This window comes from Phaethon aethereus (assembly GCF_964289735.1).
Source record: "Phaethon aethereus genome assembly, chromosome: 9".
In the NCBI taxonomy this organism is placed as follows: Eukaryota; Metazoa; Chordata; class Aves; order Phaethontiformes; family Phaethontidae; genus Phaethon; species Phaethon aethereus.
In genome coordinates, this window is record NC_138585.1 from 7,638,065 (window position 1) to 7,710,153 (window position 72,089).

The 72,089-nt window shown below is 39.5% G+C and overlaps 1 protein-coding gene across 2 annotated transcripts; it reads right to left on the reverse strand.

The window, feature by feature from the left end:
• Positions 1 to 9,149: 9,149 nt before the first annotated feature.
• On the reverse strand, positions 9,150 to 38,610 carry SLC25A36 (solute carrier family 25 member 36; the record flags this gene model as incomplete). 2 transcript variants are annotated; one of them, XM_082003382.1, is made up of 7 exons in its annotated part: positions 38,463 to 38,610; positions 27,931 to 28,101; positions 23,196 to 23,273; positions 20,389 to 20,489; positions 12,751 to 12,817; positions 10,032 to 10,321; positions 9,150 to 9,340 (listed from the first exon to the last, which is right to left on the reverse strand). In XM_082003382.1, the coding sequence occupies exons 1-7, from the start codon at positions 38,501 to 38,503 to the stop codon at positions 9,150 to 9,152; spliced, it is 939 nt and encodes a 312-aa protein (XP_081859508.1). In that variant the 5' UTR covers positions 38,504 to 38,610. The 2 variants fall into 2 exon arrangements, with proteins under 2 accessions (XP_081859508.1, XP_081859507.1); XM_082003381.1 differs by having other exon boundaries at positions 9,150 to 9,343.
• Positions 38,611 to 72,089: the final 33,479 nt, after the last annotated feature.

The window sequence follows — 72,089 nt, forward strand, 5'->3', positions numbered from 1 at the left end:
AAGAAAAAAGTTATTTGCACATCAGTAAGAATTTTCTGTAGGAAACAGTATCATGGACAGTGAAAGGAACAGGATACATGTCTTTAGCTATTTCCAGAGGATGAGGAAGGAAACCTCAATTTCTTCCCCAGAAGATCTTGCTCCTGGATATGGCTGAAAACAGGGAATGCCGAGGGAAATCCATTGTGACTTCCCACAGAATTCCCTGGAGAATGTCCCACCTCTGGGAAGAGATTCACACTTACTGGGGTTTCTTAGTAAGAACAGAGTTATTTTGTCAGTATTCACTTCCTTTTTCTATCCAAAGGATAGATTAAAGAAACTGGGGAGAATTTTCTCTCAGGAAGTTTACTCTCCCTTCATTACTTGTATCCACAAGGCTCCCCTCAATACTCATTTTAGCCGAAGTCTAACCCTGAGTGAATATTGAACAAACCTATGAGAACTGGTCTTCCCTCTTTTAGAGAAGGGCAGAGAAACATTTCTATTGGACATTCTTCTGGAGACGTTGAGCTCGAGATAGCAGAAAGCCAGATGTGGCCCAAAAAGCTATTTATACTATTACCTTCACAATGGAAGAATCTGGCACAGCTAAATTGGGATAAAAATTCTGAAAAGCTCTACTTGGAGAGGTTTATTCCCTTAGGTGGGAATTGCTGGCAAAGGGGACCACTTTTTCCATTATTTAAAAAAAATTGTTATAAATCTAACCCCAGATCATGGAAACAATAATAAAAATAAAACAAATCACATGACCTTCTCATTCCTTCCAGTCTATTTTTACATGTTTCTTCTTGTTATGGCAAGGACACCACTTACTCTTGCTCTACCTCAGATGTGTGAAAGCAGCTTCCAGATATTTATGCTTTCCGTAGGAATTCTTAACCTGTAACTCGGAAAGGACAGCTTCTCACCAACAAGTTTCCTTGAAACCTTTACAACAGACTGCTACCCCCCATTCAATATTCCCAAGTCCTTGCTTAATGCAGAAACTTGCCCTCACTACATATACGGATTGCATGCAGGCTGAGATAATGTTACCTTGGAAGTGCTGGATTTTCCTTCTGTACCTGTTGCTGCAACACTCCCTCATTTTACTTTTAGCCAAAGCCCAACCTGAGTGAGCACACAATGATTTCATGAGAGTCTCGCTGGACCTCATGGATGTGGCTCATTCATTGTTGCAATCCATTTTAAACATATAAAATCATTTCCCTGGGAAACTAGAGGAAAACAGCTGTACGCAACAGGAATGCACTAAGTTGAACCAGCCCAGAAGGATGTTCCCTGCAACATTTACCCTAAGTCAAAACAGTAATCAATAATATTAAGAGAAACAGAAAAGTTGACAGACTGATATCTAGGTGATTTGTATTTAACTGATTAGTTTGGAACATACTGCATCAACTCATTAAACTGCAGTAGGGGCCAGTAACCAATACAACTAGATGTAGCAGGAACAAAGTAACAAACAGGGATACAATTATTCACACTAGTAAAAGAACTGGCAAATTTCAGTACCGGTTTAGGTCAACTGAAGTAGATTTACACCAGCAATCTCCTTTACTCATTGCATGCTCCATGATAAAGCAATGTATCCTTTCCTAACGTCTTAGCATATAACAGCATCATTCCTCAAACAGTGACAAAAATATAACACTTGCAGAAAACCAACATGTGGCATAAGACCAGGAAAAATTCAGATCAGCAATGAAGTATATGATATTGTTCAGATAAAGTGATAAGCTGCTTAAAGACAGATGTAAGAAAGGGGAATGTTGGAAAGACAAGTTCTTGAGATTGGTTGATTCTAAGGGAGAAGGGAGGGCGGTGCAGAATAAAAAAAAAAGAAGAGACAAGCCCTAGTTCATCTCCGTAAACCTTCCTGAAAGAAGCCACATACACCCCACAAGCACAGGGCGATTAACTCCACCAGTTAAACAGAGAGCCTAACCCCTATTAAACACACAGGAGAGATTATTTAGGTCTGCGCTATCACAGGTCACCAGATCATGGCATCCCTCTCACATGCTGTTCCAGGCACTCTGAAGTGCCTCTTCCTTCCTGCTCTCACTACTATTTAAGACTGTTTCGCATTGATCATTAAAAGCTTTCTTATAATCACACGAAATATATTAACAGCCATCAAACAGTTCTTCATTTTGTAGCAGCAGGTCTTGTAACTTCATACTTTCACCCATAGTACTTATCCTTCTTTTTCTTATGTAGAACCACCATAACCCATTTCAGATTCTATCAGGTTAAGCTACAGTTTTACGCTGTGACAGAACACATACACTTCTTTCCCCGATATATTTTTTTTTTTTATAACCTTCTTTTTTTTTTATAGCTGTGATGAACCAGAGCTGTGCACGTACCCCAAGTTAGGTCAGCCCAAGATTTGTACATACAGTGCTGTTTATGCTTCCTTTCAGCATTCCGGAACTATTCTTTTTTAGTAATAGGTGACTAACAGTGATCATTATTGAACAGACTATACCTGGACTCTTTTTCTTCCCTCCTTTCCAACTGAGAAAGTGACACACCTGGCATATAACAAAAATTCTCATTAGTATTTTGTAGCTATTGAATATGCATTTTGCACTGTTATTTAATCTTTACTAGTCAAAGCGATTAAAAAAAAAATCATATGCAAAACAGTGTACTGCAAATTGTTTCAAACTGATCATCCACAAGTCATACTAGTATAGCCCAAGTCTTTCTACAAAAACCATTGACAGACATACTAAATACAATACCAAGACCAGGTCTAAATTTTAAGATGACTTTTTAGCAAACGTCTTCTTCAGAGGTCATCAACCACCTGTAGCATTCACCACCAATCCAACAGTTCCCATTACAAAACATGCTTTCTTTAGCGGAGATCTTACCCGTGTTGGAATAATCTAGAGATTTCCTTTGCGGCTCTATATCACACAGTTCCGGAAAAAAAATGCATGGATTGGAACTCCTGCATTTACTTCATCTAAAATACAGATGATCACAGATAATCATCAGCTTATTTTAACATCATCAGTTCTTGCTTACTGTCCAGTTACCTTTATGTCTATAACATATTTTGCAGAAGAAGGATTTATTTAGAGCTCTGCTTTCTATAGACACATGAGCCTATAGTTTCCTCATTTAATTGTTTTCCCTTTTAAATACTGGTTCTACATTATCTAGTCTCTTAATTATATAGTGACAGTCCTAAATTAACATAATCAAAATATTTTCTGCCACACTTGCACACTGCATACCTGTTTTCAGGATTTTGGATGGATGATCAAGTCTCAGAACAGGCGGCTTTGAATTTTGTTTACACTCCAGACAATTTCAACACTTACAGCCTCAGTCCCATCCCAAGCATCTGCTGCAGGAGCAGGAAAAGCTACTGACTTCTGAACAGCAACAGCTAAGGGAGGAAACACTCCCTTGGGTGGAAATCTACCCAGAATTAGCAGTAAATTTCACCATCTGGAGCTTGTCTTTGAAAGCTCCTAGTTCACTTCACACAATTCTATCATTAACAAGTATCTCTGCATTAGTAAAACCAGTCTTAAGTGCATCTCTTGAAAAATTCCATTTACAAAAACAGAAGCTCCTCCTCTCCAATATATCTTCCACAGTTCAGTACGCCATTTCGTTTGCATCCATTTGCTCATGAGAACTAGGTTCCTGTCCTGGAATTTCATGCTTTTGACAGAAGCTGTGCAAGAAGATAATGATGTTCTGAGTCAGCACAAAGTACACTGGCTAGCAACAACACATAGGAGATGAGAGGAGGATTTGCCTTTGGAAATACCTTTTTATTTTAGTGTTAAGTGCATTATCAAATTCAAGGAACTTCTTCTGTGAAAGAGATCATTGTTAAACGTCATATACTTTTAGCCTGCATCTATGTCAGACTACACTACTGTGTTAATGCCAAGCCATAACTCAGTTAGGACTTTAAATATACCTTCCTTTTATATACATGCTTTTTGTCCAGGGCAAGCTTAACATAACCCCTGCAGTAGAAGAGGTTGTAAAGCAGCTAAAGCAGCACTAATGTCAAAACATCCCCAAACACTTAACCTGAGCTCTGCCCTGCCAATGTGCCTCTTTCAGAGAGTTGAAGTGAAAAATCAGTTACAACTACAGTTATGCCAGTTAGAGGCATAATTTCAGATGTGTCAGGGATAAGCACATTGGTTGCCTGTACTGATTCCAGAAGACTGATCACCTCTAAGCCTGGCTGACCTGGAAGCTAGAAAGTCTCAGAAGCAGAGCAAGGTAGGTCAATTCACATTAACAGCTACTGAAAGAAAAGAAAAAAAAAAAGGTTATAACAGATGTGTTGTTTTAATGCACGTTTTGAAGTAGCTCTGAATAGCTGAAAGAATCAAATCAGAGCCATCAAGCCTGGCTCCATATTAAAGGCTGCAAAGGATTCAGTTCCAGAACACACGGCAAGGGGAAAAAATGCAGCACACAATCACCAAACAAAACCTACATATGCTTTTGCAGAATTGTTTCTGAGGAAGTCCTGAGGATAGACTTCAGATCAAACACCTACTGCTAAAACAAAATATGTCTTAATAATGTTTGATTCAAGGACTTGGTTATAACTGCACATTCAATTAAGTCTGAACATTTTAAGGAATTACTGCCCTTCACTTTTTGTCAGCAGTGATTTCTGCTAGCTGGCCCTTTAAATGGACACGAGTTTTCCAATCACTAGTTACTGAATCTCAGTTGACAGACACCGAACACTTAGTTCTGCAGAGGTAACAATATTCAAATCCAACTGCAAGAACACATCCAAATGGTTTAAGACATCCATGAACCCCTCCAAAAAGAGCATATTACAGGTAGAATACAGATACATTATTTTCAGCTACTATGAAACAGCACAAGACAAAGTGATTCACTGGGATCTCCTAATGAATTGCTCATTTTTAATCACAACTGTCCAGGCACTGGTATATATCAATAATAGAAAAATCTGAAAGATAAAAATAGTGTACAGTTTAGCACAGAAGGCAACATTTGAATAGAAGCACATCATTTTAATTTGCTTTGAAGTTTAAAGCAATCCAAACAAAAAAGTTAACTATAAATACAGAGTAAATGCACATAGTTTACAGCCAACTACATGTATGCAAGAATAATAGCAAACCTCACACGAGCATTGAATTATTCTCAAACTGTCATTTGTGAGTGTTTAGCTATGATTCTGAGGGCATAATTATGTTCACATATGCAGGGTAGGCAGACTCTCTTAAATAGAAAAATTGAAAACTTACATAACTGAGTCTTAACAGACAGAAAGTTGAAAAAGGTAGTACATTTACCTAGGCACACTTCAGTGTTCAGCTTGTTTTCCAAATTTAAACAGTTTAAACAGGAAGCAACATTTATAAAGGCTCTCCAATCTTTTGTCTCTGGAAGCATTCTTTTAAAATGCTAGTCTGAGGAATGTTACAAATGTCATTATAAGAAGAAAAACAGAATAGCAGAAACTGTCATTAGCAAACATCTCAATCAGAAAGGAAATATATGGAGTGCGTTATGTAAACAGGGAGCTAGATAGGTGCAATGTCAATATACAAGTAGACAGGTTGAGGTTTCAGTTACAATTAAAATAACCAAAAAACTCCATAAATCCCAAGTGTAAACCTACTTAAAACAACATAGGCTAGCAGATCAGAGATTCAGACAGAAACTGCAGATCTATCAAGTCAGTTTAAAGGCTGGGCTCAACCCTCTGTAATACACCACAACTCACCTGCTTTCACGCAGCTCTACAGGGACAGAATGGATATGAGAGAGGCTGAGAAATGTGACTGCATTCACTGAAATCTATTTTTTTGTGTGTTTCCAAACTCGGGCCACCTTGCCATGTCCCCCCAATATGCCACAGGCACTCAGTGACAACCAGTGCACCCTAACACACTGAGCTAGCCAAACGCTGGCAGAGGAGCCCCTTGACCCTCTGATGAACGCGTGCTCCAGTGCCATCTTTTGACTGGCTCAGGAAACTGCAGTCTCACAGTGTTTCCCAAATCCAACTGGGTGCCGAGTCAAAATGAACTGCTCGCAATAACATTTACGTTTCATCTAGGCAAGGGAAATATGTGGAAACTAATTAATTAGTAAGAGTTCTTCAGACATCCAAGACCTTTGCCTCTAGCACAGAAAAGTGTGACATAAATACATGACATTCAAATATAAACCAAGATGACCATCTCTGAGTTACAAGTAAGTTTAAATGCACTCCTTTCAGTTCTGTAGTTAAGGATATTATTGAACGGAGCATCTTCCTATTCCCTTTGAATTTTTATAATAAATATCAAGAAAACTACATAAATAATTTAAAGATCTTTGGGAAATATTTCAGAGGTAACTTTGTATATACTGGTGGTTTAAAAGTAACAAAAAAATCCCAAGGAACTCTGGGTTTGTTGTGTTATGTAAAGCAAGCCAAAAAGAAGATCACCCCTGAAGTTTAAAACATTGCTTAAAAGACCCATTAAAAAGGTGGAATAAGCTGATTGTCTATTTTTAGCTGTTGTCTCCCATATTCAACTGTCCTTGTTAACATTTTCTACTTCGCAACTCCAGGGGGTCTGTTCTCACCCACACAAGGCACAGACACATACCCAGTGAATTAATGGGAGACAAACATGTAACCAAGGGGGAGTGTGTCCAATGAACAGAGGAGAGTAACTCTCATGAAGCCTGGGCTAATCCAAGTGTTAACTGTATTCATGAACTCCAAAGCTGAATATTGTCTTTGCTAATTTAAATTTTGGCTGTGAATGAGTAATCTGGATAGCCTGAAGAGCAATCTGCTTTGTATAGAACAAAAACTACAGTAAGTAGCTGTTCCTGCACTTTGCTGAGTTACCTGAACAATAGCATCACAGCAAGATCTTAAGTCAGTCACGAATACTCTAGATTTTTCCTAGAAAGATCACTAGAAAAAGCCCACTACAACATACATTTAAGCACTCCCCTCGCTTCTTTAAAACAATCAAGTTCACCTTTGTGGGCACATCACGGGTCATGCTATCTTGTCTTTAAAAAGGTAAGATAACATTTTCCAAGGAGAAGGAAGTCAATACAACCAAGCCACACCGCAAGGTCGCTGTACATCCTATAGAGGGCTTTTAGAAGTATCAGCCATTAGTACAGCTAATTACATGAAGTACTCCAATACTTTGACACTGTGTGGAGAACATGACATGGATCAAAATACAGGAAAGCAAATGAGAAAAGCCCAGACTGATTGTTCTGTAAGCTTCAAGCTTTTGCCTACAGCCTACAGAACTACTGCAACAGAGATGGTATGGATCTACAGCGCAAGATGTTTTAACCTGCACAGCTCACATGGAAATCAAACCACGTGCTTTGTTTAAAACCAAACTGCATGTTTTGAACACATTTTGATTACAGATTGCAAGAGGAAGAAAAGTCACAAGCCATAAGAAGGCCACAAAGTGCATAAGGAGTCATTCATAAAATAAAGCCATTGCACACAATACACAGTTTAAGTGAAGTACCACACTGGAAGAGTTGATAGCACGGTTCTCTCTGCACCAGTGTAGCAGCATTTATATGTAGAAAGCTATTGCCCCAAACTTATAATGATCATCTTCCTCATAAGGATCATGGATGCAGACTGAGAAGTACTCAAGGTGCAGATAAAAGATTTCTGTTTGGAAAGCTGTACGAGTTCTGGTAACATTAAACTTCTGATTTTGACACTCCAACTGTATGGTTTTGGAAAACCCTGTAAATTATGGCAGACTAAACTAGCTAAGCCTCGGTGCTGAATGCAACACATCGCTTTGCAGTTGCCTTATAGAACAAAAACCCCCACAATGCCTGAATATACAGACAATTTGGAGGACAAGGTTATACTGTCAGCTGCAGTCCTGTACATAGGCTCAAGCTGGAAGAAGTAATACAGCAATTATCAAGGGGAATGCTTACAATAAAGTCTCAATTACAATTTTCTCTTATCATTCTGCACAGAGGCTGTCTGCATTTTAAAAAAAAAAAAAAATCTATCGCAACTTCCACAGCTTTCTGCTTTCTGGTCACCTTAGCCATGGTGATACGTGTTCTCCCCCTGTACTCCCATACAGATACTGGTAATCCAAGTCAGGCTTTGCCAGACATTCTAGGGTAATACAGCTTGTTCTCAGGTAGCACAAAACTATTTGACTGAATCCCATCTTCACAAATGGTAGGCTAGACTAGCTGAGATATCTCATCACATTAAGAAACCTTTAAAAGGCTATGAAGTAGCATTCAACAAGTTCTTCCTTAGCTGTATGAGTGACCTAACAGGTTGGCAAGGAAAACTGATGATACAGGAAAGTGTTTGTTAGGTCTCTCTTGCTTAAGGAAGGAAAGTTCCAGAGAAGAAAAAGGATGATGCAGCAGAACTAGAAATCCACATACACCAATACTGAGAGATTGAGAACCTGAAGGGTTCAACAATCAGACCCTCTCTCACTAACCTACAACAACACTGCTCAAACTTCGAAGAAAAAACAAGTATCACCTTTTAAGTGAAGAAATAACTCTGTTCTGGGTCCCTGCGCCATATTTTGTCTTGAGGTAGCAACATGGAAAACTTTACACACTGACTACTACCTCAGTCTCTACAAATCTTCAGAGCAAGTGAATGGAAGTTTCAGGTATGGAAAGGTATGAAAGTACTGTCTTCCCCATTCTTCCAACAGGTTACTGTGCAGTAAAACAGAACAAAAAGGACATAGTTGAGAGCAATCACTAGAAGAAGTGAATAAGGCTGCCCAAGAATGTATTTTATGCCCCCTCCCTCACACATCAGGTCTCTGAAGATGACCGAATGGCCTTGTTTAGATTAACAGATGAAAAGAAAGTAATGATTTTGAATTACAAGATGTATAAATGCATTCCCTAAGGGGCAGTTCCCATTTGTCACATTGCCAAGAGACCATACAATAAGGCAGCAAAATTATTCATAGATGCCCACAATCAACCTTCTGTTTGTCCATAGCTGCATGTTCCTGATACAACTTTCCTTTTGCCCACCACATTGGCACTGACATTCAGTGGTCCACTCCAGTCTTTCAGTCTTCCACCTTCTTCTAGGAAGCCTTGTCACGCTGCTATCCATCAAGCAAGTAGACTACCACTTCATAGGTTGACATCATGATAGCTGTGTTTGGAATCTGTCTGATCAGATGTGTAGTTAAACCTCGGTAGAGGGATCCATATCCTTCTTCTCGCACAAGCAAAGACAATGTCTGGAAGAAAGATCTGTATTTTGTTCCTTCTTCTCTTAGTCTTGTTCGTACAACTTCTGCACAAAGAGAACCACATGTGGTTATGTTCACCACTTTTCATTATCGTTCCCAGAAACCAATTAGTGATTTTTACATTACAACCTTTCTCTGTCCCCAAGTTTTCAGTCTCAGAAGAACCCTCTAAAAAAAGGAGGAAGTCAAAGAGAAGCAAACCAAGCACGTGTAAGAGGAAAACAAGTTAAATTTTTGGCAGTATTGGATATTTAAGCAAGGAAAGTTCATTCGCTTAGTTAAAATCCAGAAAAGGACTGTTGTTTGGGCTTATATTTTGGCTTGAAAGTTGCCACTAATGAGGTACTCAACCCATTAACACACTTAATGTATACACAACTACTTTGCAGGAAAATTACATGCAACAAAACCAAACTAGACAGCCTGTTTTCCTAGAAGGAGGACAAGAACTTGCTGGCAAGTTATGTGAAATTGCTGAGTATACGGGAGAGATTCCAAGTGAAAGAGGATCTTCTCCTTAAGTACTTTGGGTTATACCCTGGAAAATCCTTTGGAAACATAAACATTGCCTACTTCCAATTTCTGAATACCATACTCACGTTGACTCGATGTGAAAAGCTCTAGACAAAGAAATAGCTCTTGAGCAAGTGAGCAAAAGTCTGCCACAAATATCACTAAAGACTCCCTTTGATCACTTTGGCTCAGGCTCTCAGCTGTACCCGCCCCACTTACCATGGGGATACGCTATTGATGTTGCACAAGTTTTAGAAGTGGCAGCAGCCATCATCATTCCAACAAAGTCTGAAGCTTCTTTTGCTGATTCATCCTCATCGTCCATGGCAGAAGCAGTCTTATACTCCAGTAGTTTTCTCTTAATACTCTCATAAATAACAAAATGAATAACAGTCTCAGATATGCCTGCGTAGGATGCCGACATTCCTCTGTAAAAGCCTTTAACACCATCTGATCGATAAACTTTTCGGACACATTCAAAAGCACTCATTCGCTTTTCTCCACGATTCCTAAAAAGGAGAAAGCAAGACAGACATCAAACTGGTGCAACTTGAGACCGGAAAATAATTAAACAGCTTTGCTTGAGTGACAACAGGACTTGGGAAACATCTCACACTGAGGCTGACGGGGTCTAATTCAGATACATTTAAGAACACAGAGATCCTGGAGTGACAGCCTCAAAGGCCTTCAGCACTAAACACAGGTAAAGCACTACACTGAATCCAAGCCAAATTTCGTTTCATATGGTGACTCAAGTATCACAGCTCTAGGCCTCCAAGTCTTATGGAATAAAGAACTACACTGCTTGAAAACAGATTCCCAAATGAACTGTAAATGTCAGTGACTCATAAAAAAATGACCATTTTCTTCTGCACGAGAATGGATTTCCCCTAAACTTTGCTTCAAACAGCTCCATAGCATGGCAATTACCCATCCTGTCCCAGAAGCGCAGGTCTTGCAGTACAGCCTTTATGGTTATATGGCTATAAGGCATATGAACATGGAAGCAGTGGCTAAGAGTTCAAACAGCAGATCTTACAGCAATCAAACAACTAGGATACGCAAAGGGAGCATACCAACCGATACAACACAGGCAGCTTTTATTTGATTCAACTAAGCCACTGCTGATGTCAAGGAAAATGCTCATTAGACATGACTGTATCTACCACTGTTTTTTAGTTCCCATTCCCATTTTTAGCTTGCTTACTGATTTGTGCGTATTGAAATACTTAGTATGTAGCTATGCAAAACCATTACAAAACTATAGAAAAGATGCTTCATTGCAGCAGCAAGTGCAGGCACTTGAAGCATAGAGATTCTGTCAGCAGAGGTCTCCTGAGTGAGCAAGTCACACAGAGTAAAACAGCAAATAACCTTGTAAGAAATTATGGTAACTCATATGGATACTGTCAAAGCAAGTCAGAGAGCAGCAGTAGCTATTATGCAAGTAGAATGAGGCATCACTAGATGGCAGAATTTAAGTCTTGATGGTTTGAACCTGCAATGTCAAGACAGCAAGGAAAAAGGTACCAAGCACAATTAAGAGAAAGAGTGGGCACACAGGGCTGTGAATCAGATCTTGAGTAAGCTAGGTGGCAGATGCTGCAATGGACTGAGGGGCTGGCGCTCATCTGCTGACAGGGAAAAGAGGAGAGTCAAAGAACTACTGGTGAGAAGAGCTGCTGGACCTACAGCTGCCAGCTCCAGGGGCACCCCAGTTCCCACATCCCTGGTACCTGGTCGGGTGCACTGACACAGACTGCTGTAAGAATTTGTTCTTCTAATGTGCAAGATCCACAACAATGCCATGAAGGCCAAAGCAATTTCACTTCAGAAACAAAAACACATGCCTTCGCCCACTCTTACTGGAATCAGGGGGATTTCTGAGAACTTCAACAGTAACAAGATCAGGCCAGGATAATCCCACAGGCCAAGTGTTTTTATGCCTTTAATAAAAAATTAATTAGAAGAGCTGAGAATGCAATATACAATTGCAGTGTCCTACACAAAGATAGAAGGTACTTCCTTCTTCAGGTCTCCCACAGCAACAATGTGCTTGATATAATGTACAAAAATAATGTGCACAACCAATCAATAATTTTCACTAATTTCCTTAAAGCCCTGTAGTTTAAGCAATTTAACTGATTCATCAGTAAAAAACAAGCAGAAGCACAAGATGCCATAAGTAAGTTGCACATAGCAACAAAACCCCCTTGGAATTAGTCATGGAATTATCACTGCAATCATATTGTAGCGTAACAAAATATCTCACGGTAAAACTAGTTCTGGGATATATTTACTATGGTCACCTTGCAGTTGACAATATACCTGCTAAGAGGAAAAATGCTAATATGCCCTTAATACAGAAAGTCAAACAGATCTCCAAAATAGGAGTATGTGGCTCATTAATGTATTTAGGATGGCTGAAGTTTTACACTGCATGCTAATTTTTCAGCCAGAAAGTCTTTAAGATGAACAAGACAGTTGCATTGAGACACTTGCATCATATCACTCTCCTCCTACAGTTAAAATATATGAGAATATAGTCTTTATTCCTCCTTATTTGCATGAAATTATACCTCATTACAAGATTTGTAATAATAAACAGTTTCTGTAATCAATTCTGTAATGGAAAATTTAAACATATGGTTGGTAGAACGTTATTTAAATGAGACTGTAACCTTGTAATCCATTCCAAATTTGCTGGCCAGTCTACTACAGTGCCTCAAGCATGCCTCAGAAGACAGATTAGAACAGAGAAAAATGATAGTGTAACTTGTAGATAGATCAGCATTAATTTTCTAATTAGAAATGTTGGATATTTAAAGAATCATTCCATTTTGGGATGCAGAACAGATTCACAACATTTAAGTGAAGTCTTACCACAGCAGTGAGATTGCCCATCGTCACTAGCAGATTCTCTTATTTAGATTCTTACCTTGCATCAAGCTGTAACCGTGTCTTTACTAGCCAAATGGGATTAGTTGTTGTGATCGCAGTAAAACCTAAAATATTTAAAAAGAAAAGTTAGATGTGATAATATCATAAAAGCAACTGCATCTAAGTTCGAAATGCACACAGTAAGGTACAGTGTATGCAAAAACTCGGACTATACTGATTTTTTAGAAAGTACCCATTGAAGCCCTTTACTGATATTTTATGAATCCATACAGCCAATAAACATTTAGCTTACTTTTTAATTTCACATTAATATTGAGTAAGTTCGAGTCTTAGCAAGAGATGCCCCATATAAAACAAACCCAATTGTGTACCTTTCTCTGCCTATCTAATTGTACCAACCCTGTTTTGACACCACACCACAGAACAGCAAAGCTAGCTAGACTAATATTAGCCAATTTGGAAAACATGTCAATAAGAATGCAGTGTAGAGACAGCTATCGTAATTTGAGATGGTATAAAACATTGTGTCAATTTAATTTGCTACCTGAAATACAATCCGAGTTTAAAAGCATGCAGACTGAATAAATACTACTTTTGGTGCAGTTAAAAGGCATGTATTACTGTAAGTTAAAAGACCTTTTAATACTAAACTATAAAGAGCAGTTTAATTTGAGTGCTAATGTTTTATTTAGTATTTAAAGCAGAGATTGTCGGTTGGCCCAGGAATACTTTTACAAGGATATGCATGTTTAAATTGTTAAAGTAAATAGTATGACGTCTAACTATCCAGACAGACAGCAACTATTCGGGCTTAGGGTTAAAGCTTTGATTTTCAGTCCACTAAAGAAAAAAGAAAAGGAAGAAAAAGAGAAAAGGAAACAAATTAAAAAAAAAAAAGAAAAAAGAGAAGAAGTAAGAATCACTCTTACTTCTGCACAACTGTGGAGAGAAAAAGAGCAGAGTAAAGGCAGCTCTGAAAAAAAAAAAAAAAAAACAACCATCTAGAGTTGTAATACCACAAGTGCACCATTAATGAGGTGACATGTCTGCAGGAGAGAAAAGGAAAAGGGAAGAGCTGGAACATGGCCAGGTAAGAGATGATAAATTTAGACACTTGCTTTCTAAGTGACACACATCACTTGTATATAACTACAAAGACATGCTGCCCTCCTGCAAGGGAATGGACTGGGGTTGTGGGAAAGCAACAGTTATCTTGTTCAGTGCACATCTGGTGCACAATACTTATACAACAAACAGGCTATCAATAGGCTTGTTTATGGAGATCATTAACAGCTTACATAAATATATTTAGCAGAACTGCTTGCATACATGTTACTTCTGTTCAATCACAATCTAGGTTTACATTGCACACAAATGACTGCAATATTCAAGAGAAATGCCAGGGGATCTTAACTGTTTTAAGGTTTATTTTACCTCCCACCCCAAATCTTAAACAGGTCATTAGGATTTTCAGTTACAGTTCTAAAGACACACTATGAAGTTTAGCAGCTACTGAGATTTAGCTATATATCCGTGCCAAAACAGCAAAACCAAATTAGGGACTTCAGCTTAATCTTTTGATAAAATAGATTTTTAAACTGACTCAAACCTTTTAACTAAATAACATCCTGTGAATCCACTGGTTAGATAATAAAGGTTTGGATTTGGCTTCTCCCCGCAATAATACATTGCGCTTTTCCTTTTCCTATGTCTAGGTACCTGTATGTCCTTCATATGATGGAGTGAAATCCTAACAAGCCAAAGATGGTTTTTATCTGCATTTCATGTAGGCAAACAATTTTGTAAAAACTCAAAGCATCAGGGAACTACTTTGCCATAACAAGGCATGGGATGTTTTTAAAACACATTACACCTGCAAAAAAGGTTCTACAGTTCAACTAGCCAGAGGCCTTCTGACCTGTCACTTAATGCCATAGAAACCCCACTGACTGCAGCAGCATTTGACCCTGGGTTGAACTACACGGAAAGGAAACTTTGTTCTTGCCTTTTTTTTTCTTTATGCTAGCATTAAGAAAGATTTAATTTTCTTTTACTTCAAATCAGAATCTTTCCATACCTATAGTGCCGTCAAGGGCACTAGGAATGCACAGGACTGCAACAAAGGCTTTTCAATAAGGTGGGGAAAATAACTTCCCCTATCAACACATTTTCCAGCAAAGACTTCCCTCAAACATAACCCCAACAAAATTAGCTCGAGTCTCTCCTAGTTCTTGGCTGCAGTGAACAAGACACAAAGAGTCTTCTGCATTCCTATTTAAGTTACATGCTTTGTAATTTTGTTACTGCTGGACCTTATGTTACAGCATTATCTGCCAGCCCTTTCTCCTTCCTATTCCAACCCCAAAAAACTGTCTCTGTAGGTCCTAAATCCGGAACCGGAGACACATAGATGAGATCAGAGGCAGTGTCTGAGTGGCAGTAGTGGCTACATTTGCCCACAGCAGCAGCCTGATACTTCTAGGCAGGCTGGGAAGAGTATATGGGAAATTGCCAGTGAAGCACAGTTAGCACAGAATGCAACTTTTTCTGCCCAAACTTGTACTCCCCAGGTTGCTCTAAACGTTACATAAGCATAGCACCCCAATAGTAGGATCAGACACTTAGCAGCATAGCCTTTTTTTTTCCTAGGGTGGTCATAAGCCTAAATAGCATGACAGTTCGAACCAAAGCTTTCAAATCAAAGAGCCTTCAATAATTCAGGTTTCAGGATGGAACAACTACAGCTCAATTCTTACAGGTAATGTAGTAAATACAGTTAGTGGAAGAAAAATAAATTAAGAGTTGAGTGATACGACACCAAGGAAAGCACTCCAAAACATGAAACATCCAGAATTTGGGGATCTTTGATAAGATAAGCTTTTCTTTTTAAATACAGACAATCTGTAGCAAAAGTCCTGGTTAAAAAAATAAAGGTGAAGGGCTTTCAACAACTACTATGAAGCTATCAATTGTTTCCTTTTTTTTTTTCCCCTCCTTTTACTTTTTAGAAGTCTTCATGAACTTTATAGTGCTTTACAATGCTAATCAGTGTGTTGTAGCCTCAAGAAAGATTAAGATTCCAGATTCATTAGAAGCGTAGATCAATTTGGCAATACCAGAAACTCCTGTACTTTTCTATGTTTTATTTTGTTCTGTGAAATTGTATCCCAGTTTCAGACAGAATTATCTTAATCTACTTTTTGAGCTATATCAGCTACTGACAGGTAAGATCCCAGGTATTCCTATTATGCATCACATTTCAAAGGTTAGGTTTTTTTTTTTAAATCTATAAGCCAATGTAATTGATACAGACGCATGTGAATATGAAATGCTGAATTAAAATCCAAAGTAGTAAAACAAAAACAAACCGAAAGAGAAAACAAAGAGACAGAAAGGAGTTTTTATACATACTAAAAAAAGAAAAAGAAAAGAGATCTTTGAAATAATGTGACAACACAGAATATCGGCTGCAGCATTTTAAAGGCAGCTCTGGGACACTGAAAATAAAACAAAAGGCATTGTTTAACCCAGTTAAGGACATTCAATTAGCCAGAGCTAAGTAAAGTTGCAGCTATCAGTGAAAGGTATTTTCCACCTCTCCCTGAGCTGCACAGAAAAAAATAACTCTTCGCAGAGTTAAGAATTGATGTCTTTGCACAATGCGCATCATTTGAGTTCAAGATAAAGAAAGTGAATTCCCCTTTATTTTCTTTATTTAATAGATATTACAAACCCAATGTGTGGTTCTTACACTAGAGGCTGCAAGAGACGCTCAGTTCAGTACTCACGAGGTTTAAGTTAGTCCATATTTCTGCAGGAAGTGACCTGCGGATGGGGAGCATGAGATGACACGATCTCACTCTTTTCACGGGAGAAATGTACAGTAAATGCCTAAAATAGACACAGGCTTTTCTGTATCATAACAACAAGCAGTGACCTCATCAGACACATGTGTACAAATCGAATCCCATTGGAAGGATTTGTGAATTAGTTATTGTGAGATCTAACTGTTTTCAGGTAAAAGTTTAGGAAAAAAAGAAAGAAAAATAATCAGAACAGGCCACAGATATTAAAATAGTTGTGTAAAATGCACTGAGTACTGAAATTTCTGCTCATTTGCAGCAGTTCCATTTTTTATCTCCAAATACTTACCTATATACCAAATTTACAAGTGAACCCTCCTTCTTCCCCACTCCTAAATATCATTCAAAAAAAGCTAGCCTTGTCTTAGCACTGCAAAAGACAGATGCCTTATGAAATCAAACTAATAACAGTAATCAGCTAAATATGCATTTAACTGTGTACATACTACTTAAAACTTACAGAAGTATGGTATCCCTATAAGTAATAAAATGGTCCCAAATTTTCATTTGTAATAAAAATAATAAATCTACACTTGGGTTGGTTTGCCAGTAGAGTTCCACAAAGAACAGCAATAGTATAAAAAGCAAAGTAGCTTTGCAGCAGATTTGCAACCATGTTGTCTGAATGAGGCTATGAATCATTAAAAAGGCAAATCAGAAAGCCATACAGGAATCAAGCATTTCATCCAGTTCTCTACAGAAGTTTTTATTCTCCATTGTGGCAAAAGAGACTAAGTGCAATGAAAAGGCAGAGATTATAACGAATCCGAGAATTTTGCCTAACTGTGAAATGTAGAGAGATAAACTGTCGTCACACAAGCAAACATTCTCATTCTTGTAGTATGCTTCAGATATATTCACTGTCCAAGTTGGCGAAAAGGTAACTATGTGATATGTTGAGTAATAAGTAAAAAAGATTGACAAGTATTTCTTCATGTCAATACACAGATATTTTAACTATGAAGGTGACATGAATTATATGCTGGAAGCTAGCACACAGCAAGAGAAAAACATTAATATCTAATTGCATAAGGCATCAGTTACTAATATGAAGCATAATTCATCCTCCTTGGGATAAAACTTACTACTAAAAGAATCTTAATAAATCAAAAAACAGGTTTTATCTTGAGAAGGAAGAATCAGGCCTGAAACCAAACAAAAATGCTTAAAACACCATACCTCAGATTGTCACTCACAAAAAATGCCATGTGCATAAAGTAACCCTTACTTAACAATGACATCAGTCTATCCTGAGATACTTACGTATTATCATATGATACAAATAAACAGTACTTAAAGTTGACTGAAGTTCATACAACACTAAGTTATAGTTCATTTTAAAATTGCATTTTTGCATCATTATTGTATTTTGCAACCTACAGGAAAAGCTTTGTAAGTGCAAACACCACCTCACATCCATTAGGTATTAGAGCCTTTAAGTAACAGAGAGGCCATATCTAAACAACAAAAAAAAAAAATCCCTCATTTAAGACCGAGTTACTCAATTCCTTACTGAAACCATTGGCAGCTGCAAAAGAAAAAACCAATACCAATTATTTTTTGCTAATTATTAGAAGTGTTTATCCACCCTTGCCACTCTCGAAATCTTAAGTTCCAAAGCAAATATTATGGTGATCTTCTATGTTAACCTGTTTAAGCCAACCAATTAAGAGCTCACATTTGATCGTGTCCCTGTTATTTTGCCATTTCCTTAAGTTGATTTGCATCAGATAGCAATACAAACCTTGTTAATAGCTGGTTTAAGTGCATTTTCTGAAATATATTAAAATTACAAAAACATGGTTAGCATGTTCCCAAGAAAGCACTGTTAATTTTAGCTACAGTCCTTCACGTATAAATCAGAATACCACCAGTAACGAGTATGAAGAAATTGTTTGTCAAAGAACCTTCTTCTAAAGGTCTTCTGGAGAACATCTGTAGTATACAGTGCCAAGCCATTTCAGGTGAAAGAAAATTGTGACCTGTAGTGTGAACCTGCACTGGGCATTCAGTTTCCCAGCTATATGCTTTAAGAAAACAACTGCAGAACTAGGCAAGTGTGAGAAAGGTAACAGCCACAGAAGTTTTCAGTATTAAAGCTGGTATACAAACATAAAGTCAAGCAGCAATTAAGGCTCATATACATTTACCCCAGTCTCCTCCAGTCATAAGTACAAATGCATAACACTAACCTGGAAGGGAAGCAAGTCAACAAGCAGATACAGAACTCCCTGACAAACTACAGTCTGTGTCTGCAAGCATCTGGGAAAAGTCACTACAGCACATCTCCATAAATGTTCTTTTCATTATGGAATGAGGGCAGTTACTTCCAAAGGAACACTCTGAATCTTTGTCTGCAGCATTGCATGAGCTACGCAAGCTGTCTTCAATTGAGGATAGTCTTGTTTCTTTTACCTGTACCTCCCCACACCCTGAATTTGAAGACAAGTTTTATCCCCTTGACAAAGAGCTGAAGACAAGAAAAACTAATTACGTAATTAGGGTTTCTGGAGCAATTAACTGCTTAGGATAAACTTTTCATGAAATCCCCTTCTATCTCATTTCCCATGCTGTTTACCTACAAAAAAACCACATTTCCAGGTGATAAAAAAATACTGTGTCATCTGAGCACCTTATTTTGCCCATTTAAGACAAAAATGGTGCTCCTTATATCGCTAAGCCAGATGATTAAAAACTGCCATGACATTTCTCATGTGCTAGACATGAGCATCAGTGTGTTAAAGTACAAACCTAATGTCACTTAAATTTTCTGCTATATTGCAATTCCTTTGTATCAGATTATTAGCAAGTATTAAATAGAAAACAAATTCTACTCCTTACTCTGACATCACCTTTGGCAGTCCATTTCAGATTGCTAGTACCCATGTTATATACACCGGTTGTAAAATTTGACAGGAATTAGAAACTTCAACAGGCTACCATCAAATTGTCAGAATTCATCTGTGAAGTGTCTATGGCCTATACAGGGAAAAAAAAAAAAAACAAAACACTTCGGAAAATTTGGTTTTGTGTGGGAAAGACACAGGCAACAACAGGCACAGTGTTGCCAGCCCAAGCTTTGATTTCCCCAGCACAAGTCCATGACCATAACTCAGCTCAGTTGCCTTTAACTCCCCTTGTTAATGATCCCAAAGCACAGAACATACAAATCAAGCAACAAATATTGGTAGCTGCTAAAATATACCAAAGTTACACTTGCAGATATAAAGTCGGTATTCATTTCCAGAGATGAAAATATATGAAAACTACGTAAATCTGCTCTTCCATGTCACTTCTAGTGGTAGAGCAAACTTCACACAGCCTGGTATTTGAGAAAAAGAGGAGGGGGTATTACATCTAATTTATACAAAAATCTGTAGGCATATTTCAAACAGACAAAAATAAGTCAGATATACAAAGCTGTAACAGAAAAAGTGATGATTAAAAAAACAGATTAGGAAGCATTAAGCCAGAGTTCAGTGCAAACAATGTTTATAGCTTGCAGAGCAAAAAGTTACTGTTTTGAAAGTTCTCATTTTACATTTCACGAATTTACAATCAAGAAAGCAGACATGCACATTTTCCTACAAAAGACTATTCACAAACACAGGGTTAAAGATCTTCATTAACACTAAGTGCAATGTTTCACACACATATTCTCCCAACAGCTTGTTTAATGAGAGGTCAAAGAAGGTAACCGCCACAAAAAGAGACCACTCAATCACTGAACATATTCTGTTTTGTTTTGTTTTTTCCACCTCTCATTTGTAGATAGGACTCTAGAATGAAGCTAAAAAGTTACAGATCCTTACCTGCCACACCAGCTGAAATCATGTGTACCTGGGTAGAATCTGGATTGAAAATATTGTTCAACTTTTCCTTGCAGTTTGAGTAAGCAGCAAAATATATCGCTCTAAAATTAGAACAAAATCCGAGTTATGTTTTGTATGTTGATACCCTTATGAGTGGTGCCACTAACTTCACTAACTGAAGATGATCTCGGTTCAAGTCTTATTTCCTAAGTAGGAAACGACTCAAGGAATAATGCTTGCAAAGTAGTGGGACTATTCTAAGGATGGGGGGTACAGAGTACACTTTACAACTTTTCCTTGTACAACGGTTCTGATTAACAGTTAGTGGGGGGAAGGATATATAATTAGAAACATGACAGTGATTTTTGTGACACTAGGAATTTTAGCCAGGGAAGCCCAACACTGCTGAACTAAGTGGAATTACACAATTCTGTATGTCTTTAATAACAGATCAAATTTGTACTAATGGGCATAAACTCAGCTCAACAGCATTACAATTTCAAGAGAACTAGCAAGTATTTGCCTTTTTTAAAACCAAACAGCACACTTAATATTTAGAATATTGTTCTAGCATATAAAATGTAAATATTCATACATTGTAACTTGTAGTTATAAGTATTTATATTTTAATTACTAGAACAGCTGTTTCTTTAGTCCTATGTTGAAATAGAAATAGCTTTTTTTCCTCTGAATACACTACAAAAAATATTTGTAAACTTGTACTACATTCAAGTCTGCGAGCTGGTATCAAGACAAAGCTAGACAAAAGTCAGCATGTCAATATCATTAGGAAAAAGGCATGTTTTCATTCATTAAAGCTAAAAGCCTTATTTCAAGCACATCTAAAACTCACATTTAAAGTTCTACTTCATTTTTTTTTAAATTTACAGACAACCCTCTACAAGAGAAAAAAATGAACATGCACATTTTCATGAACAGAACATTAACCTCATTAGCTGTGCAAACATGTTTTTCTTTATTATAACGAAAGATAAAGTGCTTGCTTCATGGGTGTAATGTCTAAAATGGAATCTGAACTCAGTTAAGTATACTGGATGTATTACGAAACATGCTTCTCTACAGCTTATTTAAACAAAGAGCTGCTGTTAAATCCACTTAGCTAACGCTTAATTGAAATGAAGTACTGGATGAAGACAGAGTCAGCCAGGGGGGAATGAGGATGTGCTTATTTATAAGACTTCACACATTATACCAAGTTGACATTTTTAGTATGAACATGGGGCATGAGGGGGAAAACAACCTAAGTATTTCACCTGGGGGGAAAAAGGGAAGGGAATTAGAAAATATAACATAAAATTTACTGAAAAGAAATATAGTTTTTTGCAATTAGGAATATTTTTCACTGAGGATAGTTGCTTATAAAATGGAATTCATTGCTGTATAAAAATTAGTGCTAAAAAGATAAAAATCAAGGTTGAACATTCAGATCCAGACCAGACTCAAACAAAAGTACAGGCTTTTCAGTTTAAGTTAAGCTGCTGGAATTACTTCATCTGCTCCAACAAGCAATGCTAAGTTAGTGATCAGACAATCTCAAGTATTCCTAATTCTTTAAAAATTCTGCTAAAATAAAGGTACTTCAATTCCTGAATTATGTTTTTCTCTTATTTATGCAGAGGATATACAGAGCAACACCTCATCTGTCAGATTTAAGTAGAAAAGAAATCAATGTTGAATGAAATAAAATTTTTCAGAAGCATCCAAAGACCTGAAACCAGAAAAGTTAAGATATCCCCCAAATGGGTAGGGAAGTCCCGTCTCCTGCAGGAGACAGGAATAATAATATCTTCTGTTCAGACAAAACACACCAACAAAAAAAACCACACAACATGAAAGCAGGGCACTAAGGTAAGGGAAAAATAAAAACTTTGTGGAACATATTCGCTCTGCATAAAGACACTTCTCTTAAACAGAATAGAAGCGAATAAAAATGGGCCAAAAGATGACTATAGCCTCCTCAAGAATTAAGTAGTTATGTTACTTTTACATGGCTTTGTTTCCATACTCTTCCTTAGGCATGCTCCTATTTTTGGGTTGAACTTTGGCTAACACTTATATGTGAGGATCAATTCAAACTCGGGCATAACCTGCACGTCACTCCGCCAACACCAGCCAAGCAGCTGAAGCATTTGTGCCAATGTGGAGCAACTGACAGCAGCAATACCACTGCCAATTAGATCAGATTTACATCCTCATCCGCTGCACACTCTGACACTGCCCCAGTACCCTTTGGGGTCCAGCCCACTGCTGGATCTGCTTCCTCTGGGACAGCTCTGTGTGCGTGTCATCCTATCTAGTCTGGCCCTTTTTGAAGTTTCTAAACAGGCTTCCTGCTGCAGGGGGACAGTAGCCTGTGCTTCACCAGAATTCAGGAAGAAAGACCCAGTGTTTTAAGGCTACAGTCATACAATTGCTTCCTGAAGATGATGGATTAACTGAAAGCTAAATCTACCTTTGTATTTTCAAAGGTACAAACTTGTTTACATGTGCAACTCTTTAAGCATTTTCCTTCTTAACTGGACAAAACTCTGCATAAGGGATAGTATACAGCAGTAAATACTATTATAGCAGCATATAGAATAGTAAATGCTAAGCAAGTTGCTGCAGGGATGTGGGACTACAGCTGCAGAGTGGCTCAATTTCTCAGACAACAAAACAACCCCAGGAAACAAAGGTTATTTGCTATTAAGTATTTACAGCTTGAGATGCAAAAAACTCACTTCAAATAAATCTTAAGTCCTGCGAATAACGTACAGCAACCAAAATTTCAAATTTATTTAATTTACCTGGAAGGAGCAACGCCTACTAAATTAGGACCCAGTCCTCTAAACAGAGAACGGGGACCTTCCTTTTGCAGGATCATCCTAGAAAACAAAAAAAGTAACAATATCGTAACATTCACATCAAAATCAAGGAACACACTCACCACCACGACTACACCATTTTAAGCTTTACTTTTTGTAAAACTTTCATAATAACTGACAATGCAGGGCTGACCACAAAAGATTAGTCACTTCCTAGAATCAGCGTAAAATAAAATTCCATTATTGCTTGGCATGTCCTAGAAATCCAGGGACTAGATGCAGAAGTAGAGCTTTATGGTGTCAATACAGACTTACCTCAAAGATAGGAACTACACACATACACAGAGTTACCTGTTATTCAGAAGTTAAAGAAAGTGTCCTTTTTTCGGGGAGAAAATCTAAGCATGGAAATGTTCACACTCCTGTAGGTTCTAGATTGTTCAAGAGCCAAAAATATTTTATTTTGTTCTACATTCATCACCCTTTAGCTCCCAATGTTTATTGGGTGGGAGAGACAGGGAGTGAAGGGCCAGAGAGGAGGGGACAGGAGAAAAACTTATCAAGGTTCAGTCACAGCAAGTCATATGCCTTCTGAGAACAGCTCACAAGATGTTAGCTCTACTGCTTATCATGTCCAGCCATGCACATCTTTTACAATCTCTTATCTACTCTTCTCAAAGACAGAAACCTCAACATGGCTACGCATGTGCTACCCTGGTTTGATTCTACAAGACTCCTAGCAGTACACCAAGTTAAGTGCCAGAAGTTAGAGGAAAAGAGCCTTTTTATCTGAAAGTCCTGCCTTCCCCATCCCTATACATGATTTCAATCCACTAAGCATTCAGTTAGGAACCCATTCTTAGCTTTATTCTTTCTGTGAGATACTGTGATTATTCTGACTACAGTAAAAGGAAATGGAAACCTTGCATGTAAGAAGTGGCCCTTCCTTGAGGCTAGGAGGGATTCCCTCCTACCGGTTCTGAACCGCTGCCCGTGTGCTGCTACCCAGGCACTGCTGCTGGGCTGCAGAGCTGGCAGTTTTTCCTTTTCCACTCATTCCAGAAAAGACAAACCTTACCACCTCATGCTAGTTTGAGCTTAACTTGGGCTCACTTAAGTTTGAGCTTAACTGAACAAGGAGTGTAACCAATGCAAAGAGTGACAGCCATAGTACAGCCCTAACATCTCGTGGGACCACATCCACTATAAACACAGCTCTGGAAAGACTTGCTTGGGTGGCAGGGGGCTATCACCTTCCATCTCTGTAGGATTTTCAGAGAAACATAGGGATATAAGCAGTGAATTAATACCTCCAATGAGGCATTGCTAGTAGTTAAGTTTTTGGAATACCTATCCCATGTAACTGTGGTTTTTAGAAAGCTGAAAACCACTATGCAGCAAAGTACACTGACACAGTAAGAGGATATCCATTAATAGTCAGATTTAGTGAAGTCAATCTGCCCAACAATCTAGATGCTAATCAGACACAGTATTTTAAAAAAATATAGTAGGACATGGGAGGAGAAACAAGGACTATCTGCATCCCATCACTGCAAATTGCTCTAGCAATTGCTTTAGAACCAGATTTAAAGTTAATTCTTAACTACTGCACTAGATGTTGCAAAACAGAACTCTGTGCTTATTGATTTAGAAACACTGGCCAATACACACAAATAGTTCCCATGTATATTTCTTTTTCAAAGAGACATGCAGGTGAATGACAATTCAATTACTCAAAGCAAACTACCCTTGTATAAATGGCTACTTTGTTTGGAATTTATTATCAGAACAAACAGGTGAAAACCATCTATAGCACTGAAGGAGATTCCAAACTTGTTCTGATTTCCAGCAGCTGGTTCACCACAGTTCTGCTGCTAAATCAAACTGAAAATTTACATTTGTTTTCAGTGAGCAAAAATAAAATGGCGGTTCTGTACAGTTACCATCACAATTTAGGAACGGTGGCATATAGTGTGTCCAGCAACATCTTCACTTCATGTCCACAACAATTAGATATGATTTCACTATGTCTGTAGAGTTGCTTCACACCAATAATTGCAGTATTGAACACATACTCAAAAGCACTTTGAAACACAAATTACTTAGACATGTGTGTCATCCTGAAAGCATTTCTAACACTTATGGAAGCAATTATTCAAAAAATCTTACCATATTCAAGAGCTCAGCATGGGCACAGCATCAGATTACAGCAAAGCTGGACCCAATTAACATCCACTTAAAACACTACTTAAAAATCACTACCACCACAACATCATCTGTTACACATATGTATATATGCACATATAACATATGCATGTATACAAAGCAGCAGGAACGTCAGTGTCTTAAAAGAAACTTAGGAGTGAAGTCTGTTTGTTTCTTCTGGATCTGTAATGTCCCAACACTTGACACAGCAGCAATGAGTTAGAGAGAGGTTGCAGCAGGATTTATAATGGTAATAGTTACTGATGCTCTTCTGCATTCACAGACACCAGCTAGAGGAGTTCCAGAGCCTACATTGAAAATAAGACACAAACTTTTTACATTAAAGAGCAGATCCCAGAGCCTGCAGTGTTTATTGAAAGCAGTAAATGGCAAATCCATGCTTGGAAGAGCAGCACAAATGCTCTGTATGGCCTCAGCTGACCAGCTTATGTCACATGGGGGAGTCTGCATTGGGAGGCCAGTCTTCCATTGCCAAGACCCCAGGTTTAAACGCAGCAAGGTTAATTGTGAGAGGCATCTGCAATAGGATATTCTTAAATATCTGTGGTGTATAAGGGAATTCATTTTTGTTGCCAGAGAATGCAGGCACCTGCACCAGTTCTTCTGAGTTTGTTTCCTGACACACATGCCTTTGAAGTCACCTCTGATGATACTTAAGATGCAGAAGTGATTCCGCAGCAGGCAGTTAACTGAAATTCTGACACCATTTGCCTGATTCACCCTGCGTTTAGACTGAGTATTCTGAGCATTGGAGCACTGCACTAAATTTGGTATGATAAAAGACTACCAAACCCTGACATCTACGAGTCAGAAAATACCAAGTGACAGTAAAGGCATGACAGTGACAGAGGGATCCAGTTTGATCTCCCCACTAAACAGCCCTGGTCTCTTAACCAGCAGACACCAAGAATAATTATGTCCTACACCTACATATTTTTATCGTCACAGTCCATTGCCATGTCATTTGGTATTTTTTCATATTCACTTTATTTAAAGAACTTGAAACCCAACAGTTCCTTGGCATTTCAGTTATTTCATGCTGACCTGCAAGAAAACACACCTAAGCAAAGAACAAAAGCAGCAGAAGATACACATTCTTGTATCACAAACAAACAAACTTCTAAGCAGCAGATTTAAAAAAACAAACAAGCCCTACCAATGAATTTCATCATGGACTACCTCTACCTCAGTCTGAATTTGCTTCCTGGGAAGACCATGTTATTTGAGGTTTCATGGATGGGTTTAAAGCATAGCAGGCTTCTAGCAGAGGGGCATATGAAACAAACATCTGTTCATCCTGCTGTTGATTCAGACAAATTTCTAAAGAGAAGATAAATTCACAACCAAACATTTATGGAAGAAGGTGAAGGGCTCAACTTCCATCAAGAGAAGCCAGTAGGGCAAATGATTTGGATGGAGCTCTCCTTCTGACCTGAGCCCTTCCTTTCCACATACCTGTTCACCCATCAGACTCTTATACATAAAAAGGCTCTGAATCAAAACTTCCACGATAAGAACTATCTTCCATTGAAGGACCTATTTGGGTACAACCTCCATTTAAGCAAATCCTAGCCTCTAACCAGATTAAGCCCAAATCCTACACTGCAACTACCAGAAGGGGGTCTCTACAAACTACTTCTCACTGATTAATTGGGGATAGAAGATAGCTGGTCTGAGTCTCATCAAATTCTTTCTAACATAAGAAGCAGTAGCAGGTCCTTTCTGGAGGAAAGCTCCCACAACAGACAAATACTGAAACTACCTCCCCATAACTGGCTAGCTTGAGTCCCCCAGAGCGAAGCGAACCATGCCTGTGATCTGTACTAGCAGTTTAACTGTGGCCATACAACTTTCCTGCCGGCTACTGAACATCACAAGCACTGGTGGCAAGGAGCAGAAAGGCAATTGGCAGTCCCCTTTCAGTGAGGTGCTGTGCAAACAAAATGTCACAGATCATGGCAAAATCTGGCCAAAATCTCTTATTAGCGCTAAAAAAAAGTGTTACCAGTTACACACCCACCAGAAGATACCGAAGGGCAAGGAAGGGTATAGCGTGATGAAAGTTGAGAGACTGAGAAGCTGAGTTAATTTTCATAGGGCTTCTTGCCCTCCATATTCAGCAAAATCTAAAATTTGGACACAAAACTGTTTAAAAAGTCTTATACTAACACTTTTTCAGGATGAAACTACAGTCTGACCATTAAGCATTATAGTTTTCCCAGTAAGTTTTGGTGACAGAGTTTGGAGCTGTGAATTGTACAGGGTATATATGCTCTGGCTAATTCAACATACAAACTAAAACATGAAGGACACTCAGGAAAGTGGAATGTGAAACTTACAGTTAAAAGGTAAAATATGGGAAGTCATCTCATGGTAGCGTCATGACAGACGTAAGAGTCTGAATCTTTCATATGGATTTGTCCAACACACCTCTCCCTTCCTCCCTCCCTCCCCAAAATGAACTGAAAACCCTAGTAACATGTATACTCACTTCAAACAATGGAGAGGTCCAGGAGAAACTCTAGTTACTCGATTGACGCTAGCACCATTCACAGTGTTGAGATGGACTTCAGAGATGTAGAGAGTCACAGAGGAGGACTGCAATCGTGTTTTCACAACTTCCAGTGGACATGTCAGAATTGCACCAACAGTACCTCCACATCTGAAAAAAGAAATAGGATCATCACATTAACTGCAAAGAAACCGAAGGATACATTCACATATAATTAACATTATACTCACAGTCAAATTGCAAAAGGTGAAGAAACAACCAGAGCATGCATGACAATGCTACAGTTATTTGCCCTTGAAGGCAAGGAAACTGTTAAGTCAGTTTGTTAACCCCACAACATGGAGTGAAAATTTAAACAGACAAAAATAAAGTTTCCCAAAGTAGTGAAGGTGCACAGTCTTCGGTACACGCTGTTCAAATCAGTTCTGGAAAGTAGCTCAGTATCTGAAATGTTTAACTTCTTAAGGTAAATTTTAACTTTTTTTGAATGTTTAGTATGCTCCTGACCACAAACAAGGTGCCAAAAGTCCTTAAGGGTAGAAAAGATTTGTGCGCTGTGCACACAGGACTACATGTAAAATCTGATTAAAAACTGTGGTGTGGCAGTTTAGTAAAATTAAAATAGTTATGAAGACATCTTCAAAACTCCATTTGTATTTTGGGCATTGTACCATGAAAGCAATGATTCTGAGTGTTTCCTGAGTTCTGCCCGTTACAGCAAGGCAAACTAGATTCTGAGTACAGAATACTGTAGAGTACAACCTAGGAAGACAAAAGAGCTTTAAATGGCTAAGCAGGTAAAAATTTGCAGACTTTGCTTCCATCTGCCACTCATTTTTGTGAGCAAGCCAAGGCAAGCCATGCATGACTTGCGCTGACAGTGGAGTTACTCCCATTCTGCTAGAGCAGAACATAGCCAAGAACACAGTGCCTTTTCGCAGTTCTGCTCAGAGGATTCTTCTGGTGCTTGTTCTTAACTGGTTTATTAATATCTACATTCCTATCTGTTTAACTACGATCACATACAGCCTCTGGGGGAAAAATATCAAACCCACAAACTCTGATTCCAAAGACAACCCCAAATTCCTTGACAATACCATTATAAAAAGCGCTTCCCTTGAATCTTTCCTGAAGTCAGTATTCTTAAGCTTGCCAAATACCCTTCTTAAAACTATGACCATGACTCTATATACACCCTTGAAAACAAACAAACAAAAAAAATCCAGATTTAATTAGCGTGTTAATTAATGCTACTAACAACTCGGTCTGAAATCCACTAACACACAAATAAAATCCACACTAAAGTCAAAGGGCTCACCATTCTCTTCTCTGATGCAACAACTAGAGCTGGTGTTTGAGTTTGACAAGACAGTTATCAGCTATTTTCTTGTATCATGAGGTGCTCAAACACCCCCAAAACCTTAAAAAAAGCTGTAACGTTTGTTCAAGAGTGTTTTTTAAATAATAGCTTCCAAAATGCAAAGGAGAGTTCAGTACAAATTAGGAATAATAGCTAAGACTCAAGATCTCCTATAAAGTTTCACAGGAAGGTAGCTTTTAGTCTGTTGACTCTCTTCTGCTGCAGAGAATACCAGAAATAATGGTAGTTGTTAGCACAGCACTGCATCCTAAAAACCTAATCTGTAATTTGTATGAATTGAACTGACAATACCAAACAGCTGCAAAGTAGGATAATGTTTGATGATGTTTACTTAATGCTCCATTTAAACCTAGTGACCTAGAGGTCACTATTACTAAGCCTAAAGGCATCTTGTCCCACCCCTAACTCCAACATTAGACTGAAGTCTACTCTCTTCCAAGTTTTAACTGAGGAAAGAAATCAAGTTGCTTCGTCAGTCTGTAAAAAGTGTTCTCAGAGGAAGATGGAAGGCAGTCTTCCATTACATCTTGCACACACAGCGTGTGCCGTATACATGCAGTAACGCACTGATACAGCCTTTAAGAGTAGCATGTTTCAAACATCTCTGAATAAGCAATTCACTTGCTTACTCTTCTAATGGTAAGCTACAGGTATACTTTTTAAAATAAGAGTTGCAGGAAGAGACAGACTAGATGTGCTAATATTTATTTTAGCCAGTGCTGGAAGCAGGAGGAGCCTGTAACACGTTAAGGTTCATGACATGAATATCGCATGAGAACCACAGGTTAGCCAGCCCTGAAAACAACTTGGCATGGAGTTTTACAGCTTGACCATCTTCAAGACAGACAGTAAGTTACTGTGTTTCCCGCAGTGCAGCAGGAGACACTGCTATATGGTAATGTGCCTATGCAGGCAATGTAGGAAGTTGGCTTTAGAGTTTATTTCCTTTCTTGCAACCTCTCTGTTTCTGATCCCCTTGAGCCTACTCCCTTTATAGATCCTTCTGCATTGATTTTGGACAGGTTACATGAGGACTTGTTTTCAAGCAAGAGTAATAGCAAGAGAAAGCACATGGTATGGTTTATATCAATGACATAAATACTATGGAAGGAAAAAGAAAGGAGGAAGGAAAAACTTGGCCTGCATTCTTCACCAGGGCTTGGAATTTGGAGCCTTTAATGCTACTGGCTCCACAGCTACCTTGCACTGGAAAAATTTTCCAAAGTTGAAGATTAACACTGAGAGGGAGCTTGCGTCCTGCCCACTCCCCTGCACCACCCCCAAATCACCACAAGGGATGGCCTGACTGCAACAGCACTTCTGTCAGACTGCATTGCCTGTGGATGGGTTAGAAATACTTTATTCAGCAACGGATTACTAGATTACTAGGAAAGAGGGCAGACATACAGCTACTGAATACCTGTTCTTGCAGCAAGCATCGTTCAGTGATAACCAGCTGATATAACAGCAGCCAGCACTATTTTTACACGCATCATAAGGAAGCAGCATACCAACTGCCTTCCTTTAAAAACTGGGCACTCTTTACCTGCACCACATTCTGCCATTCAAGTAATTTCAAATAATCATCACTCTTGGCAGTTTCTTACTGTTGTGGTGGTGGTTTTTTTTCTTTACACTGTTTAAGATGTCTCAACTAAACCTGAGAATATTTTTGAATGTTTTCTACTAACTATTGATAGTTCAGATTTAAATTCTTCTCTGCCCCTATCTTCAAGATCTCAAATTGCTTCTTACAAATGAAGAAAGCAGAGGATTTATAGTGCTATGTGGTTCTGTAATGCTCACAAACAAGTCTTTGCAAAATCCACAATTTCTACTTCTGTCAAAATACAATATTTCATTCTCCCAGCCCTCAAAAAGCCCCATGTAATAGAGGAAGCATCTGGAATTGAAGGAGTGGAAGTAAAAGTCCCAAATGTTGAAGAACCAGACCTTGCTCAGTAGTCACAAGATCCACTGAGTCTGAACTGAACCACTAAATGAAAGCATGATCCAGGAACTACACTGATTTATCTAGTTCACTTGAACTTCAAGATAAACACTGCAAGGCCTGACAAAAATCTGTTTATGAGAAACTGTCAGTAAACATAGCTTGTAGGTAAACAAAGAAGAGAGACAATTCAATAACTATGCACCCTGTATAAATAAGCAACTTCTAAGAAGCATGCCAACTGTTCTCTCACCAGCATCAATGACAGTGTATTTTACTTAGAAATATATTTCTGGCCTTGCTTATTTAACACACTACTAGAAATACTGTGGAAGAGACAGCTACTTCTTTGTGCTCCAAGTCCTGGCAAACCATTAACAGCCAGCCACCAGCTCCAGCTTAGCAGAAGTGTTCTTACAAATTGCCATCAGACTGCTGCCACCACCATTCCTGCTACCCTCCTCACTGGCTCAAAGTAAAGGGGAGTTTTTTTTAGTTTGCGGATTAACACAAATTACGGAGTAGCACAGTTTGGAAAAACCTTTTTTTTTTTTTAAGAGTTAGAAAATTATTAGATTTATTCTTCTCAATAACACAGGTGGATTTTGTAAACTGTTTAAGAAGTTTCTACTACCTAAAACCACTCCGTGCTTCAGCATCTCCAGTCAGGTACTAGGCCCCAACGACTGTGACTTGTAAGAACACTTACTAATGTATAACTTGTTCTCCAGTATTAGATGAGTTTCACCTGGTAGAACGAGTGGTAGGCAAATACACTCCTGCTGACAGAGTATGAACTGGAAGAGAGAGAAGGGCAAAACCTGAGACACTCCTGTGTCTGAATGTTTACAGCAGTTTCTAATGAATGCTGTTCAGAAGAGCACTTGCTCATCTTGCCCATCCTAAATTTGACATTTGCCTCTAATCCATGTTTACTACAAGCTTTTTTCAGCTTTGCCAAGTGAGTAGAAGAAAAACTTGAAAAGCTGACTCATCAGAAACACCTGATCATATATGGGCATAAGAATCCACCTGTAGGTCTCATGTAATCTGATGGGAAGAGCAAAGATCAGTAGGTAAATCCACAAAAATAAACACACAGATAAAAAAAGAAGACTTAACTGTATTAATAGTAGTGGGATTTTAGTTAAAGTGTTAAATCTGCAGCTTAAACTGTACAAGGTGGCACAAGAGACACTGCACTCAAGTGTAACAGATACATGTAGTTATCATCTAACCTGCTGGATTGTGACAAAACAACAGTAAAACTAAGAACAGGTGTCTCTACTCAACATCCCTCAGAAGAAGATAGCAACACTCTCCTAAGCTGCAGCTTATTCCAGACAGCACCCATGCAAAAAAACAAAAACGAAACCCGTAACATTTAATTTTATGTCTAATGTGCATTTAGAAGTCCATCACTTGACCCGACTAACAGAAACAAACCTGGAACTATTCGGGCTTTAAACACTGCTAACAATTCAACACAGATACAGCATTGACGACAATTTTCCCCAGATAAACCTGTATTATTTGAGACACTGCAAGGAAAGAAATATGCACATGCTTCGGAAACCTCATCCGGTTTGGCATTCAAATACCAGGTTCTACTTCCAGAGATGGCTGCACAAGAAAACCTTATTATTGCAAGCTGAGGGTATTTGCTAAGCAATCACTGTCTTTGTCCACAGTAGCTGAGTATCTCCTACTCTTACCTTACATCCCTGCAAGTAAAAACTGAGGGAGCTCCAGCATGGATGAGGGTCTCAACTTCAGCCACTGGACTGTCTGCAAATGCTCCAAAGCAGATTAACATTTCCTATGCCAATGTCAGCTGACCTAGAATTGAAACTGTCAGTGCAGGAATTTTTTTTTTATTCCTTCAGATAATTATGTATTTTACACAAATAAAAGACGAGGCTGCATAGTGCTAGTCTCAAATTCACCTTTCACAGTATTTGTAACCACAGCCTCAAAGACTGGAAGATAACCCTTGACCCTGTTATCTTGGGTCTACATTCATTCATGTATTTTACCAGCTGTTTCTCTTTCCTGTATGAAAATGAAAGTTCCACGCAAATACTAGCTAGTATTTGTAACTCCTGATCTCTTTACCACTTACTGCAAAATTCTGGTCCTAAATCTATCAGCAATTTCATAGAGCTGTTTTACAACACACGAGTAACTTTCACATCAACAGATGAAGTTGCAGGTTTGGATATCCAAGTTTACAGTATCTCACTTTTAAGAGTATTTAAGGGCTTTGGCAGGTACAACTTTCAGAAACAGCAAGAAAGTATTTCATTAATCCTAAATATTCACAGTTTTCCTGTTATTATACTGCTAAACTTGTATATTATACACCTTTCCATCTTCAGCATTAGCATAATGACTAGGAGTACTGGCAGCCAGAAACCCTTAACCCTGTTATTCACCAATTATGTTTCTTTGCTGAAATTTAGAAAGTGTAAGTTAAGCTAACATCTTTAAACTAAAAATACTAATCAAACTCGTTATTTTTAATTAACATCGTAAAAATAAAATTCCACTGATATGCTGACATATAGAAACCTACAAGTGAAATCAGGAAAAACACCACAAGGAGAACAAGCATCACTGGGTTCCATTATCCAAAACAAACATCAACACTGTACAGTGTAGTTTCTGTTAGGAACCAGGGTAAATAAATATTTACAATTATATTTGTATTAAGTAAAAACAGCTGAAAACATCAGTCATCTAGAAGGAAATACGAGAAACACACCAGTTTCACAGTACCTCAAGTACTGGCAGCAATTTTCATGCAATTTGGTAACCTCATGGAGCAAAACCCAAACTACTTGTTGCTTTAAACAAACACTGCCTTATTCCCCAGAGAAGAGTATCAGAACACAAAAATAACCTGAAGTTTGGACAGGAAGCTACTAACCTTCTCCTATGCCTTACAACAGGAAGACCACATTCTGAAAGACATCCAGGGTTATGTCAGGAATGTATTTTAAAGTAGAAGGGAGCCTAAGTGCTTGGCAACTCAGTTATGGCTCAAGTGGCTATTTTCTGAAAGGGCATAAAAAAAGCCGCTAGCATCACTCTACCTGCCACATTCATAACTAATATCTTCTTAAAGCAAAAAACCCCAAGGGTCTTTCATCTTTACTTCATACATTTCAACAGCATCTGATCTTTCTGAAGAACTCAAATGTTGATCTCAAATATATTTTCTGAATCTTAACTATTTCAGCCACTGCTAAGAACCTGTCAGACAAAGAGTGATTTAAATTACAGATTGGTTTCAGAGAGTTCAACAGAGACTCCTCCTTATACTCCCTCACATATTAAATCAGAAAACAGTAAACTTTCTGCAAGAAACACTACAAGTAAAGAAAGAATTAAGAAGTAAACCTGAGACTTAGGTTCCAACCCTGAACTTAGAAAAGCAGCTGTCCCCACCTCCTAACCCAAAACAGTCCCTTCTTTTACTGAGGAAACAAAGCCCAGACAAGTTCCCATGCCCTGATGGAAGTCTGGATCATACAGAATTACTGCCATAAGCTTTCTGGAAATGAAGAATAAATCATGAAAACCTGGAAATTAATCTTGTAGCCAACATGTGAATTGTCATGTGATGTATCCATTATGATTGCAAGCAGCTATGTGCAAAACATAGTAATCTTCCTATAAAGCAAAACATTAAGCTCTTTCTACTACTTCTTTTGTTCTTTTAAGTTGTCTAACAACTAGAAAAGCATGTAACTGTGTAACTTACATACTTGAACTAAAATGTTCATCTACAGCTATGTTTCAATCACACGAGTTTGTAATTTAAGGATGCAGAATGTTCAATTGATTCTTCTTGTTGGCTTGGAATAAAAGCACCAGAGTTCATACTACCAACATGCTGTCTACAGTGACAACAGTTGCTATGCGACTGGGAGATGGAAAAACAGAAGATACACAAAAAAAAATCTACAGTTTAATTCCTGAAACAGAAGAGTTCTGAGCCATGCAAGCAGGCAGCTCAGAAGAAAAAAAAAAAAAGAAAAAAAAATCAAGTTTCACCTGAAGCACAGTTTTGTATCATAATCCAACACTACAGGTGCCCAGCTGGTTCCTGCTCCCACAAGGAGAACACTAGTAGCGAATAGAGCTGTGGTAATACGTGCTTTGTGGAAACAGAACCTGACAGATAGGGGCATCATGACAAAATATGAGATAAGTAAGTATTTCAAACGTGTCACAGCATGAAACTGAGCTCCAGGTACACTATCGATCCATTCAGGTACGCTCCCTGCCATTTACTCTTCAGTATAGAGCACACAACGGCAGGTTTGAATATAACCTAGAAAAACTACGCTTAAGTGTCCTTAGGTGACAGTAAAGTTACTGCATGGAACCAATTGCTTACAAATACTATCTTTTCTTTATTCACATTCTTAGAAGTTAGGAACCTTTTTATTAAAAGGGAATTCTTTATTTTTCTACCCTATTTCTTGTAAATGTGATGCTCTGCTCTTATCATGCTATGTATTTTCTACTTAAAAGTAACAGCACATTTGGACATACCTAACTTGGGAGACTATCCTATTAAAAAAGTCAAGAAGGTCCAAGTAGTACATGGGGGGGGATGCATGTAAATGAAATAGTACTTTGCTGATGTATTTCTAGGAAAATAAATAAATAAATAAAATGTACCACTTCAATGATGGTGCTATAAACTACATTAGAGCCATTCCAAAATTATTTCTTTTTCAACTTAGAATTAGTATTTCTACCACAAAATATTGGTTGTATTTACAATTATCATGCAGTTATGAAACAGAGATGGGATTCTCAAAAATGAAACTACCTGAGTAAAAATTACTTTAGAAAAACAAAGCAAGTAGTAATTGCTGAGTAATTTCCTCACCATCACTGCCCCAGTGGCCAGCACTGCTAGAAGAGTCTATCAAACCTGTTGAGAGGGATAAGGGTGCAGAGATAGGAAAAAAGCAATGAGGGGGAAAAAATTATCAGAAATACGAAATCAACTCCCAACCTAAACTTATAACGGCCCAGAAGTATTGCAGTTTGACAGTTGTTGCTGAATTGGTCATGAAAGAAGCTAGGCAGCTACAGAAAATCCCCAGGATAGCCCCACCTACATTAGTAAAACAGCAGTGTCATCCGTTATAGTTTCATAACAGAAAGTAGGAATTGAAGAGTGAACTTAGACGTTACAAAAAAATTGAGATAATCATGTTGTTACCATACAGTCTCCAGTGAAACCTAAAGGAAAGCAAAGCTTCCTTTTTTTTTAAGTTTTACTGAAAACTAAAGATCACTCAGGTGATCTGTAGTCTACCATGCTCGCAAAGAAGTCATGAGATAACTTCTTTATCGCTAAATGGGACCAAATACAGCAACTAAGATTACAGGAAATGTGTGGCTGGCACACGAGGAAACAACGTTCAGCCTTTTCCTCACAGTATAACCCTTGACCCACCTGGCCAGCAGCTAACAGTAGACCAGACTTCTCTGCAAAAATAGGAATGAACAAGTCGAGCTGAGCAATCTTCATCCCATCTCAAGTTCCAGGTTTATAAACCTGTTTCTATCGTTATGCACGATTTTGCCTAGTACTGTCGCCTGTGCAGAGCTATCAACTTAAAGTGCTACAGTAAGGCAGCACTCCTGCTACTGTTTTTCTGAATGCTTACATGGATATGAATTCTGAAGAAAAAAGCACACACTACCACATCTTGGGCCTCCTGTTGCATAAACCCTCTCCTCTTACACAGAGTGCCAGAAATCAGGGGGGTGAAAAAGCTCCCACATAAGCACTAAATCAGGTGTGTAACAGTGAAAACCTGCAAAGCATGCTGGAAACAGAGAATGTGTTCAAATGTATTCAGCTCGCCCAGAGCTGCTCCAAGTAAACAGGACATTCTTCTTCCACTTCAAACACCCCAGCCCAGAGTCAATGCAAAGCATATTCTCAGTCTGTCACTTCTCCCACTTCCACAGAACCACGCTCACCACCCAAATACACTTTTATCATTATGCCAAAAAGGATCCCCAGTTTTCTCTTTCAAGCTAGATGCTCTTCCCACTTTATCCTTGAAAGGGCCACAGACTGTGTAACCACAGACATCCCGAGCGTTACAAAGCTTAAAAAGATGAAGACAGACTCTGATGAAGACAGATATTCTTCCCTCTGTTTTCTTCCATCTTCGTGGGCAGAAAGCTGCACAACGGCGTCAAGCCCCATACCTAAAGGCAGTACACACCAGAGTGTTGAAACGCATTCAGGTAACACAGTGGCTCTTCACCACGACTGTTACCAGCTGGCCATTTCTAGACTGCTGAGCAGGCAGGCATGTTTGGGCAGCCTCTCCGGCGGGGTGGGGGAGCCCACGCACAGAGGGCTCAGCGCGTTTCTCCACGGGAACGCCACATAAGGGAAGAACTCCTGAAAGGGCGATCAGAGGGAACGAGCTATTTTTAAGGTAAACCTTCCCCCTCGCTTCCCCTAAGGGTCCACATCCCACCCGCACGCTGCCCATGACAAAGCGTAGCGGCCGGGCCGGGCCGGGCCCGCGGGCATCGCCCGGCCGAGCAGCCTGAGCTCCCCGCGGGGCTGGGCCCAGCCGCGCGCCGCTGGCCCGGGGCAGGCCCGGACGGGCCTCGAGGCAGCGGGCGGGAAGCGCCGCGCGGGGAGCGCCTCAGCGCGGTCCCGCCCGCCGCCGGGACCCCCCCCCGCCATTCCCCGCGCGCCCTCATGCACAGAAGGGGGAAGCAGCCCCTTGCAGCGCTCCAGCGGCGCCTATGCAGCCCTCCCGCCCGCGCCGAGCCGCTGCCGCCACACCAGTGGGCAGCCACTCCAGGCCGCGGCCTGAGCCCTGGCTCCCGCCCCTTCCTAGGCCCCACCGCGGCGGGAGAGCTCAGCAGCGGAGCAGGACGCCCGCGGCCCCAGGGAGGGGGGACGGGAAAACCCCGCAGGAGCCATTTACCAGGGTTACAGCTACAAGGGCAGAGGGAGGGGGTGGAAGCTGCAGGGCGGCGCCCACCTCACGTCCCACTCCGCCGGGGCGGCGGAGTCCGCGGGGAGGACAGAGGGGCGGGCGGGCGGCCCCACCTGACAGCCCGCGCGGAAGGGCCGGCACTATGCCCGCTCCCCCAGCGGGCGGCAGTTCCACCTACCCGCCGGCGAAGAGATGCACTAGGGTGTCTCTCTGGCTCATTCTCGTCGCCTGCACCCGAGCAGAAGGAAAGGGTGCCGAGCGCCTCCGCCCCGCGCCCGGCCGCGCTGCTCCGCGCAGGGATCAGCATAAATACGCACCGCGGCCGCGCGGCTTCCTGCGGCGGCGGCGGGGCGGGGCCTGGGGGAGGCTTCGCTCCGCCTCCCGCTCCGAGCCGCTGCGGCAACCGCCGGCTGCGCGGGCCTTCCTCATGAATATGCAACGAGCCCCCTCCCAAGAAAACAGAGGCCGCCATTGGCTGGAGGGGTGCGGCGTCACCGCCGCGCTCCGCCCCATAAGCTAGGCGAGGCAGCCGTTAACGCTTGCTCTGAGGCGGGAGTTGCGGTTGTGTGGCGTCGTGGTAACGGGCCCTGTCTCTCCGGCCTGTCTCGGGGCTCCCTGCAGGAGGTGCCTCTCTTACGAGCCACCTTTCCTTTGAGCGGGCTGTACGCGTGGCTCTCTGAGGCCCACAGCCTGCCGCAGCTGCTGGCTCCCCTCCTGAGGGGTGTGCCGGCCCTGAGGTAAGGCCCCATACAAGCAGCTGCTGAAAACACGAGGAAGAGGGTCATGGAGAATGACCCCTGTGCCCTCAGCACTCACAAGCAGTGGCAGTAGCAGGGCAGGTAGTGGCCATAGTTGTTGTTTCCTTTTGTTTTCACATTATAGGTATATCCTTTGCTACTGAAGCAATGTACCTCCTCAAAGAGGCACTCAAACACTGGCTCCTTGGGAGTGTCTCTGAAGAGAGTGTTGTGACTCAGTGTATGACATATGTCTTGTTTTTCTCCACAAATACATGGGTAAGGGAAAGAAAATAACACTGCACAGGAGAATTCTTAGCATTGCTTATAAAACTGTTGTTTAAGTCTCTGAGCACTTAAAAGCAAGGAAATGACTACCTAAAATATTCATGAGTGTCCATGTAATAAATACAAAATTACTCAAAAATGTAAGGAACTATTTCACAATAGCACAACAGTTTTTAATCTCAGTGTTAGTAAAATAAGCATGTATTTTGTCACAGTCATTTCTTAAAACAAGAAAACCTCTGAGAAGGTGAGCTGAGGTGCGAAGAAGCTAGAAATGTAATGTGAAATTTTGCAAGAGTGGTGGGAGTTGATGGGGAGGTTGGGTGGGAGAAGGCTTGGAGAAAAGTGACATGTGGAGATGCTGGGAGAAAAACTACTGGGATGAACTGAGAAGAGCAAAAGTAGGATGAAGATTTTGCAGCTGGTATTCTGCATGGCTACTCTAAACAGTATGTAGTTGAAGCTAGTGAACAAATGAGTGAGAGTTGTTCCAAAATAGAAAGACAGGCAAGACTTTCAAAAGCCTGTAGTATACATACATGAGACATGTTAAGCTTAACATTCAAAGAGTGAGAAAGGATCAGTGCAGCTTGGCACAAGATGTCACACCGGAAAAAATATTCAGGCTAATTAAAACAGGTAAAATTATTTTGAGAGTGTTGCAAAACTCAACCAGTGACCTTACTAAATGCTGCATGAAATACGAAGGGTCATATGCCAAATACTTAGCCTGCGGTCATGAGTCTAAACTTTTTCCAATTCCTTCAGTAGTTTAAGAGGGAATAGAAGATGGGTTTTCTGCAGGCCATGTGATGCCATTCAGTGAGCACATGTCCTAGTAAACTCAAAAGAAGATTAAATACCAGACAAAGACTCTGGTTTATTCTGTCTCTGTATAGGTGAACTCCTAATCTGGGAGATATTAACTTCATCTGGTGCTCATGGCTTGCACTGTGACAAAAAAATACAATGTGATGGTTTTTTATGAATACTTGTTGAATAGTAAGAGTAAGTAGAGCTATTGAAACATTTTATTTACATTATTAGATGCTTTGTAATTAAAAAAAAAGTATCTTTTTATTGAAACCTTAGATATTCCATTGAGAAATTTAAAAAGCCTGAACTGAAATATTTTCACTTTTTATTAGGAGACTGAAGCACTCTGATTCATAATGATTTTGTAGCATTTCTTGAGAGCTGTCTTTAATACTACTTTTTCTTCTATTCTCCTTTCTAGGCTGAACTTTCCGGCTGGACTGCATATCCCATAATGTTTGATGGATATGGATTCTTAAAGTGCATTTCCTCTTTCATCCATCAGGGAGAGGTAAGTGTGGGAAGGAAATGCCATGTGGGATCACACTTGAGAGCCCAGAACATAAATAAAAACATCCAAATTGCAGGAGGTCCCATTTTCAAAAGATCTTGTTCATCTGAGTCTTTGTAAGATTCTATTTTTTTTCCATAATATTATTGCAAAATCAGAATAACTCTTCTACTGAATCCTCTGTTATTTTTATCTTTTGATTTTTTAGAAATAATTAAAAATACGTTCTGTTGGGTTTTGGATTTAATTTTCCTGTCTGCTTGGTGTAACTAAGGTGTGTAATAAGACTCAACAAAGTTGCAATAAGGAGAAAACTGTGACAAAAAATTAGGCCCCTGTTTCTATGTTTTCTAGCTCTGAATTTTTCTCAAGATACCATCCATGTAGCATGTACTGCGCTTTTCCTCTTGTAGTCTTTGAACAGAAAACAACCTTTCTTAAATTTTATCAATGACTTTCTGTGTGAAAAAGAACAATAGAAAAACCTACTTTTCCTGATACAGCTCTTTTTTTTTTCCTGCTCTTTTATGGCAGCTTGAGGTGGGATAATGTATTTTTCCCATGAAGCAGAATTTCTGCTGCTATTTTTCAATTAGGTTTCTAAAAATTGCATTTGTCTTTCTATTTGGAACTACTGTGTTGGATTCTTGCTCTTATTACTATGCTTATAATGACCCTCTATTTTTCTAATATTTATATGATTGCATTACAAAGTTTAAAATATATAGGAAATGAAAATGTAACTCCACATTTGAAACAGATTTAGTGTAGTCATGGCTTTGTTTATCCTTTAGTGTTCTTTTAACAAGCACTTGCTATCTTTTGCCAGTGCCAAGGTTAACTCTCATAAAACAATAGAAAAAATTCCCCTGTGCTATAATTTTTGTACTATTCAACCTATTTAAAATATTTAACATTCTTAGATGTTCTGTTTATCTAAGTGCTACATTATTCCCTTTCCTGACTAAGCTCACGGAAATATATTTTCTCCCTTCAAGAAATGTGAAAACAAGGTTTATTCGATTGGGAATTTTGATTCTGAACCACTTTAATCCACTTTTCTCCTTCTATGCAATTCTCCTGCTGTGGGATAAAATTATTTATTGATATCATGCTGTAATGGATGTATGTATTACAGTATTACATGCTCATGTGGAGAGAGGGAAATCTGTATCCCTGCGGGACTTGAAAAGTGCGTAGGATCCTTTAGCCTCTGACAAATTCCTCAAGTTGGTGTGAATGGAAGAAAACAAAACAAAACCCCTTGCACGTTGATGAATGGAGAACTGAGGTTGAGGAACAGAAGACAGTGACACAGAGCTCACCTAAGGCCCTGGCTCAGGGAATATCACGTGAATAAAGCATGCTGTGTATGGCCTTGATGCGCTTGAGAGCTGGAGGCAGAGGCCAGCCACACTTTCAAGGCCTCATGAAGCACAACCTATGTTATCAACTTGCCGGCCCTGAGATGCCAAGTAATGAGAGGGAAGAAACTGATTTCCTGTGACCAAGAAATCTATGGAAGTTGCTCAAAACACAGTAAGAGGCATGGTTGTGGTATGCTGCTTCTCTTCCTAGGAACTGCCATTCCCTAATCTTTTATGCCTTTTTCAAATGACCATCCCATCCACTGTGCTCTGTTTCTTGCCAATCATCATGAAATGCTAGAGGAGATGCCTTAAGGTATTCCATTTAAATGTATGTGTTCAGGAATGATAAGATGTGTAGAATTAAAAACTACAAATACTCAGAATTCAAGCCTATGAAATTAAGTTTTTATTGATTTCCTTTAGGCTTCCTAATACTTCAAGAGCATATAGAAGAATGAATGTAGACTATTCACAAAATTGTGGCCACCAACTTAATGTTTTCCTTTTTAAGTACTTTTTATTTTTAGGAACTCAACCCATGCGATGTGAGAAACTGTCAGAGCACTTTTCATTTGGAAGGATACATCATATTTTCTTTAAGCTTCACAAAGTAATACTTTGTGTAATTGCACTTGATGTGGGCTATTCTGTGGATATATGAGGTTCTCTTTTATTTCTTTCAGAAGGAATAAGTTTGAGTGTATGGTGCACCGCACAGGGAGTGTGGCGAAGGAGTACACCTGCAGAAAGGCACAGTTTTCCAGGGCTTAAGCCCATAGCTACTCTGTTGCAGGGCCAGAGTTAGTGCAGAGTTACAGGGTGTCTATGCCTGAAGAGCTACCACAGATGTTGGGTTTGGCGCTCCCAGAGGATTAAGTACTGCGAAGATATCCCATTAGGGAATCCTTGCATTTGAACTTTTGTAATGTTCCCCTCTCACGGATATCATTACCGGAGGTGGCTATGCCTGAAATTTCCACTGCTTTCAGCAGTAATATTATTAGGAATGCTATTTCTGATGTATTTGTTCTTCATCTGAATACAATAAATTTTTATTTCGGTCAGTCATGTATAGCATTTTTGGAGCCAGTGTTATCCATCCTTTCACTATAACATATATAGAACAGAGCAGGCATGTCCAAAAGGTATTCCCCAGCACCTTAGCTACTTTCGTCCTCCAACTATTCTTTAAATCAGCTAGGCAAAGCAAAATGCCTGCATCTTGTAGGATGAGAGTATGTATCACTGAGAACTAAGAAGGGCTTGAAGGTTTTTGTACATTCAAGTCTTATTTTCAGTGCCTTGTTGATGAAAGTAACAGAGAACTTTTCTTCTCGCACAGTCTTTATGCAAGTTAGGAATGGATTTTTCTATCTGATTGGTTTCCAGTGGTCCCTTGAGCTGATGGGGTCCCTTCATGTTTATCACTTACATGTTTAACAGCTACCTTCCTGCTGTAGTGTCCATTTATGGTGAATAGTAGTCAGCTGTGAAATGAAGTATTGCAAAGCACAAGGTAAGGATTGCAAGCTAGATTAATTATAAGAAGATGAAAGACTAGAATTATGGTCGAAAGTTTTCCATTGAGGTTTTGAGCAGTAGGCATGTTTTCATCAACTTCTACAAACGAATTTATAAGTTTTGTATCAGGATTTAAATGCTGAGTAGTTCCTTGGTGGAGGAAGGGTCCACCCTAAGCTAAGTGTAAACTTGGAGCCTCAGAGTACAAGAATCCTAGATCAAAGAGAAGAGGGAGATGCAGGAGACACCTTAGCAAGTAAGGTGTCAGAGACTGTAGATGGTTCTGTGTGGTAAAATGCTAAAGAGCAGAAGTTACTTAAGAGCCTAATGAGGAAACTGGTAGGAGAAACAAAAGTGGGGCTGACTAAAGGTAGCTGGTACTTGCAGGGTCAGCTGCAGCTCAGATGAGACCTTGTTACACTTAATACTAAGATAAAGCCCAAGGACTTGGCAGCAACAAAGTGTGAGTGGGATGTTATTCCAAGTGGGAAAACAGTGAACTGCTCTCAAGGAAGTCAGAAATGGGACTTTAAATTACAACTTTTGTGCTTTGGAAAAGGAGTAGTGGGTGACTAAGGTTTCCTGTTTTCATACTCTTTTTTGTGTTTTATGAAGTGCATTTTAAAAATTCATTTGATTAAAAGTTTGTGAATGGATGAAGTGCAGCTTGTGAAACAGCCAGCATTGATGTCCCTATAAGTCTGGCTAAGAAATGAGACTTGCCCTAGTGTTTGTTAATGACACTGAGAAATTGAACTTCTGACTGAAGCAGAAATTGAACTGCTTCATTACTGCTAATGAACACCTGGCAGAAGGGTTAAATTTAGATGTCAAGCAAGCCCCTCTGGGAAGAAACAGGATGGGTTTCTTCAGTACATGGTATATGAGATCGAGAGGTTTTTTCTTTTAATTGCCATTTTCCTGATGTTTTACCTAGTTTGTTTCCATAAACTGTTCGAAATGGGGGGAGATGATGGTTGTGCTCTCACATATGGTGTTCTTTTTCTCTCTGATAACATATTCAGGCAGCTTTTCAATGAAGGGAAAAGAACTTCACACATACAGAACTCAATCTTAAGATTGCCCTACAAATAACTCATTTTCTGACCTTTGACTCAGACTGCAGTGATAAATACCATCAGCATAAATGATGAGATCAGGTTCTTTGTTGCCAGGAGTTGGGCATGTTTTAAGTTGTGGATCTGGCATGTATCATAGCAAGACGTTACAAGGAATGTTTTTTAGCTCAAAGTGTACTGATTCTGAAAGTGAATAAAATGACTGTGTTTGTATGGCTCTTTTGGAATGGCAGAAGTGAATTCGTGTAACGGTATGAAGTACAATAGTTGGAGGACCTCTGTTCCATCCTAGCAAAAGCTGACCACTTAACTGAGAAATTAAAAAAGTGCTGTGCCTTTATTAATACTCTTCTAGCAACCCATATATGAATATATTTTTAACTCCATTTCACAAATAATTAAGAGATAAGTCAGCTGTTTAACCAAAACGACTGGACAGATCACTGATGGATTTAGAAATAACCTTTTGACCAAAAAAGCCAGCAGGGAGGCTTCTCTATATACTTTGTGTGGGCCGCCTTTTTCTTGAGAATGGAGCAGCCTTTATTCCTTGAGGACACATGCATTTCTACATCCATTGCCCAGTGGCTTCTCTATCTGAAGTTTGTAGCTTACAGAATCTTTTCAGAAATATCCAGAAGATAAAGCAGAAGAGGACAGGGAAAAGGGATAATAAGTAGGAAAAAAGAGAGAGGAATAGCTGATCTTCTTTAAAAGAGGGGTGGAGATATCAACAGCATGAAAATGAGGACTGGGAGAGTGGTGTATGTGAGAGTGAGAAAGAACAGAAAGCAGGATGATTTGCAAAGGGTGAAGACAGGATAGGTCATATCAATCCCTGGAGGTGCTTGTTAGGGAGGGTATAAGCCCTATGCATTGAAAACTGGATTTTAGAATTGGGAACACAGAGATGCTTACAGGAGAGAAAAGTTGTTAATTCTATTGTACTTGGCCCTTGTGAGAGCTATGGAGAACACTTTGCATGACTTAGGCTGTTAGTTTTCAAGACAGGTGTATTCAAACTGGATCAGGTATACAGAAGAGCCATTCAGGTTATCTGGAAAATGGATAGCGTATCATGTCAGAGAACACTAAAAAGATTTGGTTTGTTTAGACTGGGTAGATAAAGGCTAAGACAAGATATGTTTGCTGCCTATAAATACATCAAGGGAATAAACTACAGGGACCAGAAAAGTAAAATACTACATAAGCTAAAGGTCAATATTAGCAGAGCTACCAGAGTTCATGAATAAATTCAGGTTGAGAAAAAGAAGTGAGCGTCTGTGATGTGGTTTTCTACAGCACTTGGAGTCTAGAATGGAAAATTTAAAGTACTGTATGCACCCCATGCTCAGATGAGTCTCAAACTGTGAGAAGATGGGTTACCCTATCAAGGCTCTTTAGAAAGATACAAATCCATCATGCAGTTCTGTTTCATCCCATCTCTAAAACATGGGCTTCTCTCCTTAGCTTACTTTGAGAGCAGTGCATAAACAATGTCCCATGGATTGGAAATGAGTTTCCTGATGTGAAAAATTTTCAAAGATTTGAGTAATTTACTCCTAAATAGAGTTTAGCAGCACCTCTGCAGGTTTTCATCAAAAGGCAGAAGGAAGAGCAACTCTTTTAGAAAAGGTGAATGTGTGACTGCATAGGTTTTGCACAACTGGAGTTAGCAAAACCAGGGAGCTTAGTAGTCGTGTGGTTAAGAAAGCATCTCACTGTTGTGTTTATTGGAAGAAGCTGGGTATAAGTGGACAGTAGGGATCACAGCAGCATGTGTTGGTCTCTGGTGTGCTGACCTGTAGGATTTGATATAAGCAGTCTGATTTGGGCAACCAAACAAATCCAGCCATCTTAAATGTGCATGAAGAGCACAGAAGTGCTTTCAGGCCACTAGCACTTCCCTAGGGAGACAGCAACCTTGCTTAATAATGTGGCTTAATAATTAATTTCCATATGGAGGAGATGTTACTTCTCTAGCTTGTCTAAGCCTGGACAAGGAATTTGCTGACTCAGATGTACATTAGGGAGCTAAGCTTCATTATTGCTAATGAACCAATTTAGGAAGTATTACAAAGAGTCTTTGCGTTTTTCAAGAGATAATGCATTTCAAGTTTGGGTACGTAGCAGAACAATATAGTTTTTGTTTCCTGGGTTGTACCCTGGATGTTATGCATATGACACAAAGCTGAGTTAGAGCCTCAATTTTGAAGTGTAGCAACCATAACTAAAATGAAAATGGCTAGATTAGTTGCTCCTACAAATGAAGGATGTTGAGCATTACTAATAGGTCACTTCTGCTAATGAGGCAAATACTATTTCAAAGTTTATTTTAAATATATGAAGTCTTCATTATTTTCTGTAGGCTATAGAAATGACTTGTCATGTTTCAGATTCTTCTGACAGTCTCTTACTTCCAGAAATAGGGGGGAAGGGGGGAAACTTTTTCTTTAACCTGTTCTCTAATCAAACACAATCCAATCAAATGACTTATCTTCCCCTAGTTCTTTGAAAATACTCTGGAAAATCTTTTGCACATTTTTTGGTAAGTTTAGATACAATGAACCTCAAGTAGTTGCATTCATGTCATGCTGTAAGTCCCTTAGCCTTGGTGAAATTGCAGCTTGGATTAATTTGATCTTATCAGCCTCGTGAACACAGCAGTGTTGTCATGTGGTATTAGTAAGATCTGATGGAGGTGGCTTTTACAAAGTCATCTTTCAAGTCGTGACAGGATTTGGAGTTAGGTTGTTAGTAACTGGTGGGAAGAACTATATTTAATTTTTATCTGACATCAAGTGATGAGGAAATTTGATTATCTTGATTTCATGATAAAATATATGTCTAACAGGATGCATTTCTTCCAATAAATGAATGATAAATTCTGTTTAACACAACATGATTGGTGACCTACATTTCAAAACTCCTATTTTTAATCATACTATGAAATTTTCCATCTCTCCTTTTTAAAAAGAATCTTTTCAATTTGCATCTCAAGAGACAATGATTTCTGGCTAAGAATATACTCTTTATTCTTTCCCACAATGTTCTTCCAGTTATATTTGAATCTTATCTTAATTTTAGTTTGCCATGTGAGCAAAGCAGCAGTCTATTATGTGTTCACAAAGCCAAGTCTGTGTGGTGTTATGTAATACACATGTGCTTCAAGCATCTCCAAACAGAACTCAAATGTTCCTAAATCCAGTGGTGTAGTACAGTACTGACTTTGTTTCCTGTTGTCCTTCAAGTTCTGAGTACAGATCAGTAGAAGTTTGGTTCCTTGTTTGTTACTGTGTTTTATCCAGACTAGAGCACAACGTTGAAGTTCTGAGATACTTGGCCACATTTTTACATGAAGTGGAGTCTGGTGGGAGGTTTGCTGTGGCTTGTGTCTTTATTCTGTTAGAGTAGATGTTTTGATTTTAGTTACTAACAGATACTATAAATCAAACTCTAGTTACTAACCATCACCTGTCATTGCAAAGAAAGGAAGAGACAGTCCTGCTGTAATAATGGTACAGACTTAATTAAGAGAGTGGATGAGAGACCCCTCTGTATTGCAACTTTATTTGCTTTAGAAGTGGGAGAGAATGTTGGGGGCGGGGGGGAAGCTGAAGTCTGGGGAACCCATATGAACTTGTCTTCAACAGTAGGTCCTAGAAGAGATGGCATGGATCCAGGTATAGAGCATACCCATTATCTACCCATGGGTCCAAAAGACTTTTTTAAGCTTAGACCTGGGTCTTCAATCCTGGCCTGAGCTGTACCTGTTCCCAGTCCTGTTCCTGAATTATTGTTTGTATTTCCTAGTTTGACCTTGGATCTGACTTGTTACCTTGCTTTTGCCTGATAATCACTGGACCGTTGACAGGTCCTGTTGCCGTCACCCACCTTGGGTGCTGTGGGACTGTGCCCTGTGGGTGAGCTCGCCACCCAGCTGGTGTGTGGCCATATTCAGCTCTCCTCTAGCCTTCTCTTAGGGAGCAGCCCAGCTCTTACTGCTCCATCCCACTGTCCTTCAGTCTTTTATAGATTTTTACGGTGTCAATAATAAGAACACTCAAAGGGTGGAAGTAATCATTTTGCATGTTAGATCATCCTCAAAAATGGATATAGTCCATTCTGATAGGTAAAGGAGTATGGAGGGGGAAAGCATACAACTTTGTTCATGTAATACTCAAATTTATATGTAGACTGCATGGTGGTGGAAATATTAACAGTGGATTCTCATTTTGACTTTGCTCCGAGATAAATGTTAATAAAATGAAATGTCAGTTTGTACTTTAGCAATGTGTGAAGATCTCTTTTGAATGGCTTTATCTTTGATTTTCTGTGATTCACCTTCTGCTATGATTCATCTTTCTGTGCTTGTATTTTCTATGTATGTAGTGAATTTGTTAAGGAACAAGCACTGAAGCACACTACTCAGGTAGTTGGCTTTCTTCTTACAAAACTGAATTCACAGCAATTAGAGGAAAAGTTACTGTCTGTTTGGCGACAGTTATTTCCAGAAGAGTAAGCTAATGGTGACTTGGATCCAAGATTATATTTGCTGCTTCTTTAAAGTAAACATACACTTAATTTAAGAGAACATTATTCTCAGAGCTTGGTAAGAATTTATCACAGTAAGAACACTGATTGCCTGTCACTTGAAAAAAAAAACCAAATCAAACAGAAAACCCTCTAGGTCAAAATCCAACTCCCCTATGATTATCAGCCTGAGACCCTGTAAAAGAGCTATCAATATAACCTGCATGAAGAGTATGTCCAAACCACCTTTGAAATATATCTGTGTGAAAAGCAGTTCAAAATATACTGGTAAGCATTACAAGGAAAAAGGGATGTGGCATTTACAGGAAACAGTCATTCCGTATTGTGCGAGAGAGTTACCAAATCCAATTTTGGTGATATATTTAAATTGTTTGGGGGGTGGGAATCCTGAGATCTGAACATATGTTAAATGTTAGAAATGAGACTTTGAATTTCCCCTAACTTATATTTAGTGTGAACAGATGGGATTTTTGTTTCCTAATTCTTTGAGTTGCCTTTAAGAATTCCATCCTAGAGTGAGTCCAAGATACTTTTTTTTGCTGTGACTTAGTCACGTATTAGAAATGACTGGAGATCTGAGCATATCCTGATACTTTTCCTTTAAGAATTTCATAGAACAGCAAATAAATTGTGCTATGCATGTGCAACTTTCTTCTATAAACATAATGAAAAACTATAGAAAATAAAGTATGAAAACTGCTGGACTGCCAGTGAACAAAGACGATAGGCTTGACTTTTTGTTTCTATTAAAAGACAGCATACAGAAAAACTAATAAAGGGCTGTTGATATGTCATGGCAAATATTAATAAATGCTCATTAAAAACTGTTCTCATCTGTACTTTTTGTATTGTCCTGCTTTTAGTCATTAGTGAGATTTTACAAAAAGGAGGAACTTCAAAAAAGCATTTTCAAAATCAGATGACAAATATATTCTAGAATATTTATGTAAAGAATTTTGCAGCACTGCCAGCTGCTGATGTCATTTCAGAAACATACTTAGTTTTGGTTGTGGTATCAGAATGGGCTGCTCTGGAAGTTAATTTTCGATGTCAGTCGAGTTCTGGAAAGAAATAGAAAAATAGCTTAGAAATAGAGATCCAATTTTTTCTTAATTTTTGTCACTGCTTAGAAGAAACAATTATTGCTTAAGCAGTATGTTGCTTGTATATGTTTAAACAACATTGATGTATAATGCTGCAAAGGAGCATGTACCATGATGTCAATATTCAATTAGGCAGCAGTCTGTTAAAAACAAACAAAAAAAAACCCCAACAAACACCCCCCACCCCACCCCACCCCACCAAAACAAAAAACCCCACAAAAACCCAACCCCAAATAAAAAAAACCATTAGGTGATCAGAAGACAGGCTTGTGCTTCACCAGGTTAGATAGTATATTCACTGTTTTCACTACAGTTTCCAAGAGCGTCAATAGCTGATATTTGGGTTGCAATCTTCATAGGGGCTTGACTTAATTGACTCTAATGATCTTTGGCTATGCACTACACACCACAGATTCAGGCTATACCAAGTGACTTCTTACTGAATTGGAGGTGATGCACATGTGTGTGAAGGAAATACTTCAGTTTAGGGCGGGGGGGGGGGAAAAAAAGAGCAGTTCTCAAACGATGTGACACTTCCAGTTCCTCAGACTTTACAGGGAACCTAATTCACACTGAATGTAATCAGTTACAGTTCAGTGTTGGATAATCTTCAACTGAAATCAATAAATCAACCTGGACAGGGAGAGATTAGGCAAGTCAGAAACATGTACTGTGATGTTTGCTTCTGTAGTCTTTTTGAGAGGTCATATGATGGAGACATCAATTAAAAGCAGGATAAACATCAGGCTTCTTCCAGTGCAATAGCCTTTTCCTTTCTTAAATGGGAGTGCGGATTTACCTTTAGAAGAAGCTGCCAAATCATTGGTTATGTTTATATTCAATATATCACAGACATAGCCGGTGAAAACTTCCGTGTTGAAACTTGTTTTATAGAAAGCAGAGTGTAGATCTTGAATGAAAACTTCAATGTTCAAACCTGCTTTACAGAAAGCAGTGGGGTTTTTTTCAACCTCATTCACTTTCCAGTGTTTTTTCCAATTAATCAGCACAACTTCAACATTCAGAAGCAAAGTTGGTTGTGATGCAAGTATGTGCGAAGGAAATATTTCAGTTTGAATAAAACTGAGCAAACCTCAAACAATGTGCCACTTCCAGTTCCTCAGGCTGTAAAAGGAACCTAAGTGTGCTATCTCCTAAGTGTCTTTGTCAACAATGATAATTTCTTCTGTGAGGTGAAATGACAATGTTTATCCATTGACCTTTATTATCCAGACGTTTTCATATAAATGCCTTTTTTTCCTCCACTGCCTTCTAATCCAACAGACTTTGTAAATACCATGGTTTCATCTTCACATGTGGTTTTGTTGTGTGTATCTTTTCAGGGCAAAGTGGATATTTTTGTTCCCAGCCTTGTTTTATAGGCCTCAAACAGTGATGCCTCCAGTAGTCAGAAGTGCCATCACTGAGGCTGTTGTTTGACAGGTAAAGTGTATGCTGAATCAGAAGCTCTGTTGAGAAGTTGTTTGGCAGTGAGTTTGTCCTCAAAACTAGGAAGTATGTTGGCCATTCTGATTCGAAGGGCTTGTAGTCTTGGGCTTTGGAGGAGAGAGAAGTACATGAGGGGTTTTATGGGGTTGTGTTCCGCTCTACAACAGATGTGGTCATTTGGCTGGAGCTTAGAAAATTTACAGGCATCTTGTTAGAAAAGTGAGCCAAAATGCAACACCTTCTGGTAGTTGATGGTGATTTTTTTAAACTGTTTTTGGTAGTTGATGGTGATTTCTTACATCGTTTTTGATACGGCACAGTTATTATGCAAGATGGCATAGCCAGCTGTGAGACAGATGGGGCCACATATGCTTCCACATCTAAGAGAGGTTTGTGTACAGAGCTACAGTCAGGAATAAGGCTGAATGAATGATACCAAAGGTTAGTCATACAGAGATGTCTGGAGTTGTAGATAAATTCACTTGGATTGCATGGTTGTTTTCGTGTTAACTTTCTGATTAAATCGAGGTTTTCTTGCATTGAAGTCCATAAAGCGGTAAATAGTGAAGAAGTACTTGGAGATTATTCCGGTCAGCAGTCTGAATTCAAGAATATTGTATGACTTGTGCATGTAGTCTCTTTCCCAAACTGGGGCTGCCTGTGCCACCTTCCTCCTTCTCCCCAAAACCAATGGTACCTTGCCATCACTACCACCACCTAGAGAAGTGAAAAAAAATGCCATGTCACTTTCCTATCTCGCTGCAGCACTGAAGAGCTCTGCAAAATGAGATCAGAGCTGCTGCTGTGCTGAGCCTTCAGGATTGACTGAATGTGAGGATGAATTCGTCGTTTGTTTGTGGGGTTTTTTCTCCCCTAGATCAATCAGAGCCCAGAAGTATTGCAGAGGCAGGAAAGCAGGTTACTGGCCAGGCTTCTGCTTGCTTGCTGTAGCTTCAAGTAGAGGGAAGAAAGTTTATTCAACAGTGCTTTGATTCCAGTCAGCAGTACCCTTGGGCACTGGTCAGGGCTGTAAGCAGGCAGATCAGGGAGTGCCAGTATTACCTAGGACAGCTAGAGTACATGCCATTTCATACCCAATGTGTGAAGGAAGTGCTGTCTTCAGTGTGAGTTAAAGTAGATTTTTTTTTTTTAAGTAAGTGTTCAGATTGTTATTCTGTTATAAATTCCTTCTTTAATCTTTTGCCTTTTTGGAGACAATGGGACTAAAAAGATGCCCATGTTCTAGCCTTTTATGCTAACATAAAATTGGAACAGTGCTGAGAACTGAGCTCCCGGAGTGCATACAGCTAGGAACTCTCGAGGGCTGAGTGAATGCACCAAAGGTAATTTGCAGATAGATATCTGGATCTTCCTAGCAAATCCCCTTCCCCTGTTACAGTCAGTCTAAGGTACTGGACTACTATTTCTTCCTTTTGTAAGTAAGAAAAAACAGCGCTGGGATTAAAGCAAGCACAGAGAATTTCAGATGAGGGAGAAGACAGTAAAGTTTACAAAGCCAAATGTTGTCAGTAATCATAATTGTAAAGCTTCCATTCCTAGGCTACTCAGTCATTTCCAAAGTGACTTTTAAAAAGAATATAACTTTTGAGGACAGATGTTTTATATCTTTTCTAATTCTTCCTAGAACAAGTCACATGCATATTATCTATAATTTGGTTTATGTCTCTATGTATCACATGCACTTCCTTGAAAAGATGCTAGTCTTTAGAAATACTGAACATATCTTCAAGCTGAAATTGAAGAATGGCAGATAAGTGGCACTGTTAAAAAGCAGACGGTATTGTCTTGGCTAAGACTAGTCTGCAAGGGGTAGATATTAATGCTATCAACAAAAGTACTTCTTGAAAGTAAGGCTCTTTTAGGCTGAGGGATTCTGCTTGTATTAGAAGACATCTTCAAGAAAACTCACTGGTCAGATAAGAAGTTGAAAATTATTTGTGGTGGGTTGTAAATATTAGCATACCTAGCCTACTAGTGAGTCACTGTTAAAGCAGAGGCAATGTTCAGGAAGATGAGTGAGGTAACGGTGTCCCAGTTCAGCTGTGCACTTCCTTCCAGCTACAGCCGCACTGGAAACAACGACCAATGAACAAATACGAGAATACAGATTCTGCTATGTGACATTACACACTGTTAATATGTGTTAGATTATTTGGGAGGTGTAGGGGTCCTTCCTTCTATTGCAGTGTTGTCCTAGAGAACCAGTGAGCTAGATTGTGTTTTTTTTAACTATATCCTGTAACATGATTTACTAAATACTTCTGAGACTGAGAGACCAGATATAATGCTGCGTTATCCCTGTCGTAGATTAGCTCACTTGGTTTCTAACCAGGATGTGTCGACCACTGTTTAAGTTGCCTAATATTAGATAGATACTTAGTCTAAGTTCTCTAGAGCCATGAAGTTTTGCCTGCTTCAGGAAAAGCTGGTAGAAAGGTGCTTTTGGCTTCCTTTTTGTCACTGCTGTGGTCCTGCAGTGACCCTAGGAGCTAGAAAAGCTGTCTCATATATTCCCACTTGGCCTTCCTGGTAGCTGAGCTGAGTAGCTGTTGTACCAGCAGCAAGTCCCGTTGCTTGGAGCCTGCCTGGAAGAATAGGAAAGGCAGAGCTACTAGAGGCAGAGTAAGAAACATCCTCAAAATACTGAGCCATGTATTTCAGCCTAAATGTCTTGCAATAGATTTGCCACGATGTCATAGGAGTTTTTATTTGTGTTTAAGGATGTAGTTAAATTCTAGCAACTTGGTGATTTGCAGTCAGCAGTTACATCATCTGCAGTACGCTTTCAATGCTTCAACAGAAGTAAGTTTGACAGAACTGTACCCTGAAGGCCAACTAAGTAATTAAACTTCATAGGGGCAGTGGGAGAAACTAGCTCTTTACTTTGGAAATTACTCTGACCTTTTGTGAGCGTGCAGACACTGACAGCAGAGAATGCCAGTAACACCAGTGTAACGTGCTCCTGCTTAACACCTTTCCCTAGGCTGACTGCTTAGTTTGTTGCCACCCACAGTTTCCAATGTGTGCACTATTGCCCCACATAAAGCGTGAGGTAGCTCTTCAGTTTTTAATCACAGATAACTAGGGCAAGGCCCAGAACAGAAACAAGTCCTTGCAGTCTTCATGTTATATATGGAGGGAAAGAGGCACTGTGGATAGTCAGGAAACTAGTAGCTGAGGGAACAGCACTGTGATTCTTGTTAGAGCTTTCATTGTACCAAACAGTGTGCCTCCATTTTGACTGAGCTGAACCTTAGCTACCTTTCTGCCTATCCTAACATATGCTGGTGAGATGCTAAAGCATCTATATTCAGTTAGAGGGACCTACATGAAACTGATGTCGGCATTGCCACAAAAATCTTGCTCAGCAGCTTAACCACAGGGTCTTTAAAATCAGAAGTGTCATCAGTCAAGCATGATGGCATTCACAACAATTAGTCAAGTCAGTAACACCATTAGAGGTGAAATATTCAGAACTGATGAGAGGCTTTCAAACTACCCCCAGAATGCCCAGTTATTCGTCTTCAGCTACTGAGGGGGGTGTTCAAGAAACAAGGCCAAAATGGCCTTTTTACAATACTATAGTAGCAGTTCATTGTGGGTACCAGGGAATCATGCCTACAGAGGTAAAGCTTGCTTCTCATTAGCAGTGCTTCAGACTAGCAGGTTGGAATGATATTGCTAATGCTGTCAAATATTGAAGATTAACTTCAGAAGGAAACTAATGTTAACCTTTGGAATAATTAAATTATCACCCAAAAATACGTTTGGCATTTGTATATAAAATATACATTTGGCAAAGTATGTGAAATACTTACCATGCCATAGTGCAGGCTAACTGAGCCATCCACCACAGGACTTTGTGTCTAGTATTGCTGAAAGCTGCTTGTTCCTGTAGGAACCATAGTGCAGGAAATTAAAAAGCTGTAACTGGTTCAAGACAGGCTGCAGTGGCTGCCATAACCATTTTGTATCATTTTCATTAAAGAAATGACAACATGATACTAAGGATTAGATATTTTGCAGGGAGTCTAACAAGTTAATTTCCATTTTTGCCATACAGAAGAGCAAAGCTGTTACGAAATTTTATACGAGAGGACAGCAGCTTTTAGGAGGTTCTAAATTTACAGAAAATTCAGGGAGAAGTAGGACAGCTAAGCTCAGGCCTGACACTGCCTGTCCTCCTTCCTTGGCATTTACTCTCAGATAAAACCAGCTGCATTCAAAAAAGTGGTTCGGTGCCGAGTGCTTCCGTTACCTGGAACTGGAGCAGTTCTAATTGACAGCAGTTCCCTTTCTCGTATTTGCCTTGATAAGCCAAATCGTTTTCCGTTCAATGATGTTTTCAACTTATCTAGGTATGTTGCTCTCATCAATATCAGTGACTGTTTGCTTGCGGGAGCCCTTTGGACTTTGCACCACTCCTATTCACATGATGCTTTCACATTCCTCCTGGAGGCAAAAATGCGTGTTCATGCTGGTAGAGAGTGGAAACTTACTGATTGTACAGAGGTTGGCAGAAGCTCTTGTTCCAGCCTCCTGGCAGGAGCAAAGAGACAGGCTGCATTTTTGTAAGTGCTAAGCCAATAAAAGCCTTCCTACCGCTGCTTCTTGTTCCTGTGTTTAGTCAGTGACGGAGGCAAGGTCTGGAGCAAATGGAGTCCCATTGTAATAACATTTCTATTAGAGCTCTGCAAGTGGAACTGCCTACAGGAAGTGTGCAGATTATGTTTAATGTCTGACACATCCATTTATATTAACATATTATAGCAGAAGATGGAACTGTTCCTGTGGAGTCCCCAAATGAATTAACAGTGCAAACTGGCTTTCTAGTGCTTGGAGCTCTGTCCACAGTCCTTGTTTTAACTCTATGCTAGCCACAATCCAGACCATGGAGAAAACTGCAGGGAAACTGGGAAGTGGCTTCTCTCTACTGTTACAGTTCAATAACTGTGTGAACTTTTGTTTTATGGTACTATTAATTTACTTAAGTTATTGTCTGTAGTGGAGGTAGATACCTGCATATTGCAAAAGCAATATCAATGTGTGGCTATACTGGAAGAGAATAGCTCAGTGCATAGGATATTTTTCCCATTTTCCTTTTTAAAAGATTCCTACTAGTAAGCTTGTTCCTACTAGCAAGCTTCAAGAAGGTGGTTCGAACACACCTGCTGACTCCAAAGCCATAACTATGCAGGTGCTTTTGGGGAAGGTTTGGTGAGTTATTCCTGAAGGTTCAGAGCAAAGGCAGCAAGTTTCTACTTTTCCTTCTATTGCTTGATGCCCTTTTTATGAAGTCCTATAAAACATGCATTTTGAATGAGACATACTATGGGCACTTACCTAGTCAGACATGCACACTGATCAGCATTAAAGGTACGTCTCCGAACTTTCATCAAAATATAGAAGACTAGCTTTTCAACTAGGTTGTGGTAAACTTTTATTTTTGTAGGCATGCATTTGCAGCTAGTACGCCTGAATTTATGATATGTATGTAAACCTAGCAGAACAAAGACTTCGTGATCTGTAATAGTGCTATTAAAACTGCCAGTCTGGTATTTGAAAATTTAAATCTAAAAGTAGATATTTTAAGAGCTAAGTTCAAGTTTGGCTAAGTTGTAGTGCAGCACTGAATGTAAATACTGTCAATAAATCTCTGATGGGTATGAGTGCCAAGGGAGAGGAGGATTAGTGCTGTACCATTAGTTATATTGAGATATATTTTGAAGAATTATGACTGTAGAAAAACTACTTTTGTTATCAGTGAAACCCATAAGGCTTAGGTTTGGTTAAAGGGTTCTGTTTTCCCAAGTAATATTTAAAACCCTATTAAACACAGGAACCCAGCTTGAGCTTCCAAGAAGGTAAGACAGATGAGCTAAGACTTTTCCCGTTCTTGTCTTTTTGTTCTCCTACTTGGTGGCTGACTGTGGCCATGCTGTGACTTGCCAGCCATTCTCCATGGGGAGCATTTGAGCTGAAAGGGAGCAGAGGACAAGTAAGTGGTTGGAGACTCTGGCCCCACACTTGTCAGTCAGTTACTCCCTGTCTTTGGGTGAAGAGTACAGAGCAACATGGGAACAGTCGCTGCACTGCTCTGCTGGACAGGCGGAGTAGTTCTAGTTCTGCCCTGTATTAATTCAGAGAAAGAAGGTACCAAACTTTGTAGGTGTTTCAGTAGGACGTTGATAAAAGATTGATTGTGGATTTTTTTTCCCCACCCTTGCCACTTCCCCCTCTCCTAGCTGCACACAGTCATTGCCATGTTGTCACAGCACATTTGTTATGTACTATCTGTGCTGCTGTGTAGCTTTTCTAAAAGGCAGTTTTTCCCTGCCAGTACTACCTCTGCCGAGGGAGTACTGAACCTTTGTAATCTGTAGTCATTTCTGTTTGCCAGAACACACAACCATGAAGAGGCTATCTTGGCTAAAGCTTGGGAGCCTCTGGTTATAACCTCTATAACACAAGCAGGGAGAGAAAAAATGTGAAGTAGTGGATGGATGGAAAGTCAGATAGCTTGAATCCCAAGATGCTGTGTTATTGCTTGGGTTTTTTGTTCATGAGCATTGAGTACTTTCTGTGTCCTTCAGGTTTTTTTTTTGTTGGCAAATGATCCTTGCACTGTTTGCTTTTTATGCGAGAGAATTTTTTTTCTGGAAAGCAGTGGCAGAACTTAAAAATTTTAAAACAAAGAACTGGAGCTGTGGCCAACAAGAGAGATGATATATGTAAGTATTTTCCCTAACTGAAAATACTAAGAGAAGTAAAACTTGGAGAAAATGGAGAACTCTTCAATGCAATGAGTGGCTAGAGGGTTTGTTTTGATCAGCTGCTTTGATTTCAAGAACGAAAAGGAATTGATGGAGAACTATAATGCTATGGAGACAGTTGTTTGACCTTTGGATTTGCTAATACTAACAGCCTGCTGATATCCTTGAGAGGAAAATCCTTGGTAGCAGTGCAAAACAAGCCCGGTGCTTTTATCTGCATTGGCAAAAGCTTTGCTGAAAATATCACTGCTGTGAATAAAAGAGGAGAGAGAAAGAGTATGGTCTGCCTTGAAAAATAACAGAGATGAAGGAAACGGTGTTCTGAGTCTGATATGGATGAAGTTAAGATAGAGCACTTGGATTTGATTGCCCTGTAGTGTGGTGAGTTCCCATAGAAATTTGATTGCATCTTTATGGAAAGCTTGTATTTCATTCTGAAGTTAGATTGTATGTTTCTCAGCAGGAGATATCGTTGAGCTTATCTAGGAAAAACACACAGAGCTTATGTGGAATAATCAATTCTGCAAAAAATTGCGAAATGGGAATCCAAAATTCCTAGTTTAGGCCAGAAATAATATTAAAGCCATAATGTAGGCTGCCCCTCCTTTTAACATAAAGGCCAAATCCCAATCCTGCTACATGTTCAGCTTCCTATCTGACATGCAACAGCTCTGAAGAAAATTGTTGCGTCGACAACTTGTGATAAGGCAAAGCAGAACTTGTACTGGAAATGTTCTCTTTTTCAGCCAGTTATCAAAGGCCTTGCAGGTTCCCGTCAAAGCAAGTGAATCCACAACAACATGTATGGAACATGGCAGCTGATCCTGAGCGCTTAAAAACAAGCCAGCATAAAGACACCCACACAATCGCTTTGGCTAATGCTGTTATTTAATTGTAATGTAGATTTCCCTCCCACCTGTTTCACTTTCTTGTCTTCCATCTCGCTTTCAAGTTCCTATCTGCCAAGCTTTGAACTGTGCTTACCGACTCCCTTTGAATCCAGCTTCAGCTGGAAGCAGGCCCAACCTGTGGTAGAAATGGCTTAAAACTAATTTGTTGTAGCAGAGATGCATTTGACTAGAAGCAGACATGGACGTGCTTTATTAAGTGTTAGGCTTTCATGCTGCTTTCCAACAAGGCAGAGCTGAAAACTGTAGGCCATATAAAACACATAATTTAAAAATGCTTTAAAAATCATGTAGTGAAAAACAGCCACTTCTGTTATTAGCGGCAGTGTGGGGGAAGGCGGAAGATGGTACATTTTAAGGCTTCTCAGCACTAGAGTGAGTAGAACAACCAGAAACAGCACTACCCCTGAGATTGGTCTGTAAGGCACATGTTGGAAAGATAGCTACAAGAGCATTGAAACAGTACCTTCTATCTACTAAATATGCATTGGGTAACTAAAAGCTTACTACTACTATGCTATTCCTACTACTACCGCCACTAAGCAGATCTTATCTTGTGGGCTTAACAACAGTGTTGCTTTTGGAAAGTTGCTCCTTGTTTCTGCTGATGACTAAGTATGTGGAAAGGCACAGGCTATTTGACAGCATATTTTATGAAATCTGAGACATAATGCACATTATAATCTGCAAAAACAGTAGTTTCAGCTATATTCCTTCTTTGCCCCAGCAAAAGTCCTTTTGAAAGAGCTTGAAAACTGCTCTCCAAAGTCCATCTGGAACCCATGTAGCCAGCAGGTTTGTTTCTGCTGACTTCATGGGGCTTTGATGAAACAAAGTATCTGTGAAATGGAATTTATACATTTCTAAGCATTAGACACAGAATTAGCTCTACAAGGAATTTGAAAAAATATACACCTTCTGTTAGTTTAACAGATTATTGTTTATGTAAAGATGGAAACAGGCAGTTTTTTTTAAGTAATGCCACAGTTCATTTCTAATATTAGTAACAAATTATATAACCCCTGTTGTGTGAGTCATCAAGAAATCTGGATCAGAGATGTCATTTTCCAAATCATGGCTGCTTAGAAATGCTGGGCATATTTTTCTGCGGATTTTGGCTCAATGTAAACTTAATATCAGAATAATCAGATGTCACATAGAGGTTCAAGCATCAACTAGATTTAGTAATGACTGGGATGAGATGAAACTTATCTTTTAGCAAGAGAAACAAGGACAAAGGAATAATGTGCAGCTTTATGGATGCTTTTCTGAAGCCTAGGGCTAGTTTGTATTCCCAGAGGTTGAAGTGCTTCACCTACTCTAGTCCCAACCAACTACCACACTGTTTGGCTTGTCTTTATCCCAGCACGACAGCGAGCAGGACAACAGCAGTAGGATTACCGTGTTCTAATAATGAGGTGTGTTGGCACAGATGTCTGGGGTAGCTGTCTGTAATACTTTCTGCCTGGCTGCCAAATCCACACATGCCCAAGCAGTTGTAGTCAGTCGCGTTCTGGTTAATTAAACCACAGTGCTCAGTTTCTCAAGTCCTTCTCAAATGCAGGAGTTAAAAATGTGTGTGGCAGCACAGGAAAAAAGGACCATATCACTTCTGCTGACTGAGCTTATTTGAGTCATTAGGAAGGAAAACAAAGAGGCAGTTCATAAGCTAGCAATACTTCAGACAAATATGGTATTTTATGGTAGGTGTGTACAAGGCTTACTGTTTGGCTGGTTCTTTTGCCTTTACAGGTGAAGTTTTGTCTCAAATATCCCCTCACACAGACAGCAGTTGATTGCTAATGCTGAGTGTAACTTCAGTGTCTATTCTGATCTCTTCCTTTATCACCTCATCCCATTTGTAAAGTCTGTGGGCAGGGAGGGATTCTGCTTCCTCAGGGAGACAGGACAAATGAACAAACCTGTTTGAATGTGAAACATAGCTGAAATGGGCTAGGTCTTGCATTCAGCTCCCAATGCAATAGTGCCCGGTTGGTCATGAGAGCTTTCCAGGTAGCTGCAGTTGTTACAAGTGCATCTAAAAATGCTGTCCAAAAGTTATCGACATCAAATGTGAATGATCCCATCAGAGATGGAAGTTCACAATCTGTTTTAAAACAGGATTACACTGGTCATGGAGAACAGAATAATTTTACAATAGAATTGGGAATGCAGAATAGTCCCCGGTCTCTGGAAAGTGTAAAATGAGCAAAAATCACTCTGCCAGCATTTAGGATAATGCCAACATTGATGTAGATGTTTGTTGCATCTCAGGAGGAGATGGGATTGAAGCTTATCAGGCTGCATCGCCAGAGAGGGCTGCATACAGTGGGTAGGAGTAGGTGAAACAGAAATATGTGTGCCCACATCCTGGGCGACCTCATGGTGCAGCTTTATGCTACTGTGATACTATATCTAAGCAGATCAGCCATGGTCATGGTTAAATGGACCAAGAACACTTTAGGACAAATGTAATTGGTAAGACTAAGTAGGCCTAACCTACTTATCCTGTCATATAGGATGAACAAATATTTGCAAGTGTATAAATGGAATTACTTTCAGCTGCTCATCACAAGGTATTTTTCTGCAAAACAGGACAGTCTAGAAGAGCCATTTGAAATCAGGCACTCATATTCACAGAGCTTATGTTGACCAATTTCTGACTCAAAACGTGCCTCAAAGCATGAGTCTCCAAATGCCTAAAAACATAAAGCAAAACTACATATATAGTTTGCCTTTGCTCAGATTAGCACCAGCATCTACAAGGCAGGTGTTATTGCAGGTGTTTAATTAGAGGCATATGAACTAAGGCAGATGGAACTGTGTATTGAAGACCTCCCTTGACTTAGCCTGAAATCTGCCTGACTTGCTCAGCTCTTGGAATCACTTAACAGCAAGGCAAGGAAAAAGATTCATTTTGGTGATTCAAAGGTCAGGAACTTGTGCTGTTTCCCTTCAGTTCTGTGGGGAACAGGCAGAGAGGAATAGATTGCTAATGTTGAGGTATGTAGGTTGTGTATTTGATGGTGCTGTTTGACCAAAAAGGGAAGGAAATGTAATAGTGAGGCTGGTTGTCAAAGCGTTAACAAAATAAGACCCATGCTTCACTGATCCCAAGGGCACACTGAAGTTGCTCTCACAACAGCAGTTCTGTGTTCTGGTACAATTACTCTTACTGATACCTGTGCACTTTGTGCACAAAATGTGCTGCTGTGATGGCATTACCTGGCCACCAGATTAGGAAAGAAAGCAACCCTTGATAGAAAGTAGGTATGGGAAGAATGGTATTATTTCAGTTACATTTTTAAGAGAATTTTTTTCACTCTAGTTCCCTTCTCTGTTTGGCTAGAAATCAGAAAGTGTGTTTAGTTTTGGTACATGTTCTCTTCATTTGCTGTGATCAACAAGTCTCACTCCAGAATATACAGTGGCATAAGTATTATGAAAACAGCTACTAAATTTTGAACTTTGAAATAAACAAGATGCGTGTGCAGCCCCTGAACTTTCTTACCTGCCCTTGCAATATTTTCCAGTGTCCCTGGATGCTGAGGTTATGATGTTCAGCTACTGTGTTACTGAAGTTGGCCTCAGAGTTGCAATGCCATTGCATTTAGCACTCTGTGCAGTGATGCTTATTTAAGTGACTTGCTTAATTCAGGTGTGATGGCCAGTTCTTCGCGTTGAAACACTTCCTTCTCGGTAGGGCCAATGGTGATCCTCTTCTCTACCTCATGTAGAGAAAGCTAACACATTAGGAAAAAACCCCACGAACCCAAGAAACCCCCCAAAAATGTTAAAGTTCCTTTTTCAATATTGTCATATCTGTTTTTAACATTACTTTAAATTTCTACTAACTTCAGAAGTTATGCCGAGTTCATAGTGGTGAATTTGGCCTACTCATGTAACACATAGTTGTGCAAATGAATTTGGGTACTGTTGAAGGGAGGCGTAAAAATTAAGTCAGTAAAATTAATCAGTCCAGTTAGGAGGATGACTATTCAAAAAGGCAAGATGATTTTATGACTGATGCTATGGGCCCTGCAAGCTCAGGGTAATTAGATTTCATGCTTCACTTCTTGCACCTGAGCTGTTGCCTAAGGGACAGTAGAATTTCCTCCAGTGTTCATAAATCCAGTCCTGCCTGGAAAATCTCTGGACAATTCACTTGACAACTTTTCAGCATTGTGTTTTTCTTGTTCATGGATATGGAACCTAAAACCTTGCAGATATTTCAGTTTATTGAAGCCACTGCTTTTGACTCAAGAAAATCAGTTGTGTGACCTTCAGAAGTAATCAGGCCTATCTTGGATCTCAACTTCTCTGTATCTTTTTTTCTTCAAGTAAAATAGATGTGTCTTCAGGAAAGGTTGTAACTCTGGCAGAATAGTTCCTTTCTGTGAAAAACATTCATCAGTGAAGGGTTCATGCCAGCTCTGAGGAAAGCCATACACTTGCGTGCAGTATGGAAGAATGGAAACAGCAACTGGTAGGTGCTGCAAGTGTGAGACATTGAGCAAGTCTTGGAACTGGATCTCACACTTACCTAGAGAGTATCCACTGCTGTGCAGGTACATCTTTTTATTTCGTATATCCAGATTGAAAGCAGAGTCAGATTTCCTCAAATATGTGGAAATACGCAAAATACATGTTCCACAGAAAGTAAGAGCAAGTCTATTCAAATCAAATCAGTGACACTCAGTATCCCTTCCATGGGAGTGGCTCTCAGTCCAACCAGTTGTATTCTTCTGTTCTTTTTTGATCTGAGTCATTAATATTAAATACTGTAGTTTATTTGGAAGGAGAAGCAAAAGGGACAGTGTTGGTTTAGGGGGGGGAAAAAAAAATCACATAACTCCAACATTTTCCTTACGACCCTATGAAGGTAGGGTAGATTATGTGGGTTAGAACAAGCGATCTAAGATTTCTGTTTATTTTGTGTGTTTGGAAGAATTGTATATAGACAACTTCCATTCATTTTCCTTGTATTTTTCCGCAAAGAAACATGGAGGAAGTAAAGTTTGAGGCATGTACTCCTCAACCTCCCCAGAAGAGAAAATACCCTCGGGGAGACTGAATGGGAAGAGTTTTAGAACCCCCTGCTCCTTTTAATTGATTTAAGCTAATAAAATCTAATTTTCAGGAAGCAACCACACTAGTTTGAATCATTCACAGGCAGACATTTGTCAGTCACCATTTTTGGAGACATGCTACATTAGGAAAACCACATAAAAACAAATAGGACAAAGAAAAGGAAGGCATTAGCAGAGTTAAGACATAAAGTAAGTCTTAGGCTTGTGGGAATACTTTCCTTCTATGAAGTAAAGTAGTAAACATTCCTCCCTGCCTTGTTAAAGAACGGAGGGCTGTAAAAACTGTACAGGAACAACGTAGCTCCAGGAAATTGTGCACATCTAGGAAACAGAACTGCACATCCTTCTGATCTGTTTAGTTTCCCTTTTGTTTACCTTCTCTTACTTCATCTATGACTTTGGGATGCAGGGACCAGAGCTGCATGCTGTGCCGAAGATGTGGGCAAAGCAAGGATTTATATAGCAGCAAAATGATACTTCAAAATGTTGGGGAGTTTTTTTGAAACCAAAATATTTTCCGCCTTATTCCTCTTTATATTCTGTTTAGGAAAGCAATTGTTCACACAGCTTTATTTCCTGTCATTCAGATATAGGAATCAAAAAATGCATCCAGAGATTTACTCAGACTGAATTAGACAGTAGTTATGCCTTGTGTATTACAGGCCCTTACATCAGTAATTGGCAGGGGGAGACAAAATAGCAGCTGCGTTATCGCTGTACTTGAAGTGGCTGGTTTCTCATGAGTGCTAACGGTGAGACACGTTTTCTCTCACTATTCCCCTGCAGGACAGTCCATCTGATGAGGTATCTGGAAGGTAGTAGACGCTTTTTGGTGAAAGTATATCCCTCATAAACAGGACGGCTAGATTTTTGGCTGTTTAGTGGTATTGAAGTAGCATCTAGCACTCTTAGTGTAAAGAACTGGACCCTGGACAGCTAAAGCTGCAAGTAATCTTAGTTAGCACAGTCTGTCTTGATGGAGCTGTGGATCAATTATCTCTCTCATCTAGGTATAAGTAATACAGTAGAAAGGAGCTTAGTACCAGCAGTTCCTGAGAAATCTGTCAGTGAATTATAACAACAGGTTTTAATTAAAAGATTCATTCAATATCATGGCCAGAGAAGCTCAGTGTAGGCCACCTGAACGAGTGAGAACCCGTTAAGACCAGTTTGTTCAGAGCACCACTCAAAAGGATTGGTAGGGGAATTATTCTAAAAACACTACCCTGTACAGAGAAAGAAATCCCATTTGTTCTTACCAATGCAGGGCCTCTTGTTTAGGAACTTTTGAAAATCATTTGTGTCTTTCCTAGGAGTAACGTACATCTTATTGTCACAGATGGGTTTTATTTTTCCTCTACCATGACTGTAGGAGAACAATTTAAATGGAAAACTTTACTAAGTTGGACTAAATAGAACTTCATCTCAGTCCAGTCCTCCTCCTACCTATATTGCCCAAACCTAAAACTTCATTCAAACTCATCATTCTAACTCGTTCTTTTACACAAGCTGACTGCACAGTGTAGACATGACAGACCGTCTGTTTCAGTTCCAGGCCGCTTTCCATTGAGCAGAGATCAATGCATATCTCTTAAAGTCTTGCTTCATGTCCTAATTCTTGATACAGATCTGGAAGATCAATCATTGCTTTCCTTTCTACTTTCCAAAGAGACTTGTTCCATGTGGTGATGTTAATAATGGCTAACTTAATCTTTCATGGTTTGAGCTATATCTCTACTCTGCCTACACAGATTCCAGTAAGAATTCCCCAATTACATATCAGTGATTTACTGAGAGAGAGTTTTCTGCAGCAACATTTCCTCTGAAAGGATATTGAAAGTTTTATGTGAAAAACTGATGGTACAGTTTGGCTGAGTAAAAACTGGTAGATGTTGCTTTATCTTTGGCCCTAAGATAGTCCTTCCAATGACTATTATACACAGGTCTTTTTACTGTTATGTATTCACAATTCTATCATTTCTTTAGATGCTATACCTTTGTTTATGTCAGAATTCTTTCTGCTGTCTTTCTTCCAGTTTTTAGGGTGGAGAAAAGAGAAAGATTGTGCTTAATCTGCAGCTCTGGACTTACTCTTATATGTTCAAAGTCTATGTAGAACTTCCTGTGTCGTCACAGAGAAACTAAAAGTTTAAGAAAGGAAATTCATACTAATTACTAAAATCCCTGTATTTTTACATTAATTATAGAAAAGGTATTAAGAAACCATTCAATGAGAACTCAAGCCTTAAGATAATGAAAAATATTTTTAGATAGCGCTGGACAAAAATTCCAGGATAGGTGATGTGTTGAGTTACCAACTGTCGCTGATTTCTCACCACTTCTGTCCATAAGTATTTATTGGCCTACTTTCATCTGGGGAGAACTCTTTTGTGATGTGAAAATGTAGGTGAATTCCCATTTTTACTCAAGTATTTGTCTACCTTTTGATACTGCCAAAATGCCACATGTTAATGCTAATTGTAGTAGAGACAATTTGTCTCCTGAAAACTGGATTTGGAACATGAATGAGTTTATCCAGGTTTCAACATCAGCACCAAATTTCATAATATTATTTGAAACTGTGATTTTTATAGTGGTTTCAGTTCCCTCCTTCATCTTACTGTGGTAGAAACTCCATGAAAGAATGGATTCTTTAAATATCCCAAGAAAGTTGTGCACAAGAACACAGCAATCTTCTCTCAAAGTAGCTGAGTGCTTTGCAAACCCTGAAAAGGCTCACCAGCTTGCTGTGATGCATTTTAAAAACTTGCTTTACAGACTGGTGAACTGAAGCATGACAAGTTAAACCAAGGCCAGAGTAAACCACAACCAGAAATAAACCAAGACTAGAAAGCAAGTTATGTTTAGATTGCATAAACAAATTTTAGAAATCTGGACTCCTAGTCTGCCTGCATGCTAATTTCTGTAATACACTTTTACACCACCAGGATTCTTCAAATCACTGCTGCAAATATTGTCATTGGAGTGGTGTGAATTCACTCCAGTCCAGCAGAATTAAGGGCAAGAAGTGCCTCATGGTGAGCTAGGTGAGTTCAGCCCACTTCTCACATGGTTTGTGTGCCTCTAGAAAACCTGGGACTGGTCTGGAAAGGTCTGTGGCCTTTTGGGATATACTGCGAGAAGAGCTCCTGCTGTTCTTTTTCTATTTTGAATTATCCATTAAAGGATGAAGAACGTTCTGGCCTTCAGCATGAGATGTTGTCTCAACATTATTCACTGCATGTGCCTTTTATAATTTAAAGCTTGCTTTTAGATAGGCTAGTTTTTGCATCTCTCTTAGAAGTATGCAATATATCTTATGTGCATAGCTGGTGGGTGGATATAGATCGTAGCAACAAGATGTTGCATACTTCTTCTTGCCAGAGGTACACTAAACTCTCACTGAAGAGGTATGTTTGTTCATTGCCAGTGGTGTGTGCATGGAAAGAAGAGCTCTAAGAAGGGGCAATTTGATTTTGTAGAGATACATTTGCAAAGGAAACATTTGAAATCGCTGCTCTGTGTGTTCCCATGTGGAATCCCAATATTTGGCTCCTTTACTGTATCAATTTATTTTAATAAGGATAGCCAGATGTTTTAGTTATAAAAGTTTACAAGATTTTGCTATATCTGCATCTATAAATATAGGTGTATGTTTAAAGCTCTGTTACATTAATTCAAAAAGCAAACCTGCTTGAAAAATAGATGGTACGTTTGCAAGAATTTAGTCTTCTGCCTTCAAGGGGTATTACTGAACAAATAAGATAATCTTTGTTACTCTACAACATGGTAGGTACCTGTGTTAAAAGTACTCAGGATCCTGGATGACTTGTGGATGAGTTAGAACTCATGAGTGCTGTTATCACCTTGATGGAAGAGACAGATAACCAAGCTGACAAGTGTTTTGGCTGTTGTTCTTGCTCCTCATCCAGTTATCGCTGATCTTCAGACCACACTGCCAAGCTCTTAGCCCTGTTCTTGGTTTCAACAAAATGCTGTCACAGGTCACTAAATGGCAAGGAAGAGAAGGACATTCTTTCCACTCCTTGTTTCTATTTATGTCTTTCCCTGTTGTTATCTAAGCCAGTGTCTGCTCCTAGTTGCACCATCTATACTAATGGTACAACTGTTCCTACATAGAAAGTCTATTTATTTTATTTTCCTACTATGTACATAAACGGGATAAGGAACATATATAGATATTTTAATGTATTTACTTATAATTACTTTACTCAATCACTTATACAAAACACTGCAGCAGTCCCTTGATCTTACTTGGTTACTAGATAGACTAAGATTATGAACTGTTTGAGTGTGGCGCTTCTAACTGTTCTCATTTATTTTAGAATCATAGAATAGTTTGGGTTGGAAGGGACCTTTAAAGGTCATCTGGTCCAACCTCCCTGCAGTGAGCAGGGACATCCTCAAGTAGATTAGGTTGCTCAGTCCTGTCCAGCCTGACCTGGAATGTTTCCAGGGATGGGGCATCTACCCAGTCTCCCTTTGGGAGAGATTTTGAATTGTGTTATTTGAAAATACATCCGTAGATCCTTATACTTCACTTCTCAGTCTTCATTCACATTTTCTGTTTCAGAGTTCAGCTTAACACATGACAATTTAGGTGAAATATGTAAACAAATGGTAGGAACCAGTTGCTTTGCTTTTAGGTAAAGCAGACTCTTGCTCTAGAAAGTAAATTTGCCACTGAGACTTGTCAGTATTGTTAAATGTTTCAGGTCTCCCATTGCAGCTTTCAGACTGTGCTCCTTCCTATGATGTCAAAGCCCTGTCATTCTGTGGCTATCAGTCAGTTCCTAGGAAATGATTATCAAGATGGAGAAAAAGAAACATTGTCATTTTATGTTTTGTTTTTTAATCAAAAACAAACTCAAAACTAGTCAGTGCTGGAGGTATTGTAGTGTAAAAATGCCATGCTTCATTCATTTCCTATTAAATTGTGGAAGAGCTGTACAGTAAGGATATTACTGTATGAGCTAATGTTTCTTTGGTTTTAAAAAGTTTCTGCAAGTTGTTACTTTTTGCACCAATTTTGAGTGTTGTTTAGTATTTATCTAGAATGTAATGAAAGTAGAGATAATTTTTCCCCAGGAACTGTATGTATGATTAATTGTGGGAATTAATATTAAATTATCTCTCTGGAAGTGAGATAATAGTCCATTAAAATTCTGTCTGGGAAGGATCATCAATGCAAGAGAAAGACACGACTAGAATGCATCCGCCAGCACTAAGTGTACCTCTTGGCTTCACGTTGCACTTTGGGCCTGAGGGTGCTTTAGACCTATGTGTGACATAGTCCTCCTGCTTGCCTTTCCTCTGGGGATCTGCTGGAAGAGTTGTGCTTTCTGTGAAGTTTAAAATGGCAATCCACTGGAAAATGGTCTCTGGGAAAGACCTGAAAATGGTGATCTTAACACTTGTATCTCACAGCAAGTAGCTGCCTGATAGCTCCCACGTGGAAGGGACTACACTGTAGAATAAGCAAGCTGGTGCCAGCACCGTTCCCTCAAAATGTGCCCAAATATCAAAATCAATATGACGTTCACAAAGTATTAGAACCTTCAAGTGCTTGTTCAGAGGACAGTTGTTCTCAGATTGCAGTGGTGAGAGAACCCTTGAAGGGGATGCTCAAGGAAGGTGAGGTTGTCCAAATACTGGGGGGGGGGGGGGGTGTGTGTGTGTGTGGAAATCTGGAGGGAAGAAAAACCCTTTCTTTGTTTGTTGTGGCCTTTAAGCAAATACTTAATAAACGTTGGGGCGGCGGGGGGATCTTCTTGCAAAGATCTATGCAAATCTGATTTAGACTAATTACACTGCATTAACAGATAGGAGATTGTGCATAGAAGATGTTTCTTCAATGATCATTGATATTTTGGGCATTAATTCATTAGCAAAGAACAAAAAATAGTATACTGAAACTATTTTCCTGAAGTTCAGACACAGACATACATCCTACAGGGCATTGTTATTTATTTACAGTTATAGAAGAATTTTGTTCTAGTTTGATAACTGCAGAGTAATTGAAAAATGCAGACACAGGATCTCAGGCTGTCTTTTGGTTTTCCAATATACATTACTTCCCCCCCCCCCCTTTTTTTTTCTGTACCACTATTAGCTATTTAGTATTGTCTAAGTTTTGGGGACTATATTTGTTATTTCCTTGTTTGTGTAATCGTTTTGTTTTCAGGAAAGTTTGTGTGTTTTTAAAAATAACGTCTTAAGTTTTTTTTAGTCTTATGTGAGAACATCTTGCCCTCTAGCGGTGGAGAGAACTAAGACTAGGCTCAGACCTTGCAAGGGCCGTTAAAAATATTAAAAGCAATCTGCAGTATTTAAACGCTGAAAAATCAGCTGCGTAGATAGTCAGCCTTTGTGAGCTACGCTTCAAGGGTCGGTGAGCCAACAGAATTAATGAGTTTTGACAGTGTTCTAAATACAAGTGATTATTTTATGCAAATAATGGAAATTGTTCTAAAGTGTCAGAGCAAACTGTTTCAGTATTCATAGTAATTTTGTTGAAGTGTTCTTTCTTGTAAAACAGAGGGAAAGGCTAATAAGGACAAATGCCCTTTAACCTATTCCAGAAAGCAAACAAGCGTGCTACACCAGTGTTATAATCGGGCTTTAGACTGGAAAAAGAGAAGTTTAACCAAATTCTAGCCAAGAGATTTATAAAAGCTTCCTTTGAAAAGCCTCACTCTGTGAGAGTAATATGTTAATTTAGAATAATTTTAATGCCATTAGTCCTAATCAGAGAGGCATTACGATTACGGACATGCTAGTTTGCCACTGATGATGCTTTTGGCTTCCACAGGACATAGAATTCCCTTTTGCTTATTCCCAAATATTTTCAGGCTTAAACAAGTCAGAGAAATGCGTTGCTGAGCTGCTGGCAAGCTGTTGGCTACTCAACCCCTCGGCCGGGCCATGCCAGCATAGAGGCAGGAGCTGTGTCTGGAGAGCTCTTTACAAACCCGGAGGGGCGTTTCTCTGACGCACAGCTGAGCACTAGCCAGTGTGTAAAGGAAGGGGTGCAGATGGGCACTGACGATGCATGAAGTGCTCGCAGGGGACCGCATATGCGGTCACCTCAGTAATTTCCATTTACAGGCCTGGCAGCTTGTTCGCGGTGCTGGGTGCCGGCCTGTTCAGTACACATTCTGTCTGTCCAGCACCGGATCCTGCTAAGCCGGGAGAATCCACGAAGAAATGATGGGCCATTGCACAGAGCAGAGCGGATAAAACTGCAACCTTTTAAACAAGCTGGTCGGGCAGATCCTTGCAGGAGGGGTTTTGCTGTGGACCTGGCAGGGATCCGCAGGACACGTTATGCTCTTCAGCTCTGTGGTGTGCTATGGAGGGCACTAACCACAGGGAGGCAGGGCAGGCAATCTTTAGTTATCGAGGCAATTTTTCAAAATGCCAAGTGTTTCTGGATTTACCACGTCCTAAAAACGCAAAAGGTTGCCCCTGTTCCTATTAATGGCATATTTTGTCTGTGGATTTAAGAAAGAAACAGAAAAAGGATATATAAACCAGTGATCAGATGCCCACTGAAGCAGTGAGA